General features: G+C 38.6%; 2 protein-coding genes across 2 annotated transcripts; one reads left to right on the top strand and one right to left on the bottom strand.

Annotated features, from left to right (window-relative positions):
• Positions 1-4046: 4046 nt before the first annotated feature.
• On the bottom strand, positions 4047-6257 carry LOC131432569 (probable cyclin-dependent serine/threonine-protein kinase DDB_G0292550; the record flags this gene model as incomplete). The annotated part of the gene is made up of 1 exon (XM_058598911.1): positions 4047-6257. A coding segment is annotated over one exon (2211 nt), but the record flags the coding sequence as incomplete, so codon positions are not given.
• Positions 6258-34581: 28324 nt separating this feature from the next.
• Positions 34582-39948, top strand: LOC131429016 (uncharacterized). The gene has a single exon (XM_058593072.1). The coding sequence runs from the start codon at positions 34582-34584 to the stop codon at positions 39946-39948; it is 5367 nt and encodes a 1788-aa protein (XP_058449055.1).
• Positions 39949-72089: the final 32141 nt, after the last annotated feature.

Genomic DNA, 72089 nt, shown 5'->3' with positions numbered 1-72089 from the left:
TGTTCGACCGTATCGTTTATTTTCCGTAAGAGTTACGTCTTGGCTTGTATCTAAATCAAGGAAACATTTGTCTTCCTCGTCACACTCTCTGTCTATAAGATTTTTTCCTTTTTCATGAGTAATATTAGTCCCAGAACAAGGAAGCATACTATCTGAATGATTGTCGTTATTGTATATATCATAGTTGTTCTGATACGGTGCATTAATGTTATTATTTTTATTCACTTTTTTGTTTCTTTTTTACTTATTATGCTTTGATAAACTGCCCTCTAAGATTTCAGCATTTACGATAATTACTTCATTTTTTGTCTTTCTCCACATCAGTTATAATATGTCTCTTGGTTATCCTCTCTCTACTTGTGGATTTTTTTATTTTACAGTTATTGTTTGCATTGTTTGGAAACATCTTTGGCTTCTCATTATTATCATTTACTTCGTTATTTCTTCCATTATTCATGTGGGTTGATATTTCAATGTTGTGCTCATCCTTATCTGCAGAACGCATCTCATGATGTTCAGTTGCGTGTACCTTTTCTTTTCCTGTTACTGGTATGCAGGGTCCGCCATCTAACTTTTTTTTAACTAGCTAACTTTTTTTAACTAACATTGGTAGCCTTAATGTCACTTCTGATTTGACAGAATCTTAGTTTTATCCTTCCGCTGAACGAAAATGGTTGTGTATACGCTTGAGAAACGCGTGAAAATAGTGCAGTTTTACTTTGAAAATCATGGTAATTTGCCACTTTGAATTTGCCAAAAAATCATCTTCTCGGATGAGGCACATTTTCTTCTCGGCGGGTATGTTAATAAGCAAAATTGTCGCATCTGGGGGACGGAAAACCCGCACGTTATCATGGAGAAGCCGATGCATCTTCAAAGAGTGACGGTTTGCTGCGGATTTTGGTTTGGCGGCATCATTGGGCAATTTTTCTTCGAAAATGAGGCAGGAGCCGCCGTCACGGTCAATGGCGAGTGCTATCGCGCTATGATTAGCGATTGGTTCTTTCCGTTACTTGAAGAGGAAGACTTGGACAGCATTTGGTTCCAACAAGACGGCGCGTCGTGCCACACAGCCAACGCTAGGATCGATCTTCTGCGCACAGTCTTTGAAGATCGAATTATCAGTCGAAATTCGGATGTCGTTTGGTCGCCTCGGAGCTGTGATTTGACGCCGTTAGACTATAATCTTTGGGGGGCTGTCAAAGATAAGTGTTATGTGGGCAAGCCAGAGACAATTCAAGCCTTGAAGGACAACATTCGTGCAGCCATAGCTGAAATAAAGCTGCATACAATCTTTCTGCTCCCATGATTCCAGGAACACACAAATCTATTACTATATAAAAACTAACTCTGTAATGAGGGTTTTAAATCACCTACGTGACTTTCTCTGACCCAATATTCTGTGATTGAGTTCCATCAAAGCCTGCAATGTATAAATTATCTTTATAGTTTATTTTCTCTGATCCTATTTTCGCGACAGGATCCCATCTCATTGCGTTATAAAATGCTCCAGTATCGAGCAAATATTTCATTTTTATCGTGAATACGACTTACTTTACAATGGAGCGCCTTTTCAAAATTTACCCTCTGAGAGAGTGATAAGTTTTTGATCGTGAATATCTCCTGTTGTATCTAATAAATCAACATAATTCTTGCTACATGCCATCGGAAATATGATCACAAATTTCGGTATTTTGAAAGCTCATAGCTCAGTGATCTATGGAAGGATTTATATAATCTAACTACCAATAGAGTAGAAATTTTCAACTTGAACGTGTATTCCAACAACATTGAAGTTTTTCAATAGTACACTATTGAAAAACCTGTTTGATTTAACCCATGACAGCACCAGCCAATCAGAACGCGAGATGTCTGAATTTATACAAAAGCATCCATATAAAGTTGAGTGGTTCATTTTTCCTACCATTTGCGTCATTTAAATTAAAGCAGCTACTCTGAATGTACGAGACACCGTCAGCACGATGGCACCGAAAACCGGTAGAAAGGCAGCCAAAAAGTCCAGCAAGGTCCATTCGAAGCACTTTTCAGTGTTATTCAGACAATTCAAAGCACTTTCCAGTGCTAAAGATCATCATAAAGAACTAGTTGAATTTTGTCGCTTTCCTACCATTTTCTAAGCAACTGTTGCCGAAACAAGACACCAGGAGAACCATCTCAGATATAAATGTAGATCTTGTTGATTGTGACAATTCAAAGCACTTTTTAATGCCACAGATAATCATTAGCAGTTAAATTAACTCTCAATATCTCCTACCAAAAGATTCATCAAGATGGAAGTTAAAATAATTTGCACCGTCACTAATACATTCAATTTCGAACGGCAATGCGAAATTGGAAGTGATGATGTTGAACACATCTTTATACTAGTATACAAATATGCCGTGCGAAACAGAGTTGCCACGTATACAGATCAATATGTATTTTTGTCGTGAATACTATAGTATGCGGCCGAAAACAAAACTGAACAAATCGTTAGAACAAAGTTTTGAACTTGATTTGGGCATTCTACTTTCCAGGCGTATCAGAACTGGCTATACTTAAAGCAATCTTGAATATATCTTTAACGCAGTGATGTGGTCGTCCTGAAAAGGACGGAGTTTTCGTTCAACTCCTCGTCGTTACGAATGACCAGCTGCAGATGGCGAGGGATGATTTTCGTTTTCTTGTTGTCACCGGCAGCGTTACCGGCTAATTCCAACACTTCGACAGCCAAGCACTCCATCACTGCCGCCAGATAGACCGGTGCACCGGCACCGATACGCTCGGCGTAGTTCCCCTTCCGGAGCAGACGATGGATTCTGCCAACTGGGAACTGCAGACCAGCACGGTTTGAGCGGGATTATGCCTTGCCCTTACCTGTTCCTCCTGTGTGCGTGTTTCTGCGTAAAAATTCCATGAGATACTGTTAACAGCTACACAGCCAATTCAGTATTACTGGCTGCCGCTCTACTAACTCTCTCTTTTATGTCGTCTCACTGTTTTTTGTTGTGTGAACAGGAAAAGAAATTTTGCAAATGAGCTGTCCGTACACCGCTTCCAGTAGCAGGTGTAAAACGAAATGTCATGCGAGAGATAGCGTCATTTAAGTTAAAGCAGCTACTCAGAACGCACGAGACACCGTCAGCAGTGCAGGGTCCGAAAACCAGTGGAAAGGTAACCGAAAAATCCAGCAAGGCCCATTTTTCGGTGCTTTTCAGACAATTCAAAGCACTTTTCAGTGCTAAAGATCATCATAAAGTTGAATTTTGTCGCTTTCCTACCATTTGCTGAGCAACTGTTCCCGAAATAAGACACACACGAGAGCAACAGCGAGGACCTCACGAAATCCAGTTCCAACCGGGCCTGTACACAACATCTATATCGCACCAGAAGGGATCAGTCGTCAGATCTTGTTGATTGTAACAATTCAAGGCACTTTTTAGTGCCCCAGATTATCATTAAAATTAATTAAACTTTCAGTATCTCCTACCAAAAGATTCATCAAGATGGAAAGTAAAATAATTTGTACCGTCAATAACACATTCAATTACGAACGGCAATGCGAAAGCGAAAGTGATGATGTTGAACACATCTTTATACTAGTATTTGGTCGTGTGAAAATATGCCATATGAAACAGGGTTGCCAAATATTCACATTAATCTGTATTATTATTATTATTATTATTATTATTATTACTATTATTATTATTATTATTGCTATTATTAATATTATTACTATTATTATTATTATAACTATTATTATTATTATTATTACTCTTATTATTATTATTACTCTTATTATTATTATTACTCTTATTATTATTATTACTATTATTATTATTATTACTATTATTATTATTATTACTCTTATTATTATTATTATTACTCTTATTATTATTATTATTACTCTTATTATTATTATTATTATTATTATCATTATTATTATTATTATTATTATTATCATTATTATTATTATTATTATTATCATTATTATTATTATTATTATTATCATTATTATTATTATTATTATTATCATTATTATTATTATTATTATTATCATTATTATTATTATTATTATTATCATTATTATTATTATTATTATTATTATTATCATTATTATTATTATTATTATTATTATCATTATTATTATTATTATTATTATTATTATTATTATTATTATTATTATTATTATTATTATTATTATTATTATTATTATTATTATTATTATTATTATTATTATTATTATTATTATTATTATTATTATTATTATTATTATTATTATTATTATTATTATTATTATTATTATTATTATTATTATTATTATTATTATTATTATTATTATTATTATTATTATTATTATTATTATTATTATTATTATTATTATTATTATTATTATTATTATTATTATTATTATTATTATTATTATTATTATTATTATTATTATTATTATTATTATTATTATTATTATTATTATTATTATTATTATTATTATTATTATTATTATTATTATTATTATTATTATTATTATTATTATTATTATTATTATTATTATTATTATTATTATTATTATTATTATTATTATTATTATTATTATTATTATTATTATTATTATTATTATTATTATTATTATTATTATTATTATTATTATTATTATTATTATTATTATTATTATTATTATTATTATTATTATTATTATTATTATTATTATTATTATTATTATTATTATTATTATTATTATTATTATTATTATTATTATTATTATTATTATTATTATTATTATTATTATTATTATTATTATTATTATTATTATTATTATTATTATTATTATTATTATTATTATTATTATTATTATTATTATTATTATTATTATTATTATTATTATTATTATTATTATTATTATTATTATTATTATTATTATTATTATTATTATTATTATTATTATTATTATTATTATTATTATTATTATTATTATTATTATTATTATTATTATTATTATTATTATTATTATTATTATTATTATTATTATTATTATTATTATTATTATTATTATTATTATTATTATTATTATTATTATTATTATTATTATTATTATTATTATTATTATTATTATTATTATTATTATTATTATTATTATTATTATTATTATTATTATTATTATTATTATTATTATTATTATTATTATTATTATTATTATTATTATTATTATTATTATTATTATTATTATTATTATTATTATTATTATTATTATTATTATTATTATTATTATTATTATTATTATTATTATTATTATTATTATTATTATTATTATTATTATTATTATTATTATTATTATTATTATTATTATTATTATTATTATTATTATTATTATTATTATTATTATTATTATTATTATTATTATTATTATTATTATTATTATTATTATTATTATTATTATTATTATTATTATTATTATTATTATTATTATTATTATTATTATTATTATTATTATTATTATTATTATTATTATTATTATTATTATTATTATTATTATTATTATTATTATTATTATTATTATTATTATTATTATTATTATTATTATTATTATTATTATTATTATTATTATTATTATTATTATTATTATTATTATTATTATTATTATTATTATTATTATTATTATTATTATTATTATTATTATTATTATTATTATTATTATTATTATTATTATTATTATTATTATTATTATTATTATTATTATTATTATTATTATTATTATTATTATTATTATTATTATTATTATTATTATTATTATTATTATTATTATTATTATTATTATTATTATTATTATTATTATTATTATTATTATTATTATTATTATTATTATTATTATTATTATTATTATTATTATTATTATTATTATTATTATTATTATTATTATTATTATTATTATTATTATTATTATTATTATTATTATTATTATTATTATTATTATTATTATTATTATTATTATTATTATTATTATTATTATTATTATTATTATTATTATTATTATTATTATTATTATTATTATTATTATTATTATTATTATTATTATTATTATTATTATTATTATTATTATTATTATTATTATTATTATTATTATTATTATTATTATTATTATTATTATTATTATTATTATTATTATTATTATTATTATTATTATTATTATTATTATTATTATTATTATTATTATTATTATTATTATTATTATTATTATTATTATTATTATTATTATTATTATTATTATTAGCATTATTATTATTATTAGCATTATTATTATTATTAGCATTATTATTATTATTAGCATTATTATTATTATTAGCATTATTATTATTATTAGCATTATTATTATTATTAGCATTATTATTATTATTAGCATTATTATTATTATTAGTATTAGTATTATTATTAGTATTATTATTATTATTATTATTATTAGTATTATTATTAGTATTATTATTAGTATTATTATTATTATTATTATTATTATTATTATTATTATTATTATTATTATTATTATTATTATTATTATTATTATTATTATTATTATTATTATTATTATTAGCATTATTATTATTATTAGTATTAGTATTATTATTAGTATTATTATTAGTATTATTATTATTATTATTATTATTAGTATTATTATTAGTATTATTATTAGTATTATTATTATTATTATTATTATTATTATTATTATTATTATTTATTAATATTATTATTATTATTATTATTATTATTATTATTATTATTATTATTATTATTATTATTATTATTATTATTATTATTATTATTATTATTATTATTATTATTATTATTATTATTATTATTATTATGCCCGACGAATGCGCAACAAAAAAACTATGAACGAAAGCGAGGAATATTCTAACCGCTGGATATTCGATTTCGTTAAAAAAGTATATCCTGACTCTGTTCCGGAACAAACGATCATGCGCGTCGCCTCATCAAACAGAAACGAAACACCTTTTTCGATGGTAGAGTTCTCACTTGCGCTCTTGTCGTGTAACAATAAAGCTCCGGGGTTAGACAAAATCAAATTCAACTTGTTGAAAAATTTGAAAGACTCTGCAAAAAGACGCTTATTGAATTTATTCATCAGGCTTCTTGAGGATAATATTGTCCCACATGACTGGAGACAAGTAAGAGTTATCGCCATTCAAAAACCAGGAAAACCAGCCTCCGATCACAATTCGTATCGGCCGATTGCTATGCTTTCTTGTATCCGGAAATTGCTCGAAAAAATTATTCTGTTTCGTCTAGACAATTGGGTCGAGACTAATGGCTTACTTTCAGATACACAATTTGGTTTCCGCAGGGGCAAAGGAATGAACGATTGTCTTGCGTTGCTCTCAACCGAAATTCAAATGGCATTTGCTCGTAAAGAACAAATGGCATCAGTTTTCTTAGACATCAAGGGGGCGTTTGACTCAGTTTCAATAAACATCCTATCTGAGAAGTTGCATCAGCATGGTCTTTCACCAATTTTTAATAACTTTTTGTATAATCTATTGTCCGAGAAATACATGTATTTCGCGCATGGTGATTTGTCGACAATACGATTCAGTTACATGGGTCTTCCTCAGGGCTCATGCTTAAGCCCCCTTTTATACAATTTTTAAGTAAACAACATTGATGAATGTATCAATACATCTTGCACGCTAAGACAACTTGCCGACGACAGCGTTGTGTCTATTATAGGACACAAAGCTGCCGATCTCCAAGGACCATTACAAAATACCCTCGATAACTTGTCAATATGGGCTCTTCAAATGGGTATCGAGTTCTCTACGGAGAAAACTGAGCTGGTTGTATTTTCAAGGAAGCGAGAACCAGCACAACTACAGCTTCAACTAGGGGGTGAAAACATAGCTCAGGTCTTCACACTTAAATATCTGGGGGTCTGGTTCGACTCCAAAGGCACCTGGGGATGTCATGTTAGGTATCCGAAACAGAAATGCCAGCAAAGAATCAACTTTCTTCGTACAATAACCGGAACTTGGTGGGGTGCCCACTTAGGAGACCTGATTAGGCTGTACCAAACAACGATATTGTCCGTAATGGAATATGGGTGTTTCTGCTTTCGCTCCGCCGCGAATACGCATTTCATTAAACTGGAAAGAATAAGGTATCGTTGTTTGCGTATTGCCTTAGGTTGCATGCAATCGTCTCATAGGATGAGTCTCGAAGTGCTCGGGGACGTCTTACCGCTGAAAAATCGATTCTGGGATCTCTCATATCGATTGCTTATCCGATGCGACATCTCGAATCCTATAGTGATTAAAAACTTCGATAGGCTTGTCGAGCTTAATTCACAAACCCGTTTTATGTCCTTGTATTTTGAATACATGGCTCAGAATATTAATCCTTTATCGTACGTTCCCAATCGTGTTCATTTTTCGGATATTTCTGATTTTGCTGTGTTTTTCGACACATCCATGAGAGAAGAGGTTCGTGGAATTCCGGACCACATACGCCCTCAAGTGGCCCCTAATATTTTTCATAATAAATTTAGAACAGTCGACTGTGAAAAGATGTTTTACACTGATGGATCAAATCTCAACGGGTCCACAGGCTTCCGTATCTTCAATAATAACATCACCGTTTCGTACAAACTCAATGATCCGACTTCAGTTTACGTCGCAGAATTAGCTATTCAGTATACCCTTGGGATCATTGAAACATTGCCCAAAGACCATTACTTCATTGACACGGACAGCCTAAGTTCAATAGAGGCTCTTCGGACAATGAAGCCAGGGAAGCATCCCCCATATTTTCTGGGGAAAATACGGGAACACTTGAGAACTTTATCTGGTCGGTCTTATTTAATATCCTTAGTCTGGGTCCCATCACATTGTTCCATTCCAGGCAATGAAGAGGTAGACGCGTTGGCTAAAGTGGGCGCATTAGAAGGTGAAATTTATGAAAGACCAATTTGCTTCAACGAATTTTTCAGTGTATCTCGTCAAAGGACGCTCGAAAGTTGGCAAACTTCATGGAGTAATGGGGAGCTGGGACGATGGTTACACTCCATTATCCCAAAAGTATCGACGAAACCTTGGTTCAGAGGGATGAATGTGGGTCGGGATTTCATTCGTGTGATGTCCCGGCTCATGTCTAATCATAACACCTTGGATACGCACCTCCGGCGTATCGGGCTTGTGGAGAGCGGTCTCTGCACATGCGATAAGGGTTATCACGACATTGAACATGTTGTCTGGGTATGTACCGAATATTGTGGCGCCAGATCACAGCTAATTGACTCCCTTCGGGCCCGAGGTATATCACCCATGGTCCCAGTACGAGACGTGTTGGCCCATCGAGACCTTCCCTATATGCTGCTCATATAACAGTTCATAAAGAACATTAACTTACAAGTCTGATCTGCTGAAGGGTTCCACAACATCCTCCTTCAACCTCGACCCTAACATCCGCTCGAACCTCCCCAACTGTCGCCTGTCCACCATCTTCATCGAAAAACTAACAAGATCTTTCTGCTGTCACCAATTTTTGCTCCCCCGTCCTCGTCTCTTCACCATCTCGATGTCAACTAATTAGATCTTATCGCTGACCTAAGTAGTTTCGCTCCCTTATCACCTTTTTCAACAACATAAACTTCTCTCTGTTTCTTTCCTTCTCTTCCACAAAATTCTCCACCACGGAGAGCCGCTCAAGTCGATGATCATGCGGGCCATCAGCCGGCTCCTCGTAGCCGGGGGTGTTTTCCGCGGACCCACACGAACGAAAAGATGCGACCAACGTCGTGCCAGTTTACTCCAGCGTACAAGATCCATCCAGCCACTGTCGACCACCCGTTGAAGACTAGATCTCCCAAAGATGATTTCCTCCATCAAAATCACAAACTCAAATTAAATAAAAAAAAAAGTGTCAAAATTAATTCTCCTGTAGTTCAATGCTCTCGGTTCATTCAAAGGAGCAGCACGACTAATATCTTCATCACGGTTAATTGAAAACGATGATTGCCGTTTCAACCTTCCGAGCGAAAGGACGTGCTTTGTGTTTACTGCGAAAGCGTTGAAAACCAGTGCCGTGTGTGATAACGTGACCGGACGATCAAAACTAGATTATATCGCTATTGTGTAATAGACAATAGTGCTTTTTTCTGTGAGAGGTTTTTGCACATTATACACTAAAGCAGTGCATTATTCTGAGCGGACGATCGAAACAGTACCGTTAGTCGGTGATTGTTTGATCAATCAAGGCCAGATCTCAGTGGCCATTGTGATTATACTGTGCGGATTATAAGTGAGTGTGCTTTTTCCTCTTGGAGGTTTTTTGCACACCCTCGAAGCGCCGATCGACGAGGGCTTGGCTTTGGTGGCCCCCGTTGGATTAAAAGTTAAGTACTATTATTTTGTTTTTTTTTTTCATTCGAGCGTTCTATTTCCCAACCCGAATCATTTATTTCTGCGCGGAGTTAGCTCCGCGACATGTCAAACTTGAATCCCGACCCCTCCGTTCTCGATGATGAGATGGAGACTTCTGTTGGCAGCAATAAGTCTCGCATAAAGAGCTATCCCGATGGGCTTGCACTCTCGGCCGGGCCTTACTCGGTTTATTTCCGGACCAAGGCTCAAGAAAAAAAGTTGAATATTTTAAAAATATCGCGGGATCTGACCTCGCGATACAATACTATAAAAAGTATTGATAAAATACGCCCAGATAAGCTCAGGGTTCTGATCACCAGCTCAAAGCAGGCTAATGAGCTCGTTCAAAGTGATCTTTTTACGCTGGAGTACCGCGTCGCGAAGTAGAAATCGACGGTGTGGTCACCGATTCGAGTTTGACTTGCGAGGACGTTCTTAAGTACGGAGAGGGCTGTTTTAAGGACCCCTCACTTAATAACGTCAAGATACTGGACTGCAAGCGATTGCATTCAGTATCGATCGCCGGGGAAAGAACAAAGTCTTATCCCCAATCTGACTCTTATCGTGTGATCTTCGCCGGCTCTGCTTTGCCCAACTACATCCTCTTGGACCGGGTTCGTCTGCCTGTTCGTCTTTTTGTACCTCGAGTAATGAATTGTACCAACTGCAAACAATTGGGGCATACAGCTTCTCATTGCTGCAATAAGCACCGGTGTGCTAACTGTGGGGAGGCTCATGCGGATGGCTCTTGCGGTAAGGATGCTGAAAAGTGTCTCTACTGCAAGGAGGGTCCGCATGACCTAATGGCATGTCTCGCGTACAATCTGCGAGGAGATCGGATGAAGCGTTCCCTAAAGGAACACTCCAAGCGTTCCTTTGCCGCGATGCTTGAAAGTGCCACCCCTCCTAAACAGACAACGAACCCATATGCCTACTTGTCAAGTGACGAGAGCGATTCTGACGACCCTTTGGAAGGTCCATCTTCGGCGGTCCCTCATAGCTGTAGGAAAAGAAAAAATAAATCCTCTCATAAGCTACCTAGATAAATCCTCTCATAAGCTGCCTAGCTACCTAGGATTCGAAGGTGTCTTCCGAAAGGCTTCGAAAAGTTACAGCTAACGGGAATCGGGAAAAACCACCGAAGCAAAAAGCTCCTGGTCTCGGAAAACTCAGTTCCGAGATGGAATTCCCACCACTTCCCGGGACAACAAAATTCCCAAAAGTCCCTGAAAATCTACCAGAGAACCAACTAGGTGCTGGACTTATCAAGTTCTCTGATGTTGTGGACTGGATTTTCAAAACTTTTAATATTTCTGACCCTCGTAAAAGCATGTCGCATGTCATGTTACAATCAAAGGCAAGGATCTTTGCATTGCTTCCATCTATATTCCCCCAAGAGCCGAGGTTGGGCATCGGCGGCTCAGTGATATCATTGAGCTAATTACCGGAATTACGCGGCGTTAGACGTTAAAATTAAGAGCTAAGAAACGCGGTTACTGGCGTCGGTTCGTAGACGGCCTAACGAAAGAAACATCTATGAGCACTCTTTGGAATACAGCCCGACGAATGCGCGATCATAACACAACGAATGAAAGCGAGGAATATTCTAACCGCTGTATATTCGATTTTGCTTAAAAAGTATGCCCAGACTCTGTTCCGGAACAGAAGATCATCCGCGCCGCGACACCAAATACAAACGAAACAGCGTTTTCGATGGTAGAGCTCTCACTTGCGCTCTTGTCATGTAACAATAGAGCCCCAGGGCTTGACAGAATCAAATTCAACTTGTTGAAAAATCTGCCTCATCTGCCTGCTTGTTGAGTTTATTCAATAAGTTCCTTGAGGGCACTATTGTTCCACATGACAAGTGAAAGTGATAGCCATTCAAAAACCAGGAAAACCAGCCTCCGATCACAATTAGTATCGGCCGATTGCTATGCTTTCTTGTATCCGGAAATTGTTCGAAAAATGATTCTGTTTCGTCTAGACAATTGGGTCGAGACTAATGGCTTACTTTCAGATACACAATTTGGTTTCCGCAGGGGCAAAGGAACGAACGATTGTCTTGCGTTGCTCTCAGCCGAAATTCAAATGGCATTTGCTCGTAAGGAACAAATGGCGTCAGTTTTCCTAGACATCAAGGGGGCTTTTGACTCAGTTTCCATAAATATCCTATCTGAGAAGTTGTATCAGCATGGTCTTTCACCAATTTTGAAATTTTGATGGATTTTGATGGATCAAACATCGACAGGCTCACAGGCTTCGGCATCTTCAACCAGAACATCACCGCTTCATACAAACTCAGTGATCCGGTTTTAGTTTACGTCGCAGAATTAGCTGCTATTCAGTACACCCTCGAGATCATTGACACCTTGCCCAAAGACCATTACTTCATTGCCACGGACAGTCTAAGTTCAATAGAAGCTCTCCGGGCAATGAAGCCAGGAAAGTATCCCCCATATTTCCTGGGGAAAATACGGGAACACTTGCGAACTTTATCTGGTCGGTCTCATTCAATATCGTTAGTCTGGGTCCCTTCACATTGTTCCATTCCGGGCAATGAAAAGGCTGACTCATTGGCTAGGGTGGGCGCATTACAAGGTGATATTTATGAAAGACCAATCTGCTTCAATGAATTTTTCAGTATTTCTCTTCAGAAAACTCTCGAAAGTTGGCAAACTTCATGGACGAATGACGAACTGGGACGATGGCTACACTCCATTATTCCTAAGGTATCGACGAAACCTTGGTTCAAAGGAATGAACGTGAGTCGTGATTTCATTCGCGTTATGTCACGTCTCATGTCAAATCACTATACATTCAACGCACATCTCCGGCGTATCGGGATCGTGGAGAGCGGGCTCTGCACCTGTGGCGACGGTTATCAGGACATCGAGCATGTCGTGTGGTCGTGCGTAGAGTATCGCGACGCCAGATCGGAGCTATGGGAATCCCTCAGGGCCCGAGGTAGACCGCCTGAGGTTCCGATTCGGGATGTGTTGGCGACACAGTTCCTCAAACACATTAATATACAAGTGTAAACTGTTACATCTTGCTTAGAAAGTTCCTCCTATTTATTGACGTTGTTTCAACTGTGGCTAAGAATAGTTTTCACCTGCAGGTTCGACACTAACTTCCGCCGATTATCCCGATTCCTCATCTGTCCACCATCTTCATCGGAACTAACAAGATCTTTTTGCTGTCACTAGCCTTTTCGCTTTCCCCCTCCCCGTCTCTTCTCCATCTCAATGTCTACTAATTAGATCTCTGTCGTTCTTAGTCATTTCGTTCCTATATCCCGATTTTACTTCATTTTCCGAAATATTTACTTCTCTATATTTTTTTCGTTCTCTTATGTAACATCACCATCATCGCCCACGGAAGGCCGCTCTAGTCATGCGGGCCACCCGCCGTAGCCTGTGGGTGTTTCCCGCGGACCCACACGGACCGAAGGATGCGGCCAACGTCATCTGGAAGACTCATGACATATTCCATACACCGGCCGGTGCCGATCGCCAGCTGAAGGCTGGATCTGCCAAAGTCGACCACTGCGACCCCAATACAACATTATCCAATTTTACTATCCTAGTTTTAAGTTAGTCGTTAATAAAAATAGAAAAAGCCCTTGGCACCTTAGAGCTTAAGCAGTGTGCCTAAACAAAGGCGGGTGAGTAATGTCAGAGACATAACTGGATGTCGTGAATACGAAAAAACTGACACGCTCCCATAACTTCTCCGAATATCAGTTAGTTGATTGATTGTATGAATTGTGCAAGCTTTCCTCTTTTTCACTAATAGAATTTGAAGCGATACACCTACATTAAAGTACAGATTAGTTACATTAAACAGCTACTATTCTACAACTATATATTCCAAACTTGAAACAATTCCTTTTTAATTTGCTAATATAGGAGACTAGGTACGACAAATTTGTAGTTTATTTTTATTTAAGCTATGAAGTTCGAAGATATCTTCGGTAAGATTCTAATAATAATAATGATAGTAATAATAATAATAATAATACAGATTAACCTGTATATATGGCAACTCTGTTTCGCATGGCATATTTTCACACGACCCCATACTAGTATAAAGATGTGTTCAACATTCGCTTTCGCATTGCCGTTCGTACTTGAATGTATTAGTGACGGTACAAATCTGCCATCTTTTCGGTGCCATCGTGCTGACGGTGTCTCGTACGTTCAGAGTAGCTGCTTTAATTTAAATGACGCTATTTCTCACATCACATTTCATTTTATACCTGCTAGTGGTAGCGGTGGACGGACGCCCCTTTTGTTAGAATTCCTTTCCTATACGCAGAACGGGAAACAGTGAAACGATATAAAAGAGAGAGTTAGCAGAGCGGCAGCCAGTAATACTGAATTGGCTGTCGAGCTGTTAACAGCATCTTATGGAATTTTTACGCAGAAACGAGGAGGAACAGTTAAGGGCAAGGCAAAGTCCCGCTCAAACCGTGCTGGTCTGAAGTTCCCAGTTGGCGGCAGAATCCATCGTTTGCCTCGGAAGGGGAACTACGGCGAGCGTGTCGGTGCTGGTGCATCGGTCTATCTGGCGGCAGTGATGGAGTACTTGGTTGCCGAAGTGTTGGAATTGACCGGTAACGCTGCCCGTGACAACAAGAAAACGAAAATCATCCCTCGCCATCTGCAGCTGGCCATCCGTAACGACATCCGTTGAAAACCCCGTCCTTTTCAGGACGACCACATCACTGTGATAAAGAAATATTTAGGATTGCTTTAAGTTTAGCCAGTTCTGATACGCCTGGAAAGTAGAATGCGCAAATCAAGTGGAAACATTTGTTCTAACAATTTTTGTTTTCGGTCGCATACTAAAGTAATTACGACAAAAATACATATTGATCTGTATACTCTGTTTCGCACGGCATATTTGTATACTAGTATAAAGATGTGTTCAACATCATCACTTCCACTTTCGCATTAACGTTCGTAATTGAATGTGTTAGTGACGTTGCAAATTATTTTAACTCTCATCTTGGTGAGTCTTTTGGTAGGAAATATTGAGATCTGAGATGGTTCTCGTGTGTGTCTTGTTTCGGCAATGGGCCATACTGGACTTTTTGGCTACCTTTCTACCGATTTTCGGTGTCATTGTGCTGACGTGTCTCGTGCATTCATATCGGGAAACAGTGAGACGACAGGTCCTCGATGTTGCTCTCGTGTGTCTTGTTTCGGGAAGAGTTGCTCAGCAAATGGTAGGAAAAATGAACCATTCAACTTTTATATGGATGCTCTTGTATAGTTGCAGATATTTCGCGTTCTGATTGGCTGGTGCTGTCATGGGTTAAATCAAACAGGTTTTTCAATAGTGTACTATTGAAAAACTTCAATATTGTTGTAATACACGTTCAAGTTGAAAATTTTCGATTCTATTGGTAGTTAGATTATATAAATCCTTCTACAGATCGCTGAGCTATAAGCTTTCAAAATACGAGAAAGGCAAATGCGCCTTATGAATTATCTTCTTTGATACTCGTTTATACCAAACATTCCAGAAAAGTTTAATTTTGAACTATTTGAGAATATGTCACACAACTGAAAGTTTTATCATAAAATTGTGATCATATTTTCGATGGGATGTAGCAAGAATTATGTTGATTCATTAGATATAACAGGAGATATTCACGATCAAAAACTTATCACTCTCTCAGAGGATAAATTTTGAAAAGGCGCCCCATAGTAAAGTAAGTCGTATTCACGACAAAAATTATATTATTGAATAAAAACAATTGAAAACGATATTGTAAAGGGAGGGTGATGAAGGTCAACGGGTAGCAGTGAAGCAGAACAATTATTTATATTCAATTGCTGCTCGGAAGGGCCCAAAACCATTTCGAGAACATTGTGATGATTCTGTTGTTTGTTTGCTTGGGAAAGGTTTGAAGAATCCATACCGTCGATCAAAGCAGTGCTAGCGGCGGTGAGCTGAGAGGAACCCGAATTGATATTTCCATCGATTCCATAAGTCCACACAATGCGTGGCTGATTGAAATCACCACACACAAAAACAATCGGGTGATGATTTACTGATTATCTCCGATACAGAACAAATGTGCGCATCAATAATACCAACGTCTTGACTTTTATCGGGAGGAATGTAAACAGCACAGATCTGCAGTTTTTTGCCTCGCACGAAGGCACTAGCACACACTTGCTCTAGATAACGACCATTCACAGTTTCGATTAATGAGCACGAGTGCCAGGAAAATATCATCAACCTTTGTCCTTAAACCTCGTACGTTTTGGTAATATATCCAGATTTGATTATCGTTATTGTCATGCTGAAATGCGTTGTCATTAAGGTGAAATGTAGCGGAATGCAAAAATCGCGTTTTTGATCAATTATTCAAAAACTAGACCGATTTTTGAAAAACCAAAAACACTTAAGTTTTCGATATCAAATTTATCATAACTAAGTATTCTTAGAATTTTGAAATTTTGCTTTGCCGAGCCATAATTGGTTTTTGAAATGTATAAACGGTTACTTTCCGTTCCACGGGGATGAGTTTCGAACTGAAAAGTAGTGTTTGTAGCAGAATTTCACAAAGAATCTGAAAATTAAACTCAAAATTATAAAATTTTAGCAAAAACAACCGAAATTTGAAAAAGTTTTTTCATGTTTTTTTTTTGCTTGCGCGCTGCTGTTTTTTTGCTTTCGCGCTGCTGTTTCGTATTGAGGTGGTGTGAGAAATGCACGGTGGACACGGTGGCATTGTATCGTACATTATACAGCAAAAATTACATATAAAATAATGACGCGAATTTATGCAGCATTGGGTTTTGTGTTGAAATAAAAACGAGTTGAATACAATAAAATGGGTATTGTAAGAAATCGTTTGTTTTCTAAGTAACTGTCATTTATAATGCTAATAATGTCCAATTCTGTTGAGTTCAATGCATTGATGTTGCTGAAGCAGTAAAGCTTAGTTGTGGAATATTGTATAATAGGTATTATTTTAGATTGTAGCAATTTTTATAGCAAAACTATAACTTGTGACCTGTTATTCTCTGGTCACAATGTAGTTCCTTTGGTCACTGAGTCCAGCTTGCATATATTTTTCAAATATTGTATATTTTTGTTTATTTCATTGTCAGTAATTGTCTGAGTAGAATTTAAACGTCAATCGCGTTCATACTCCGTGTTTACATGTTTGAGTCATGTTTAAGTTCTGCTCAATAGCAAAAGTTAGTGTCAAAAGTAGGGTTTTGTTGATTTATTTATTTATTTCCTTTTATTTTTGTATTAATTATTTATCCTATTTATTATTTATTTATTCTATTTATTATTTATTTATTTACATTTATTTATCGTTGATTTATATATTTACAATCACTTATTTACACTATTTATTTATTTATATTATTCATTTATTTACATTCGTAAATTCCTATATTTCTTTATACAAATTTGTTTAACAAATTATTATTATTTCGGTTAAAGGAAACAAGTGTAGTAGGTACAAATATAATCCAAGACACCAACCTGAAACACAAACGATAAATCATTGTAACCGTCATCTGTCCACACACTGTCATCGACCTCATCATCGTCATCATCGCAGCATAAAATGCGGGGTGGCCTGCTTTGAAGGTGGCGGTGGGATTGGGATGGAAAATTGACAGCAAACCGATAAAACCGCGGGAAAACCCTTGAGCTGGAACCAGTATTTTTCAGACCCGGAAGAGTGAAGATCGCAGCAGCGAGACACAGGCAAGAAGTGACAGTGCGTTTCAAAAGTCATCCTTAAAGTTGATCCAAAGGGATCTTAAACCGTTCAGAAGATCCACACGAATGTTAGTTTCTGTTCGGTGAGTCGAGTTGGGATCAGTGTGATTGCCGTTTTCTTGAGTCGTACGCCGCGAGTGCAATAGACGGTCAGTGTTGGCAAAACCAAAGACGCCAATTACGACGCCACTACCCACGTATTGGCAGGGTTTGGCGGGAAAGACCGATCAAGTTAAAAATCCCACTCGACTTCGCGTTAGACACTCGTGACAATTTAAGTGCACGTGTACTACTCTCCGGGTTGTTTGTGAAACGCAGGCCTCCGTTACAAATAGGCCGAGTTGCTGCATCATCTGGACACCCTGGTCATCACATCACGGTCCCATCGCCCCGAAGCCAGTGCCGTCCCGCACGTCGTCGCCCGCCGAGATCAGCAAGTCGACCAACGATCATCACGGCCGCAACGGAGTGTCGAAGCTAAGACGTCCACCGAATAAACTTGCGCAAGTAAAAATATTAGTATAGATAAAATACAGCGTTTAAAAAGTTAAAAATTGTACGGTCTTTTTTTATATAAGCTGTGTTCTCCATTTTGTGTATTTTGTTACTTGTTTCCGCCGAAACGATTTACTCAGTGGCCACAGGTTGGGAAGACAAGTCCGCCCAATAAAATAGTGAAGTGAAATTTCTCCGGTGACCAAGAAGATAAACGACCCTGAACTGGTGGTTCGGTGCTGAAAAGCAGCCACCAGTAGTGTGATACAAAACAATACGTAACAAACTTCATCATTGACAAGCTACTGAATGAAATGAATACAAGCCAAGTATTACTGTTCATTAGCCTGTGATACAAACAATCAAAGATGGCTTTTATCGCATCAATGAACGTTCACTCTTCACTCTTCACACGATTGAATCAGTGCCATCAAAAAGAGACTAATATCATCGCAACAACAAACACCCGGCATGGCTCATTTAACATAGAATCGACACCAGTGCCAGAGCGAATTTCTCTCGATGACATTTCTGAGAATCAAAGGTTAGCACGCTGCTGTGGGGATCCTCTCTGAAGCAACAAACGGTCGCTTATTCTCGTTTCGCGATCCGATTCTGTATGGGCAGTGGATAATTGCGATAGAATCATTTTACTATTGCCGCTTATTCTAACTATGTGCATATAACCTTTGTATAAGTTGTGTCTATGAAAATGTATGTGAATGCTCCATACTAGGGTTTTGAAATATTGCAACCTAGTATGAGAAACATCAAGATGAACCATCGATTCGATTTTCTGCGATAATTGTCAACTTGCGATCCTCTCTTGGGAAATTCCACACAGCAACGATCATTATCAGACTGTATATTTTTTCATGGGCCGTGAAATACTCAGAGTATGAAGTGGAGCGTAGAAATGTAGAAAAATTCTCTCGCGGTTCATGCATTGAGAGACTCGAGTTCTTGTAGCATCTTCTACCGGATTGAAAATGTTGTATACAATATAGATAGCAATATAGCAGCTTCTGTCAAATTTTCGGCAATCACCAACACTGCAAACAATGTGATGAACATTGAGGGTCAGCTTCGAGCCAGTCAGCATGGAAAAATTGTTGCAATTCCAATAATGTAATCTATGAAATTATTAAACTATTGATGATTTCTGGCACCGGAGGCCAGAGGACATTTGATCTTCGGTTCGTTATCGATGAAATAGACATTTCTAGACTCATCGTGCTATAATTCCGAAAGTCGCTCCCGAAAAAAAGTTAATGGTAGTTTATGGTACTATAAAGTTTGTTCATTTCAATCTAAGTTTTCAAAACCCCAGCTAGTGATCTCCGAGAAAATGTAGTGAACTTATTATTGCACACATGAGTCGACCACTTTGGCTTGGTTTGAAATTTCTTCGGCTGTGTATGTGAATATTTCATCATGCCAGTTGCACAAACTCGCAGTAGCAGAAACCTAAGACAAGACCTGACAACTGGCTTCTTATTCTTCCTTCCGAATCATCATTATCGTCATTTTCGCTCTATGGAATAAATACCAACATATCGGCTAAAGTGATGACATATTTACAGATTCTGTAAGAGCTTTATGCTAAGAAAAAAATATTTATTAAATTTAAATTTTTAGATCGGTTTTTGATTTGAAATAAACATGAAAAATGTTTTTGTGAATGCTTATTTTTATTATATATTAATGCTTAAAAACGATTAATTGAGCTTTGATGACAAAACACGAAATATCTCATGTTGAACGCAAAATCGAATCCATTGTTGACGTATTACCGGATCTTTTGGAAATCGGAAAAATTCAAGTTTGAATAGAAATGCTTAGTACGACCACAGTGTGGAACACAACAGTTCATTCTTCTCGTAAAACTTAACACACTTTCGAGTTTACACTAACTTAACAAATCTTTTTTGGTTACACTTTAATTCACTATAAGAAGAAAAACCGCTCGATGCTGATTTTAATTACACAGTGCTGCCATTATAAACATTTATTACAAATGAGATTGAAAAAAACTGAAACATTCTCTGAAAAATTTCATTTTCATTGGTGAGCTAAAATTCTGATTTTCTTTATATTTAGCATCATTGCTCGCGTACCCTGCAAAAGTAGTAGAAAAAATTTTATATTATTAAAACTCTTTACTTTATAACCAAAAAATGATCAAGAAATTGGATACTTATTTCGATTCGCATGGAAATTGATCAACATGTTCTGAAACACCTCAAATACTAATGCTTCTACCTTGCCTTATTATTTTAGTTATCACCAAATATAATTTTATTCTACCATATTCCAACTCATCTTTTTGTCGTGAATACGACTTACTTTACTATGGGGTGCCTTTTCAAAATTTACCCTCTGAGAGAGTGATAAGTTTTTGATCGTGAATATCTCTTGTTGTATCTAACGAATCAACATAATTTTTGCTACATGCCATCGGAAATATGATCACAATTTTATGATAAATTTTTCAGTTGTGTGACATAATCTCAAATAGGTCAAAATTAAACTTTTCTTAAATGTTTGGTATAAACGAGTATCAAAGAGGATAATTCATAAGGCGCGTTTGTCTTTCTCGTATTTTGAAAGCTCATAGCTCAGTGATCTGTGGAAGGATTTATATAATCTAACTACCAATAGAATCGAAATTTTTCAACTTAAACGTGTATAGCAAAAGCATTGAAGTATTTCAATAGTACACTATTGAAAAACCTGTCTCATTTGACCCATGTCAACACCAGCCAATCAGAACGCGTTCTGAGGAAGAGAAGAAAATATCTGCTGCTGTACAACAAATCGTTCGAGAAAAATGTTCCGAAAAGTGGTGAATATCGTAGTGAGTTCCTCAATTTGGTCCTACTGAATGCTAGAGACGAATCCCTACAGCATATTGATAGTTGCTTTCAATAAATTATGCAAATCCGAAATGAAATAATCGGCATTAAAATTCTTAAAATGTTTTCTAAAGAACTATTAGGATTTCTTGCTCGCAAATTGAAGGAAAATATCCTCAGTTTAGTGCAAATCTAGAACTGTTTGATTTGATTTTTGCACTTTTCGCTGTGTGAAATTCACAGTAATCTAGATCAAGTGAAGCCTTCTTTGTTTTTGCGAAAAATGTGGAGAAGGGGAATGCTTGCATAATTCATACAATTGATCAACTAATTGATACTCGGAAGTGTTAAGGAACATGTCAATTGTTTTCGTATTCACGACATCCAGTTATGTTTCTAACATTACCCACCCGCCTTTTTTAATATATTTTTTATTGTAATAAGAATTATATTTAAATTGAAGAATTGAATTGGATGTTCAATCACAAGTGATGACTTTCAGTCCTATTATAAACATGACTTGGTTATTACCATTAGTACATCATTTGCTTCCGCACTTCTTTGATTTTTTTGTAAGGAAAATTGTAGACCTTCTTGTAATGTGTAATGGAAAAAAGAATTTATATACTAACATACTAACTAATGCAAAGAGTAAATCGATTCAATTGAAGATTGCCTCGATTTTTGTCGGAATTTGCTTATAATATTATGTGACATTACATCTACTGGTTCTATTGTTATGAGTCTGTGTAACGTATTTGTTCTAAACAAGGGTGGGTGCTACTGAATTTTATTCTGAATCCTTCAAAGCTTTTCCTTCCTGGTGAACAACAACTTCACCAGATTGGAGATTTCTGACAACCAACGGCTAGATTAAAAAGATCGGAAGTGAAAATATCATACAAGGTTGGAACCGCACTCAAACATTGAGGATTTCCTGCTCGTACGAGTAGCAATTCATATTTACAATTCTGCTAACTAACCCGGAGAGAACCGAAAAATAACCAGAATGGGGTTGATTATGAAGTATTTTGTTCATTCCGGTTTTTTTACCCACACTTTTACAGAACATGTTATAGATTTTGGTTCCCTATCACAAAAAATAGATCGATATCTTGTGTTTGCAAATCGCCATTAAAAAAATTAATTTTCTCGCCAGTGCATTGGAATGGAAAATATGCTCCAACTATAAATTAGATTCCATGTGTGGTATACTTTACATAGTATTGAAAGAAGGTAATTCGATGTTTCATTTGCGTTTGGACAAAAATGACAACAACAAAAATATCTTTTCACGGGCACCGGTCACTGCCATTGACGTAGTAACATTGGCTTCGGTTTGCGGTTCTCGGCATTTTTGGTAGAACTTCGGGAGAAAGTCGGATGAACTTTCTACTTAAAATTACAAGCTCGGCTTGTACTAAAATCTTCGGGCTTCACCCGAAAGAAAATGTTAGGAGCTTAAAAACCCATAGTTGGGAAGAGTTAGGGTAGTCAGTCTCAGAGTGTCCGTTAGTCTCGGGCGTCGGCCCGTAGACAAGTCGTTAGTCGTTAGTCGGTTCCAAATAGTTGACGGTAAATAGCCGTTAGTAGTGTAATACGCGATAGCCGAAACAGTCAATCAATAAACTTCTGCTGTAGGTAGATTACGGCAACAGCAGAACGAAAAGTGCATCTCCCTAGAAACGAAAAGTGCATCTCACTAGAAACGAAAAGTGCATATCATTAGAAACGAAAAGTGTATCTCACTAGAAACGAAAAGTGCATCTCATTAGAAGCGAAAAGTGCATCTCACCAGAAGAAAAACAGTCAATCAATTAACTTCTGCTACAAATAGATTAAGAGTGTAGCCAAATATTAGTGAAGAAATACAGAAAAAGAAAAAAAAACGGTTTATTGCAAAGAGTGTTACGATTTTCCGTATAGAACAGAAAGAAACATCCCCTTTCGTTGTTTTCCTCCCGCCGCCGCTCGGCCGGAAACAACGAGGCGTTTGCACATGGAAGCACGCATCATCTTTTCTTACACATAAATTCACTTGCACTTGTTGCACTTGCTAGCCGAATAGAAATAACATTCGGAACCAGTAAAATTCAGGCTCATCCTGCATTAAGTCATTACAAATGGAATTTTCCGTCATTTGACAGATTAAGTCTTAATATTTTATTTAAAAGATATTTTTTATTCAGGCCTATTTGCGTACAAGCTTTACGTGGCCGATTGAGCCGATTTTTTAAATATTTTTTTATTTTGAGTTGGATCTCGTTGTCACCCTTTTTCTAGGGGGAGAGATGCTTCCATTTCCCTCCTGCGAGGATTGAGGGGCACTTCGTACGTGGTTCGTCTCGTCATCCATTGCCGCATCGATGGTATTGTTGTCGATTTCCGTCTTCTTTTCGTTGCTAGTTACTGTAGATGCACCTTGTTGTATATTGGTTGCAATTGCTGGTTGGTTGGAGGGTAAGTTGTTATCTGCAGCCAGTGTACTTTGTTGTATAGAGGATATTTTTTTTATAATAAAATTTTTATTGGGCTCATTTGCGTTAGCTTAACGTGGCCGATTATCTTGTTGTTAGGTGGATAAGAGTGGAAGCCGTATTATGGGGCGACCTGCTACCCTAGAGTTAGTAAAGGAGTGTCAGGAGGGTGGGTCCTATACTGTATTGATTTTGAACATATTTTGATATTACAAATCATTAATTAATAGCTTGCATCTTCTAAACACACTTTGCATTTCCGGGTTCTCGACGCTCTCCAGATTGTAACGAGGAAGAGACTATACTAAACTCGGATGCTTTGTTGGTGTACTTTGATGTTGGTGTGTCATTTATGAATGGTTTCCAGCAATTCAGCTCGACCAGTGTTTAGTTCGTTCGGGGTAGGACCACTGTAGAAGAAAGGAAGAGAAAGAGAGGGCACTAGATTTGCACGTTTATAGCTTTGAGGAAGTTATAGAGGTAGGTCATGTAAAGGAGATCTCGGGTTGCCAAAACGTCACGGACTGGAACATAAGGTGGTCTACCTCGGGCCCGAAGGGAATCAATTAGCTGGAGTCTGACGTCGCAATACTCGGAGCACACCCAAACAACATGCTCGATGTCATGATAACCGTCTCCGCAAACACAAAGATTACTCTCACTAAGGCCAACACGATGAAGATGCGCTTTGAGCAAAGAATGGTTGGACATAAGTCTTGACATTGTGCGAATAAAGTCCCGGTTCACATCCAACCCTCGGAACCAAGCTTTCGTCGATACCTGCGGTATAATGGAATGTAACCACCGTCCTAGATATCCATCATTCCAGGAGGTTTGCCAGCTGACGAGTGCCTCTTGACGAGAACGACTGAAAAATTCATTGAAGCAGATTGGTCTTTCATAGGATTCACCTTGTAATGCGCCCACCTTGGCCATTCTCTGAAAAATTTCATTTTCATTGGTGAGCTAAAATTCTGATTTTCTTTATATTTAGCATCATTGCTCGCGTACCCTGCAAAAGTAGTAGAAAAAATTTTATATTATTAAAACTCTTTACTTTATAACCAAAAAATGATCAAGAAATTGGATACTTATTTCGATTCGCATGGAAATTGATCAACATGTTCTGAAACACCTCAAATACTAATGCTTCTACCTTGCCTTATTATTTTAGTTATCACCAAATATAATTTTATTCTACCATATTCCAACTCATCTTTTTGTCGTGAATACGACTTACTTTACTATGGGGTGCCTTTTCAAAATTTACCCTCTGAGAGAGTGATAAGTTTTTGATCGTGAATATCTCTTGTTGTATCTAACGAATCAACATAATTTTTGCTACATGCCATCGGAAATATGATCACAATTTTATGATAAATTTTTCAGTTGTGTGACATAATCTCAAATAGGTCAAAATTAAACTTTTCTTAAATGTTTGGTATAAACGAGTATCAAAGAGGATAATTCATAAGGCGCGTTTGTCTTTCTCGTATTTTGAAAGCTCATAGCTCAGTGATCTGTGGAAGGATTTATATAATCTAACTACCAATAGAATCGAAATTTTTCAACTTAAACGTGTATAGCAAAAGCATTGAAGTATTTCAATAGTACACTATTGAAAAACCTGTCTCATTTGACCCATGTCAACACCAGCCAATCAGAACGCGTTCTGAGGAAGAGAAGAAAATATCTGCTGCTGTACAACAAATCGTTCGAGAAAAATGTTCCGAAAAGTGGTGAATATCGTAGTGAGTTCCTCAATTTGGTCCTACTGAATGCTAGAGACGAATCCCTACAGCATATTGATAGTTGCTTTCAATAAATTATGCAAATCCGAAATGAAATAATCGGCATTAAAATTCTTAAAATGTTTTCTAAAGAACTATTAGGATTTCTTGCTCGCAAATTGAAGGAAAATATCCTCAGTTTAGTGCAAATCTAGAACTGTTTGATTTGATTTTTGCACTTTTCGCTGTGTGAAATTCACAGTAATCTAGATCAAGTGAAGCCTTCTTTGTTTTTGCGAAAAATGTGGAGAAGGGGAATGCTTGCATAATTCATACAATTGATCAACTAATTGATACTCGGAAGTGTTAAGGAACATGTCAATTGTTTTCGTATTCACGACATCCAGTTATGTTTCTAACATTACCCACCCGCCTTTTTTAATATATTTTTTATTGTAATAAGAATTATATTTAAATTGAAGAATTGAATTGGATGTTCAATCACAAGTGATGACTTTCAGTCCTATTATAAACATGACTTGGTTATTACCATTAGTACATCATTTGCTTCCGCACTTCTTTGATTTTTTTGTAAGGAAAATTGTAGACCTTCTTGTAATGTGTAATGGAAAAAAGAATTTATATACTAACATACTAACTAATGCAAAGAGTAAATCGATTCAATTGAAGATTGCCTCGATTTTTGTCGGAATTTGCTTATAATATTATGTGACATTACATCTACTGGTTCTATTGTTATGAGTCTGTGTAACGTATTTGTTCTAAACAAGGGTGGGTGCTACTGAATTTTATTCTGAATCCTTCAAAGCTTTTCCTTCCTGGTGAACAACAACTTCACCAGATTGGAGATTTCTGACAACCAACGGCTAGATTAAAAAGATCGGAAGTGAAAATATCATACAAGGTTGGAACCGCACTCAAACATTGAGGATTTCCTGCTCGTACGAGTAGCAATTCATATTTACAATTCTGCTAACTAACCCGGAGAGAACCGAAAAATAACCAGAATGGGGTTGATTATGAAGTATTTTGTTCATTCCGGTTTTTTTACCCACACTTTTACAGAACATGTTATAGATTTTGGTTCCCTATCACAAAAAATAGATCGATATCTTGTGTTTGCAAATCGCCATTAAAAAAATTAATTTTCTCGCCAGTGCATTGGAATGGAAAATATGCTCCAACTATAAATTAGATTCCATGTGTGGTATACTTTACATAGTATTGAAAGAAGGTAATTCGATGTTTCATTTGCGTTTGGACAAAAATGACAACAACAAAAATATCTTTTCACGGGCACCGGTCACTGCCATTGACGTAGTAACATTGGCTTCGGTTTGCGGTTCTCGGCATTTTTGGTAGAACTTCGGGAGAAAGTCGGATGAACTTTCTACTTAAAATTACAAGCTCGGCTTGTACTAAAATCTTCGGGCTTCACCCGAAAGAAAATGTTAGGAGCTTAAAAACCCATAGTTGGGAAGAGTTAGGGTAGTCAGTCTCAGAGTGTCCGTTAGTCTCGGGCGTCGGCCCGTAGACAAGTCGTTAGTCGTTAGTCGGTTCCAAATAGTTGACGGTAAATAGCCGTTAGTAGTGTAATACGCGATAGCCGAAACAGTCAATCAATAAACTTCTGCTGTAGGTAGATTACGGCAACAGCAGAACGAAAAGTGCATCTCCCTAGAAACGAAAAGTGCATCTCACTAGAAACGAAAAGTGCATATCATTAGAAACGAAAAGTGTATCTCACTAGAAACGAAAAGTGCATCTCATTAGAAGCGAAAAGTGCATCTCACCAGAAGAAAAACAGTCAATCAATTAACTTCTGCTACAAATAGATTAAGAGTGTAGCCAAATATTAGTGAAGAAATACAGAAAAAGAAAAAAAACGGTTTATTGCAAAGAGTGTTACGATTTTCCGTATAGAACAGAAAGAAACATCCCCTTTCGTTGTTTTCCTCCCGCCGCCGCTCGGCCGGAAACAACGAGGCGTTTGCACATGGAAGCACGCATCATCTTTTCTTACACATAAATTCACTTGCACTTGTTGCACTTGCTAGCCGAATAGAAATAACATTCGGAACCAGTAAAATTCAGGCTCATCCTGCATTAAGTCATTACAAATGGAATTTTCCGTCATTTGACAGATTAAGTCTTAATATTTTATTTAAAAGATATTTTTTATTCAGGCCTATTTGCGTACAAGCTTTACGTGGCCGATTGAGCCGATTTTTTAAATATTTTTTTATTTTGAGTTGGATCTCGTTGTCACCCTTTTTCTAGGGGGAGAGATGCTTCCATTTCCCTCCTGCGAGGATTGAGGGGCACTTCGTACGTGGTTCGTCTCGTCATCCATTGCCGCATCGATGGTATTGTTGTCGATTTCCGTCTTCTTTTCGTTGCTAGTTACTGTAGATGCACCTTGTTGTATATTGGTTGCAATTGCTGGTTGGTTGGAGGGTAAGTTGTTATCTGCAGCCAGTGTACTTTGTTGTATAGAGGATATTTTTTTTATAATAAAATTTTTATTGGGCTCATTTGCGTTAGCTTAACGTGGCCGATTATCTTGTTGTTAGGTGGATAAGAGTGGAAGCCGTATTATGGGGCGACCTGCTACCCTAGAGTTAGTAAAGGAGTGTCAGGAGGGTGGGTCCTATACTGTATTGATTTTGAACATATTTTGATATTACAAATCATTAATTAATAGCTTGCATCTTCTAAACACACTTTGCATTTCCGGGTTCTCGACGCTCTCCAGATTGTAACGAGGAAGAGACTATACTAAACTCGGATGCTTTGTTGGTGTACTTTGATGTTGGTGTGTCATTTATGAATGGTTTCCAGCAATTCAGCTCGACCAGTGTTTAGTTCGTTCGGGGTAGGACCACTGTAGAAGAAAGGAAGAGAAAGAGAGGGCACTAGATTTGCACGTTTATAGCTTTGAGGAAGTTATAGAGGTAGGTCATGTAAAGGAGATCTCGGGTTGCCAAAACGTCACGGACTGGAACATAAGGTGGTCTACCTCGGGCCCGAAGGGAATCAATTAGCTGGAGTCTGACGTCGCAATACTCGGAGCACACCCAAACAACATGCTCGATGTCATGATAACCGTCTCCGCAAACACAAAGATTACTCTCACTAAGGCCAACACGATGAAGATGCGCTTTGAGCAAAGAATGGTTGGACATAAGTCTTGACATTGTGCGAATAAAGTCCCGGTTCACATCCAACCCTCGGAACCAAGCTTTCGTCGATACCTGCGGTATAATGGAATGTAACCACCGTCCTAGATATCCATCATTCCAGGAGGTTTGCCAGCTGACGAGTGCCTCTTGACGAGAACGACTGAAAAATTCATTGAAGCAGATTGGTCTTTCATAGGATTCACCTTGTAATGCGCCCACCTTGGCCAGTGAGTCCGCCATCTCATTGCCCCTTACGGAACAATGTGATGGGACCCAAACCAAGGTAATCCGGTATGATTTTTCAGATAAAGCACTCAGTTGTTCCCGTATTTTTCCCAGGAAATACGGTGAGTACTTTCCAGGCTTCACTGAGCGAAGAGCCTCGATAGAGCTGAGACTGTCCGATACAATGAAGTAGTGGTCTGTGCGCAAAGTTTCTATGATCTCAAGGGTATACTGAATTGTAGCTAGTTCTGCGACGTAAACTGAAGCCGGATCACTGAGTTTATAGGAGGCGGTGAAATTTTAATTAAAAATACCGAAGCCAGTGGACCCGTCGAGATGTGATCCGTCAGTGTAAAACATTTTATTACAGTCGACTTCTCTAAATTTGCCATTAAAAATATTTGGGATCACTTGAGGGCATACGTGATCCGGGATTCCATAAATATCTTCTTTCATGGATGTGTCGAAATACACCGTAGAATTAGAAGTATCATAGAAACGAACACTGTGAGGATTGTAGGAAGAAGAATTATTGTTACGTGACATAAAATCAAAGTACAATGTCATAAATCGAGTCTGAGAATTAAGCTCGACTAGCCGTTCAAAGTTATCGATAACCAACGGGTTTAAGACGATACATCGAATGAGTTGTCGATATGAGAGTGATGTGATGTGATGTGAAGTGAAGCCACCATCAGTTCAAGGACTTGCCAGTGGATGCGGGTAGACTTACAGTAGCCCCGATATGACTCATCCATTCACCTTCTTACTATAGCTGTTACCGAAAAGCGAACAAAAAGGGTTGGGCGGATACGTAAGTATAGTCACTCGTATTCCGCGGGAATAAAAGATGCTCTTCCAACCATAATATCCAGTGCATGGATGAAGCATATCGCTATACATGCTTGAACCCGCCTGATGGTTTGTTTGAGAAGGGCGCGTCAGACTCACGTCAAACCTTCAGAAGGAAACAAGTTTCCTTCAAGTGACTTGGGCTGGGTATCCACAATCCCTCGTCCAGTCATCAATTCGTCCGATGCCCTGATGCTCCCTCCCCTTTACGCCCCGTGCAAAATGTTTTATATTGATAAATACAATGAAACATAGTGTAATGAAATTAATATAACAGCATAGCTTACAAAATAATATAATATAACATAATATAATATAATATATTACGATACATGATATAAAACAACAGTTAATGTAGAGTGTCAGTCACGCTCTTCTATCTTCGCAATACTGCAGGAAGTAGAACACTTCTCTTCCAATAACAATAATAATAATATCCACATCTATAAAAATATTATATGCTACTACTATTGATGACAAATTAACAATAATAACAATAAATATAATTATGAAAATAACAATAAAAAACAACATAATATAGTTCAATGAATTAATAAATTATAAATATTAATAAATAATAGAATAAACAAAATGATATGTTGCGATATGCTATGATATCATATTACTTGAACTTATATGTCATTTCTCATCCTCTCATTCTGCCATCAACGCATTCCATAGACCATCCGTCACCACAGACACACGTGTAGGCATGAGACAGGAACCAGTGAGAACCAAGCTCACCTTGTGACGACCCCGATATTTAGTCGAAAGTCACTTTAAAAATGATAACTTATAAGGAAAACATATTTATATTTTGCGCAGAGGTACCTAGTACTACTCATAATAAACCCTATAATATAATATAATATAATATAATATAATAAAATATATTTTAATATAATGTGATATAATGCAATGCAGTATAATATCATACAACATAGTATATAATAACATAAAATAGTGTAAGACGATAATATATGAAATAATAATTGAATTATAATACTAATATTTATAAAAGGTCCTAGCAAAACCAGCACCCAATGCAGATACATGTAGAACAACACAAATATGCACGAGTTGTACAGTACAATTCATGTGTAATTTGACCAGCAATGCCTGTATGTCTGTATAATGCCCTGCTTAGAATGGCGATGATGGACTTTCGCGAGTTTCTGCGGTTGCCTGTATTTGGCGTAAAAATCTATCTGTACCATATCGGTATCAGAATCCCGTAACATAAGAAAATGTCACCAAAGCTCATCTTGGCGAGCAAAAAAATCGGTATTTATCTGTACGATCCGTCAATTATTGGTATTTTGGGAATACATATCTGTATTGCGGTATAGAGGTCAGAGAAATCGGTATACCTGGCAACGTTGCACCACGTATTGTATGAGGGGCTATTAACAAACCACGTAGACTCCATGGAGTATTAGGCTACCCGAAGGTATCTATTTTCGGTACCGTTTTCGATTTTTACGAATTATGTTATAAAACAGTTTTCCCAGATCTTTCATAACAGGCCCCAAGTAAAAGTAGTCAGATTCCTTACACAAGAGGTGTCTATGCGATAAAAATCATTAAGATTCGTTGTACGTGGTTTCTAACCTAGCCCTAATTCTTCGGTACTGTGGCACCAACACAATTAATATCGGTTTCTGGAGCAGAAAAAGAGAATTGTTATAGTGGTGAGAACAAACACCTTTCCAGCATGGAAAGATCTCAATTCATACTATGATGTAATAATTTTGGATAGAATGGATGGATATGGCATCATGATACAAGTTTTCACATTACTGTGAAAACTGATAGATTGTGAAGAATTCTAAAAGCGCTATATCAGAAAGATCTCACCAGTTTGGGTCCTTTTTTATCGCATCTTTCCTTAGTTTTTGTACACTCACACTCTCCTAGCATATGGAAATCACTTGACTTTCAGCCAGTTGTCTGGTCCTGTCCTAGAGAAAAACAGTATCCTTTTCTCCCATTCGCATTCCAGTTAACTACGCGAGATGAAACACGACTACTGTGCGAAAAAAATGCTCTCTTCTCTGCTATAATTCTGCCGCACCATAAATGATCGCGACACTCATCGGCACTCTTCTCTTACAACCGAACAAACATGATCAAACATGTTGGGCATACAAAATGGCTATTCGCCGCTTCGATTCTAGCAAACAATTTTAAATGAACCACTTTCTTCTCGGATATCCCACTTCATCGGAACTAGCCATCTAGACGATCCAAGCACTTATCAGCGGTAGACCCTTTCCATTTGCTGTTGAAGGACAAAACCGAAAACGCGCACTTAATTGATTGAAACCTTCCCAGCACTCATTTTTCAACCGGAACAACACTGCAAACGATTAAATGTTATAGATGTGATACCGATTCTGCGGAACAGCTCACGGGAAATGCCAAAACACATAAACCGAACCGAATTGTGAAGAAAGCCCTACGGAACACGGGAAGCGACACAAAACGAAGAAAAAAAACTTGAACCGAACTGCGACACGTCTGCATCTCACAACGTCCAAATGAACACTGTCGAATGAGTTGTCGATATGAGAGATCCCACAAACGGTTTTGCAACGGGAGATTCCCGCCAGTACCTCGAGACTCCCCGTATGAGTCGACTGCATACAACCCAAGGCTATACGCAAGCAACGATACTGGACTCTCTCCAGCTTGATAAAGTGTATTTTCGCGGCTGAACGGAAACAGAAACATCCATACTCCATCACTGACAATATCGTTGTTTGGTACAGCCTTATAAGATCTGTTGGGTGAGCTCCCCACCAAGTCCCGGTCACTGTACGGAGAAAGTTGATTCTTTTTTGGCATTTTAGTTTCAGATACCTAATGTGACATCCCCAGGTATCTTTGGAATCGAACACGACTCCGAGGTATTTGAATGTGAAGGCCTGAGCTATGGTTTGACCCATTAGTTGAAGCAGTAGTTGTGCAGGTTCATGCTTCCTGGAAAATACTACCAACTCAGTTTTCTCCGTGGAGAATTCGATACCCAACTGTAGAGCCCATGTAGACAAAGTGTCTAAGGTAGTTTGTAATGGTCCTTGCAGGTCGGTAGACTTGGATCCTGTAATAGACACCACGTCATCATCTGCAAGTTGCCTTAACGTGCAAGAATTTTCAAGACATTCATCGATGTCATTGACGTAAAAGTTATAAAGAAGGGGGCTGAAGCATGAGCCCTGGGGAAGGACCATGTAACTAATTCGTGAGGTCGTCAAGTCTTCATGTGTAAAAAACATGTATTGTTGCGTCGCACTAGTTTTACTGACGACACTGTTTACCAACACTGCCTTCTGCAGATAGTTGGTGCTACCGTTCATAGAATTATGTCAGTTTCTCAGGCCCTTCTGGCAACTCAGTTTTTCATTTTATCTTCTCGCTCTGTTCACAATCATCAGACCAGTCAGTCTCAAATAAACCTGCATTAGAATCGGACCGTTTTTGATCTGTCATAAAGTCCGAAGTGTATCGAACAGCAGAAGTGAAATACACTAGCAATAGTCAGTGAATAAAGTGACTCAAACGTTAAAATAGTGTAGTTTTTTATTGGCAAGAGTCCGCCAAGGTTCATCCAGTTGTGAGTTTTATCAGTGCAGCTGTTTGTTTGTGGCTGTTTGTCTTCTGCTCCTTTGGCTGCTTTGGTGACCGCTGTGGCTGTTTGCAGAACCCGTTAGTTGCATTGCTGTTCGCTATCGGTTTACTGCAGTGCGAATGCAAGTAAGATCGACCGACAAATTGCTGCCGTCGCTTCGCGGAAATATCCTGGTGAGGATTTAATTAAACACAACGTAGGGTCCCGGCTAGCGCCAACATATTTTGGTGCCGTGACCAGGATAATTTCGGACCGCGTCATTCTGCTGCAGCCATTTTGCAATTCGGAGCCAGGCGTTGGATGGAATTTCGGATCTTTGCTGCTTTATATGTACAAGGCCTAAATAATAGGGTATAAGGTAACGACCTGTCCAATACATTTCGTGGGTATCGCAGGTGCCTTTTAGATATTTTTCCTTTGTTGCATGTACATCACACGTTTCTGTAATTGTTCGTACGAACAATTGTTGCCATTATTCGTGGAGTTTGCATTGTGTTGGCCACCAAGCGCCATTATTCCATTGTAATTCGGTTACAATCACTCCATTGTTCACTGTGGCGTCCCTAGCCGTAGTGAATACCATTAGCCGCGCGCCATTTTGTACGCTACTGCTGCTGTTGTTCCGGCTGATTACTGGAAATCTGTTTTGCGGTTCATCGTTTCACTGCACTTGTAACATAACCGGATTTTGTTGCTGAAAATTTTACTGGATTTCGGAAGCCGTCCCGGGCTTTGGAATCTCAAGTTTGTACGGACTGTAGTAATTCAAGTTCCTGTTGGCTGAAATATTATACAAGGCACATTTTGCCTTGAAAAAGGTGAGCCTCTTTCCAAGTTTTTACTACCCTCCTGTGGGTCTACTGTGGTCTTTTGTTCTGCAGGTAACTTTGTATAAATTGGACCACGTTTCGCGTTACCGCCATACAAAATGGCAGACGACCAACAAAGGAACCAGTTACTGTCGCGAAGAGATACGCTGCTCACTTCTCTGGGTCGGGCAGAGGTTTTTGCCGAGGAGTACGTTGCTGCGAGGGACGAATCGCAGGTACCGTTGAGGCTGGAGTACATCACCAGCGTTTGGAACAATTTGGAGTCAGTTCAAGCGCAACTAGAAGACAACGAAACAGATCAAGAGGGTAAGGCGGAGCATGCTGCTGTGCGCGCTAATTTTGAGCCACGGCTTTTTCAAATAAAGGCATCTTTACTTTCTATGCTGACTCCTCTTCCTAACGATCGTAGCCCTCAACCCCCGCGTGTTTCCTCCACTCTCTCCGGCATCAAACTGCCAACAATTTCGTTGCCTGAATTCGATGGCGACTACATGCAATGGCTTCCGTTTCACGATACGTTTTTGGCGTTGATTCATTCCAACTCTGATGTTCCAGATATTCAGAAGTTTCACTATTTAAAGGCAGCTGTCAAGGGGGAAGCTGCTCAGTTGATAGAATCGATTGGCATTAGCTCCGCAAATTATTTATTGGCTTGGCAAACGTTGGAAAGCAGGTATTCCAACGATTATTTACTGAAAAAGCGTCACCTACAGGCACTATTCGATGTTCCGAAGATGAAGAACGAGTCCGCTGCGGCACTTCACGGGTTGGTGGACGAATTTGAACGCCACACCAAAACTCTTCGACAACTGGGAGAACCAACCGAGCACTGGAGCACGATTTTGGAGCACCTTCTTTGTACCCGCTTGCACGACGATACAGTGAAGGCATGGGAGGATCATGCGTCGACCGTCAGCAATCCGGATTACAATTGTCTCATCGATTTTCTTCAGCGCAGAACACGAGTTTTGGAATCCATCTCAGTGAATCATCGAATACCCGATACGCAGTCTACTTCCGCTTTACCAGCTCAGCCGTCGAAGAGATCGTTTCATTCCCAGATCCGTCTTTCGTCTTGTGCCTCTACAGCTAATTCAGCAGTGACGGATTCTGTTGAGAAGTGCATCCTATGCAACCAGTATCATTTGTTGATGCGATGTCCGCGCTTCAACCGACTTTCATTGAGCGAACGCCAGCAGTTAGTTAATTCCAATCATTTGTGCCGCAATTGTATGAAGGGTGATCATATTGTCCGTAACTGCCAGTCGAGCTTTAATTGTCGAAAGTGGAATCGTCGTCATCACACATTTCTGCACCCTGAGCATCCCAACGGATCAAGTCAAGGCAGTCATGAAAGTGAACCTACCGTTCCAGCTAGTCCAGTTTTCAATTTTTCGCAGTCTAATGGATCTTCTACAGCTGAATCATTTAAGCAATCCACTATTACCGCCACCGAGAGTCCCAGAGTTGAAGTCAGTAGTGCAGTTCATCAACCACGTGAAAGCGTTTTTCTTCTCACAGTGATCGTGAAGGTTATCGACGTCTTTGGTGTAGAGCATCTTGCACGGGCACTTCTTGATAGTGCATCTCAACCGAACCTTATAACCGATCGTATGGCACGAATTCTACGTCTTCAAAGGCAAAAGGTGAATGTAACTGTTCAGGGTGCCGGCAAACTTTCCAAGCCTGTGTGTGAATCCGTCTTCGCTCAAGTTCAGTCTAGAAAAGGAGATTTCACATGCAATGTAAACTTTCTGGTAATGGATAAAGTTACGGCGAACCTTCCATCACAAAATATTTCGACTGCAGAGTGGTGTATTCCGAAGGATTTGTTTCTCGCAGATCCATCCTTCAATGAAAGTCGACCAATTGACATGGTTTTAGGTGCAAAGCATTTTTATTCGTTCTTCCAAAGTGCTGCTCGTCTGCAGCTAGACAAAAATCTCCCTCTGCTCATTGATAGCGTTTTCGGTTGGATAATAGTCGGATCAGCAAGCCAAGTTTCTCCTACACAGACCCCCGTGTCAACAGCAAACGGCATGGTCGTTTCGATGTTATCGTTAGAAGACAGTTTGGAGCGTTTCTGGAAAACTGAAGAGCTGACTACGAAAGACAACTACTCTAGCGAGGAAAGACACTGTGAATCCTGTTACCAGTCAACTGTTTCTCGAAATTCCGAAGGACGCTATATCGTTCGATATCCCAGAAAGCCAGACTTCAACGTGATGCTGGGTGAGTCGAAGAGCTCTGCGCTACGACGGTTCGAATTACTTGAAAGACGTTTGAAACGAAATTCAAATCTCAAAGATGAATACCACCAGTTTATGCGAGAATATCTCTCCCTCGGCCATATGCGATTGGTTGAAGCGGACGACGAAAACAATTCCCAAACTTACTACCTGCCGCACCACCCCGTTTTCAAGGAAGCAAGTACCACAACCAAAATTCGAGTCGTGTTTGACGGATCAGCGAAAACATCTTCCGGCTTCTCTTTGAACGAAGCTCTCTGTGTCGGTCCCGTGGTGCAGGACGATCTATTGACCATCATTTTGCGCTTCCGAACCTATCCGATTGCGCTCGTCGGTGATATCGCTAAAATGTACCGGCAAGTACTTATTCACCCAGACGATTCTGCTCTTCAACGTATCCTTTGGCGTTTTTCTGATCAAACACCAGTCCAGACATATGAACTACTCACTGTTACGTATGGTCTCGGTCCGTCTTCATACCTAGCAACTCGTACACTTCAGCAACTGACCGAAGACGAAGGGATTTCTTACGCGTTGGCAGGAGCTGCTATTAAAAAATGTTTTTACGTAGACGACTTCATAGGTGGAGCTCAAACCATCGAAGAAACAATCCGTCTACGCACCGAAGTGAGCGACTTGTTGCACAAAGGAGGATTTACACTACGAAAATGGACTTCTAATCAGCTCGAAGTTTTGCAAGGTCTTCCCAATGATGAGATTGGTACTCAATCTGCTTTACATTTCAGCCCTAACGAGACAATTGAAGCCCTTGGTATTAGCTGGGAGCCTGAAGCCGATCACCTTCGTTTCGACTCTCAAATTCGATGTAGTAATGAACCGCCAACCAAGCGCACTATTCTTTCGGATATAGCAAAACTATTTGACCCTTTAGGACTAATTGCCCCCGTTGTAGTTCGAGCAAAGATACTGATGCAAGAGTTGTGGCTGCTATCGTGCGGATGGGACGATCCTGTTCCAGAACCTATTAAAACCAAATGGGAGAAGTATTACCTCGAATTGGCGAATATCTCCGAGCATCGAGTAGACAGATACGCGTTTCTACCTGACTCTGTTGTACAACTGCACACATTCGCAGATGCATCCATATCTGCATACGGTGCCTGCACATACGTCCGCTGTGAAAGTAAAGGGAAAGTAAAAATACGACTACTGGCTTCGAAGACACGCGTCGCTCCGCTGAAACGAATAAGTATTCCTCGTTTGGAGTTGTGTGCGGCAGTACTAGCAGCCCATCTACATGCTCACATAAAGAAAGCTATCGATGTAAACGTTTCAGAATCATATTTTTGGTCTGACTCATCTGTCACTCTGCACTGGCTACGATCACCACCGAATGTTTGGCCTACCTATGTGGCTAACAGAGTATCTGAAATTCAGCAGTTTACACATGGTTGTCAATGGAAGCATGTTCCCGGATGTGAAAATCCTGCTGACCTGGCTTCACGTGGCATGTCGGTTGACGAGTTTTTGAAAAACGATATTTGGATCAGCGGTCCCAGTTGGTTATCACGTCCACTCCAAGATTGGCCAGAATCAATCCCACCAAGTGTTTCACACGAGGAATTGGAAATCAAAACTACCGTCGCAGTTACTCAAATAACGCCAACAGTACATCCCTGGTTTCTCCGTTGGTCGTCATACGGCCGTCTTCTTCATGTCATTGGGTACTGCATGAGATTCGTCAACAATACCCGAGCTAAAATACGCACGCAGCCGCCCACCTCGCCCGAAGTTATTGTAGGCCGTACACTTACCGTAAATGAGCTTGCCAAGTCCAAAACGTTCCTCATTCGGTTGGCGCAGAATGATGAATTTGTCGCAGAAATCAACCAGTTGGATAAAAATAAATCGGTATCGAAATGTTCCCATATTCGCCAAATGACGCCGTTCTTAGATGCAGAGAGAGTGTTGAGAGTAGGAGGTCGTTTAAACTTCGCACAGCTACCCTATCAAGCAAAGCACCCGGCTTTGATTCCAACAAACCATCCGTTCACACGACTGATAGTTGAGGATTTCCATCGCAAATTACTACACGGCGGCGGACGTCTGCTATTAACAGCAATCCGAGAAGAATTCTGGCCACTCAACGGTCGAAGACTAGTCCGCAACGTAGTCAGAAATTGTTTCCGTTGTACTCGCCTCAATCCGGTACCTGCGCAGCAACAAATAGGCCAACTGCCTGTATCGAGAGTCATTCCCAGTCGTCCCTTCAGTGTTACAGGTGTTGATTATGCCGGTCCACTCTATCTTCGTCCTATTCACAAACGTGCCGCTCCCGCCAAGGCCTACCTGTGCGTATTCGTGTGTTTTTCGACCAAAGCAGTTCACTTAGAGCTAGTGAGCGATTTGTCTACTCAGGCCTTTTTATGTTCATTGCGAAGATTCATCGCGCGACGCGGTCGACCCGCACACATTCATTCCGATAATGGGAAAAATTTTGAAGGGGCTAAAAACGATCTTACCGAACTGTTTACGATGCTTAAAGACGGTTTTCAGCAGGACGAAATCGCAGCCTTTTGCACAGAAAAAGGCATAACCTGGCATTTAACACCGCCGAAAGCACCGCACTTTGGTGGCCTTTGGGAAGCAGCCGTTAAAGTTGCCAAAAAACATTTGTTCCGTCAACTAGGTTCGAGTCGTTTATCTTTTGAGGAAATGTGCACCATTCTTACTCAAATCGAAGCAATAATGAATTCTCGACCGTTGCTTCTAATGACAGAAGACCCCAATGACTTAGCTGCCCTAACTCCTGCGCACTTCCTGATTGGATCATCGATGTATGCCCTGCCCGACCCAGACCTTCAGAACGTACCTGTCAATAGACTCGACCACTACCAGAAACTGCAACTGCATGTGCAGAAATTTTGGACCCACTGGCGGAAGGAATATCTCCAAGAACTGCAGAAAGATACACGAGGATGGATACGAAACAACGAAATTGTTCCCGGTAAAATGGTCATCATCGTAGACGAACTACATCCACCAATCCGTTGGCCACTTGCTCGAATCGAAGCGGTATTACCTGGAAAGGATAAGCTAACACGAGTTGTTTCGCTTCGCACTGTACGAGGTATCATCAATCGGCCCATCAGTAAAATATGCTTGCTGCCCAGTGCATCGGTGGCTCCCGAAGTAGAATCTACTAGCAACAATCTCCAGCCAGTTCAAAGGATTTCGGATACCTCATTAGATTAAGCTGAAATTTTTAATGTGTTAGCCTGTAAGAATTGAAAGTGTATTGTATCATCTCTGTAAGTTTAATGTTTGTGAATTATGTGTATATTTAATGTTGAACATAGTCGTTCAAGGCGGCGAGTATGTTGCGTCGCACTAGTTTTACTGACGACACTGTTTACCAACACTGCCTTCTGCAGATAGTTGGTGCTACCGTTCATAGAATTATGTCAGTTTCTCAGGCCCTTCTGGCAACTCAGTTTTTCATTTTATCTTCTCGCTCTGTTCACAATCATCAGACCAGTCAGTCTCAAATAAACCTGCATTAGAATCGGACCGTTTTTGATCTGTCATAAAGTCCGAAGTGTATCGAACAGCAGAAGTGAAATACACTAGCAATAGTCAGTGAATAAAGTGACTCAAACGTTAAAATAGTGTAGTTTTTTATTGGCAAGAGTCCGCCAAGGTTCATCCAGTTGTGAGTTTTATCAGTGCAGCTGTTTGTTTGTGGCTGTTTGTCTTCTGCTCCTTTGGCTGCTTTGGTGACCGCTGTGGCTGTTTGCAGAACCCGTTAGTTGCATTGCTGTTCGCTATCGGTTTACTGCAGTGCGAATGCAAGTAAGATCGACCGACAAATTGCTGCCGTCGCTTCGCAGAAATATCCTGGTGAGGATTTAATTAAACACAACGTAGGGTCCCGGCTAGCGCCAACATGTATTTTTCCGATAATAAGTTGTGCAAAAAATTGTTGAAAAGTGGGGAAAGACCATGCTTGTGCAGCTTCTCCGAGAGAATTTTTATGGAAGCTGAATCAAAAGCCCCCTTTATGTCCAAGAATACTGATGCCATTTGCTTCTTGTGAGCGAATGCCATTTGAATTTCCGTAGAAAGCAGCGCAAGGCAATCGTTCGTTCCTTTGCCTTTACGGAAGCCAAGGGGGTATCGTTTTCAGTGTATCGAGAGGACGCGACGCGATAGGTATTCGATTCCCGAACAAAATCCGGGCAAACTTTCTTGGCGAAGTCAAATATCCAGCGATTTGAATATTCTACGGATTCGTTATTAGTGGTTGCATTTCTCATACGACGGGCTGTATTCCACAGAGTGGTCATCGATGTTTCCCTAGATAGGCCATTGACGAACCGACGCCAGTAACCTTTTTTTTGCTTTAATCAGATTTTTCATGGTCTTTTCTAATTATGCATATTTTTCGTAGTCTTCGCGCTTGCCACTGTTCCCGAATTTTTTATGCGCGGATGATTTTGTTTTATATATTTCTGAGCACTCTTTATCCTACCAGGGGTTGAAGGTCGCGTAGTGATTGTAGTTTTGGGTACTCGTTTGGTCTGGGCTTGAATCGCGGCGTTGAGGATCAAGTCAGCTAGGGATTTGTATTCTTCTTCTAGCGAATCTGGTTGTTTCGTTTCGAGAGCTTGGGATATCGCGGTCGAGTAGGAATTCCAGTCGATGTTCTTCGTGAGATCATATGTCATATCTACTGATGTCGGTGTTTGTGCACCAGTGGATATTGAAACCAAAATCGGCAAGTGATCACTACCGTGGGGATCAGGGATTACCTTCCACTTGCAATCTAGCTGTAGTGATGTCGAGCAAAGGGATAAGTCCAGCGCACTAGAGCGGGCTGGCGCAATTTCATTCAAATGGCTGCCTCGGCTGGCCTTGCAGTACGCCATACGGTTGGTCCAGTTTTTTAGTACATTTTCGATTGTATGCAGCTTTATTTCAGCTATGGCTGCACGAATGTTGTCCTTCAAGGCTTGAACTGGCTCTAGCTTGTCCACATAACACTTATCTTTGACAGCCCCCCAAAGATAATAGTCTAACAGCTCCGAGGCGACCAAACGACATTCGAATTTCGACTGATAATTCGACCTTCGAAGACTGTGCGCAGAAGATCGATCGTAGCGTTGACTGTGTGGCAAGGAGCGCAGTCTTGTTGGAACCAAATGGTGTCCAAGTATTCCTCTTCAAGTAACGGGAAGAACCAATCGCTAATCATGGCGCGGTAGCGCTCGCCATTGACCGTGGCGGCTCCGGCCTCATTTTCGAAGAAAAATGGCCCAATGATGCCGCCAGACCAAATCATCACTCTCTGAGGATGCGTCCCCCAGATGCGACAATTTTGCTTATTAACATACCCGCCGAGATGAAAATGTGCCTCATCCGAAAAGATGATTTTTTGCAAAAATCGGCGTGTTCTTCAAGCTAATCGCAAGCCCAGTTTCAAAGTAAAACTGCACTATTTTCACGCGTTCCTCAAGCGTGTACAAAACGACTTTCGTTCAGCGCAAGTATAAAACTAAGTTTCTGTCAAATCAGAAGTGACATTAAAATTAGCAATGTTGAAATAACCGCTAGTTAAAAAAAAAGTTAGATGGCGGACCCTGTAAATGTAGAGCCCATTCTTTGTAATCGCATTACATAAGTCGATCAATGATCATCCGAATGAAGTCGATCAATGATCATCCGAATGAATTCGACTTCATCACTTTCTGAAGCATTTCAAATCGGATGGCAATTTGCAAAAGATATTATAATGAATTTAAAAGCGGTCTTGGATTGCGTGTCATTTCACCCGTATTTAAAATTGTCATATTGAAGTTGTCGCACAGATCATAAATTAATGAAGAACGGTTATAATCATATAGGCAGCCCCACCCCGTACCATGCGAGTTAAAGTCTCCTAAAACTAACCGCGGGTGGGAAGAAGTTCAATGATGTCTGCCAGTCGTCGATGCCCTATCGAGACTCTGGGAGGTATGTAGATAGAAGCTATACAAAGATCTTTGCCTCTAATTCTGATTTGCCAAGCAACAACTTCAATGCCCGGGATCGAGGGGAGGTTAATTCGATAAAATGAATAGCACTTTTTGATCCCTAAAAGAACCCCTCCATAGGAGTCTCCTCGATCCAGGCGTATAATGTTAAAATTGTGGAAGTTGTGAGCGATCAAGATCGAGCGCGCCCTTTACAAAACTGGAACCCAGCATGACAGCTACCGACGTCAGTATCTGATAAACAAGGCAATCGATCAAGACAGGCGAAGTTGTGAAGTTAACCACGCGTTCACGGGCCGATTTAATTTTTATATATATTATTATTTAAATATCGTGAAATAATACCGAATCACTTTAAGTTAAATACTGAAGACAGTAGTAAGTAATTGAAATGAAATATCTAGATCTATTACTATTCTTTAATTATGAATATTACTTAGCCTAACCTAACCTAACAGAGATAAGCCGAAACTGAATTCAGGCAATATAATTAGACGATTCATTGATTCTTAAAGGTAACATATATATTTGAAATGAGACGTAGAATATGCGTATTGAAATTTGAATCTCAATTAGGAGTCCGTCAAATGAACTGTTGATCGGCTAGGATTGTTCAATCACTTAGGAGACACTAAATGTAAGTTGTCAATTCACTACTCCGCTCAGTTGAACTAATGTTACACCTTCGCAGGATTTTAATAACTCGTCATCTATCGAAATAAACAGTTATAAAAACAGAACATCATTCTCCCGAGCGATCAATCCGCCACATCTTATTAAAATCATTTATCGACGATTCAAGAATGTCCGGTAAGGGTAAACAACTCAGCTCCAACCAAGGCGTCGGCCCCTTCGAAACCGATCATACTAGTGCAGACGGTAATCAATTACCACTCAAGACTGGAGCAGTACCGAAACAGCACACAGCTGGAAACTCAGCCGATACTACACCACCCGGCCAAAGCTGTAAGGTCTGTAGAAAAGCTGATACCGACCAAATGGTACAATGTGACGACTGCGACAAATGGTACCATTACGGATGCGCGAGAGTTGGAAGGGAAGTTGAAAATGAGAATGTTAAATGGAGCTGTGACAAATGCAACGACGCAAACGTACTCCTGCAACCAAACTCAACTACCAATCAATCTAGCTCCAAAAATGGTGCAGAAAAGCAGAGTGAGCCGTTGGTGATACAGAAATCCGTGAAGGTTCCGCTCATCACAGTTACAGGTCCAAGTTCAAAAGAAAGCAACTCACGAAGGTCGTATTCATCCAAACCGTCGTCGCGAAGATCAAGTAAAAAATTGATCGAATTGCAACTACAGCACCTGGAGGAGCAGCGAAAAATAGAAACGGAGTTCCTTGTTAAGAAATACAGTTTAATGGCCAATATCATTGATGAGGAAGAAACCGTATGTGACACTGACGATGTTACCGATAGCGAGTCGGACTGGCTACGCAGAGCCTATTTGGAACGTAATGATAATGCTAACAAAAGGTGCCCTAGTCTCTCAAGAGAAAAGGAGGAAGACTCCATCTGCGACAGCGACCGGATTACCGAAAAGGTATCGGACTGGTTACGCAGAACTAATCTGGAATGTAACAAAAATGCTAACGCAAAGCGGATCTCTAAAAACCCAAAGGGCGGATTTACTAAGACATCACGTGCGGACGCCTCTGAAATACGACGCTGTACACCTCACAACGAGTTGGGCACATCTCACGTGCGCGTTGATGAGATACGACATAATCTCCCCCGCGATGAGCACGACATGGAAGCTTCTGGCATGTGTCTTTTGACTAGGAGCCAGTTGGCGGCTAGACAAGCCGTCTCGAAAGACCTGCCTATATTCGACGGACATCCCGAGGACTGGCCAGTTTTTGTGTCGTCCTTCAATCGATCAACCGAAATGTGTGGTTTTACAAACGAGGAGAACATACTACGGCTACAAAGGTGTCTAAAGGGAAGAGCATACGAAGCTGTTCGAAGCCAGTTATTGCACTCTTCAAATGTTGCCGATGTCATCTCCACTCGCAAGATGATTTGTGGACAACCAGAAGCAATAATCTACTCTATTATAGGGAAGGTTTCAGCGATGCCACCTATAAAGGCCGACAAGCTCGATACACTCGTCGACTTTGCTCTTGCGGTTAAGAATTTAACAACCACGATTGCTGCCTGTCATATGGAAGAATACCTCTGTAATATAACACTACTGCGTCAGCTAGTCGACAAACTACCAACGCTTCTGAGGCTTGAGTGGGGAACCCATCTTCAAACAGTACGATATGCAAATCTAGCAGCGTTCAGTTCATGGCTGTACTCGAAAGCTGAAGGCGCGAGTAGAGTGATGCCGTTCACCATGTCTGATGCTAAATTAATGAAGGATTGTCCTAAAAGGCAGTTGTGAATGCACATCAGATTGATGCTACATCCGAAGACAATGAAGACGAGTGGCTGCCCCGCAAAACCGTCAACTCACATCTAGGAGTAATAGAAGCGAATAGATGTCCGGTATGCAAAGGCGACTGTCCCGATCTAGGGAAGTGTACACGGTTTCGAGAGCTCACATACGATTCAAGGTGGGCCTCTGTAAAGGAATTCGGATTCTGTCGACGGTGTTTGCGGCGGCATAGAGGAACTTGTAGATCGACAAAGTTGTGCGGCATCGAGGGTTGCACATTCAAACACCATGAACTTCTTCACAACATCAAAAAGGTACTCCCAATCAATCACTCTCGCGACATCGCACCGTGCCCGAGCTCCTATACAACTAACAACGTACACAGTGCTAACGAAGGTAAACCTTTATTTCGAATAATGCCCGTTGTTTTACATGGGCCCTCAGTAAGTGTTGCTACATTTGCACTGATAGACGACGGCTCATCTTTGACACTCATGGATCAAGATTTAGCCAAGGAACTAGACGTTAAAGGGTCAGCTAATCCGTTGTGCCTGCGCTGGACAGGCGGCAAGACGCGCTACGAAAGAGATTCCGAAACGGTTAACGTACACGTGACCGGTACATATGACAAAAATATTCTTCTCGAAGGGGTCCGCACCGTGAAAGAGCTACTCCTACCAATGCAATCCCTTAACTACTACGAACTTTCCGCTCGCTATCCTCATCTGCAAGGACTGCCAATTGAATCGTATGTAAACGCTAAACCCAGGATCCTGATTGGAGTTCAGCACGCACGCGTCGGAGCTGTACAGAAAAGCAAGGAAGGTAGAACAGAAGGACCGATAGCTATTAAGACCCGGCTAGGCTGGACAATATATGGAGGTGATTTCAGCAAATCTGATCATACTCCCCCCAGTGTCAACCTTCATATCTGCGACTGTAGTACAAACGATGAACAACTACATAGATTAATGAAAAAATATTTTTCTCTAGACAGCATGGGAATATCTCAGCCTCGCAAAATACTGTTATCAAACGACACGGAACGCTCCAAGATGCTGCTGAAAACAGGAACTCACTTACGCGGAAATCGGTATGAGACCGTACTTCTATGGAAGTCGAACGATGTGCGACTACCAGAGAGCAAATCTATGGCCTATCGAAGGTACCGGTGTTTAGAGAAACGTATGAGCCATGACACAAATCTCGCAGACACCCTCAACGCAAAAATTAGTGACTACTTAAAGCAGGGCTACATTCGTAAATTATCGTCAGAAGAACTAGTCACCGAACACCGAAGAATATGGTATCTCCCTGTTTTTCCGGTTACAAACCCAAATAAACCCGGAAAAATCCGAATCGTTTGGGATGCAGCTGCTGTCTCTCATGGTGTGTCATTAAATTCCGCCTTACTCAAAGGACCCGATCAACTGACATCCCTTGTCTCAGTTCTTCTTCAGTTTCGGGAAAACCGCGTGGCCATCTCAGGTGACATACGTGAAATGTTTCACCAAATAGATATGAATGAAGAAGATCAGCACTGCCAGAGATTTTTCTGGAACGACCGAACCAGTACAGAACCTTGCATATTTGTAATGTGTGTCATGACATTCGGGGCCCGCTGCTCACCTAGCAGCGCCCAATTTGTGAAAAATACAAACGCTCAGCGATTTGCTGATACGCTACCCGAGGCGGTAAACACGATCATCCATAAACATTATGTGGACGATATGCTTGCGAGCGTTGAAACTGTAGATGAAGCAATACGACTGTCAAAATCAGTACGACATATTCATCAAAGCGGAGGCTTCGAAATCCGTCATTGGAAAAGTAACAAGGAAACCGTCGTAGCTGCTCTGAATGAACGAGGTGTGAGCGAATCTGCGCTCGGGAAAGACCTGAATCTAGGAGAGAGCGACATAGAAAAAGTGCTTGGTCTATGGTGGTGCACGCGCACGGACACTTTCCAATTCAAGTTCTCGTGGGCGCGACATGACAGAGCTTTACTTACGGGAACACGTAGTCCGACCAAACGGGAAGTTTTACGGACGTTAATGGTCATATTCGACCCGCTAGGGTTTCTAGCACACTATCTCGTTTATCTCAAAACACTATTGCAGGAAATCTGGCGCACCGGTACTGGATGGGATGAGAGCATCACGAAGGACTCTTTCGTCAAGTGGAGTACGTGGTTGAACCTTTTGCCTCAGGTGGAAACGGTCAGAATACCAAGATGCTACCGATCCGCTACGTCCATCAACAGTACTACTCAAGTCCAACTGCACACGTTTGTAGACGCCAGCGAAACGAGTTTCGGAGCCGTCGCATACCTGCGGTTCTACGACCAGACCAGAAATAATATTGAATGCGCCCTGTTGGGAGCAAAAACAAGGGTCGCCCCGCTAAAATACGTATCGATACCGAGACTAGAGCTACAAGCAGCTGTTTTAGGTAGCCGCATGGCAAAATCATTCATCGAAACGCTATCTATCACAATCGAGAGACGTGTCTTCTGGACAGACTCGCGTGACGTAATGTGCTGGATTCAGTCTGACCACCGCCGCTACAGCCAGTTTGTTGCTTGCAGAGTTAGCGAAATACTGGAAACAACTGAAATAAACGAGTGGCGGTGGATCTCAACGCGTGAAAACGTCGCGGACGAAGCAACGAAATGGCAGCATCTACCAGACTTCAGTACTGAAAGTCGATGGTTTCGCGGCCCTCAGTTCCTTTGGTCCTCCGAAAAAGAGTGGCCAGTCCGGCATTCTAAATCCAATACAACAAACACGGAAATTCGCCCCCATCTGCTTCTTCATGAAACCGCTTTACCATTGGTAAACTTTACAGAATTTTCCACCTGGAAACGCTTAATGAGAGTCGTTGCCTATATAACGCGATTTCCAACGAACACTCGGCTGAAAATTGCTGGCAAACCAGTACATAATGGTCCTCTCTCCCGAGATGAGCTCGCTCACGCTGAAACAGTAATTTATCGTCAAGTTCAAATGGATGCCTTCCCGGATGAGATCGCCATTCTACGCTCCTCTGGTTGTCGTAGTAAGAATATTCAAAAGACCAGCGAACTAAACAATCTAAATCCTACCCTTGATGCACACGGTATTCTAAGGATGCGTGGGCGCATTGACGCCTGCGAAGTAGCCTGCTTTGATTTCAAAAACCCAATAATCTTACCGAGACGGCATCCCGTGACTGAGTTGATAGTAGCGCACTACCATCAAAGGTTCCATCATCGAAATCATGAGACTGTAGTGAATGAGATACTTCAAAAGTATCGTATCGCACGTCTACGGGTAGTATGTAACACCGTTCGGAAGAATTGCCAACACTGTAAGATTGAAAGAGCCGTTCCTGTAGCCCCGGCGATGGGTAACTTGCCCGCCGCGCGGCTCGCTGCGTTTTCAAGACCGTTTTCATTTGTCGGAGTCGACTTCTTTGGGCCCATTTCAGTAACGGTAGGCCGAAGAAATGAAAAACGATGGGGCCTACTGGTGACTTGCTTAACAATACGTGCAATCCATCTCGAAGTCGCCTATTCAATGAGTACGAACTCATGCATTTTAGCTCTACGAAACTTTATGGCTAGAAGAGGGACTCCCAAAGAAATTTTCAGTGACCATGGAACGAATTTTCTAGGAGCAAGTCGCGAACTGCGCGAAGCGCTAGAAGCGGTTGACATGAATAAGATGATGGAAGAGTTCATAAGTACAGAAACAGCTTGGAAGTTCATCCCGCCGGCGAGCCCTCATATGGGTGGAAGCTGGGAGAGATTGATACAGACGGTAAAAAGGAATCTCAACGCAATAAATCCCTCAAATAAACTGAACGACGAGGAACTATTAAATGTTTTCATCGAAATCGAAAATATAGTGAATTCGAGACCACTGACACACGTGGCCATAGACGATCACAACAGTGAGGCACTTACACCGAACCATTTTTTGCTGGGCACATCTTCTGGCTTGAAACCAGGAACTGCTCATGACGACAGTAGCATGGTCTTAAGACATGGATGGAAAACCTGTCAGGTTATCACCAACCACTTCTGGAAGAAATGGGTGACCGACTACCTACCCACCATTACTCGTCGCACTAAATGGTTTCTAAATACTAAACCCATAGAAAAGGGCGACATTGTCATCATAGTCGACCCAAAACATCCACGGAATAGCTGGCCGAAGGGACGCGTAATATCAACGGCGCGAAGCAAAGACGGTCAAGTGAGGTGGGCTACTGTACAAACAACATCTGGTATCTACGAGAGGCCAGCAGTCAAGCTGGCAGTCTTGGACATCGGGCGCGAAGAAAGTACGCCATGACCAGAAGTACGACGTACTCGGGGGGGAGTGTGAGCGATCAAGATCGAGCGCGCCCTTTACAAAACTGGAACCCAGCATGACAGCTACCGACGTCAGTATCTCATAAACAAGGCAATCGATCAAGACAGGCGAAGTTGTGAAGTTAACCACGCGTTCACGGGCCGATTTAATTTTTATATATATTATTATTTAAATATCGTGAAATAATACCGAATCACTTTAAGTTAAATACTGAAGACAGTAGTAAGTAATTGAAATGAAATATCTAGATCTATTACTATTCTTTAATTATGAATATTACTTAGCCTAACCTAACCTAACAGAGATAAGCCGAAACTGAATTCAGGCAATATAATTAGACGATTCATTGATTCTTAAAGGTAACATATATATTTGAAATGAGACGTAGAATATGCGTATTAAAATTTGAATCTCAATTAGGAGTCCGTCAAATGAACTGTTGATCGGCTAGGATTGTTCAATCACTTAGGAGACACTAAATGTAAGTTGTCAATTCACTACTCCGCTCAGTTGAACTAATGTTACACCTTCGCAGGATTTTAATAACTCGTCATCTATCGAAATAAACAGTTATAAAAACAGAACATCATTCTCCCGAGCGATCAATCCGCCACAGAAGTCAAAGTTTATATTTGAAGTGAGCCATGTTTCACACAATGAAAATACGTCGCAGTTACGCGAATTTATCAAAAATTTGAAAGAATCTAATTTTGGGATGATACTTCTGCAATTCCACTGCAGTATAGTGATCATATTCTCGATTTCTGTAGGTATTTCAGCCATCGATAGATACGATCGCTGCAAGGAGGGGCCATTGTTCTGTCAACTGTTTTAAAAATGTTCTTAATGTTGGTAATAAAGCCATTAGAATACTTTTAAGAGGATCAGTTATATTGAAGGCTGTTAATATCCAGTTAACGATATCAAAAAATTTCAGCAACCCAGAATTTGTTTGACTTTCTGATTGTGATTTGGGGTTACTTGGGTTTTTCAGTGTCCCTGAAGTGCTGGAAATTCCTGGTTGTAATTCGATTTTCGAAATCCAGGAGGTATTGGCTTCGGCTCTGTGACATTGTTGTTTTGGTTCCGTTTTGATATTTTAGTTTCCAGTATTTTAAGACCTTTGCGAGGAAGCTTAGGAGAGGACATAATTGGTCGTTTCCTGTTTGTTCCTAGCTGAACAGAAAAAGGTCCTTCGTCGGGGTCATTTGAAGCATCAGCGTCAGTCGACAAAAAAGCGAATGGGTTGTCAGAGATATGTAGAGTAGCTCGTTTGAGGATTTCCGTGTAAGATCGTGTGGAATGCTCCCTCACGGTTCGCTTGAGCTTTTCCTCGCGTTGCTTATATTTAGAGCACTCAAAAAGAGCATGCGGATTCTCACCACAGTAAATACACTTTTCGATTGACTTCCTGCAAGAGTAATCTCCGTGTCCCTCACCACATTTACCACATCGTGGTTTGTTACAACAGACTTGAGCCGTATGTCCCATCTGTTTGCAGTTTGAGCAGTGCATTACCTTCGGCACATACAATCGAACAGGTAGACGAACCCCTCCCACTTCAACGTAATTCGGAAGTGCAGAACCGGCGAAGGTCACACGAAAAGAGTTTGATGGATGATACTTTCCATCTTGTGTCGATTTAGAGTGCAATTGCTTGCACTCCAATATCTTGAAGGTCGGGATTTTTGAAGCGGCCAATCCCATCCTTCAACAGATCTTCGACAGTTAAACTTTCTTCGCGGAAGGTACGTAGACGCGATATTCCCTCGTGAAAATCTCATTGGTAGCAATGTCGTTTGCTTGTTTTAGATCAGTCACGACAACGCGCAGTTTGTTCGGAGATACCTTGTCCATGTGTTTTACTGCCGAGTAGTGTTTAGTCAGATCTCGAGCAATATTGAGGACTCTGAGGGATTTAGCTATGGGCCGGAAGTATACTACCCACGGGCCATCCGATCCGTCATCCTGATAGACCTTCCGACGGATTGGTGGTTTTCCCAGAGCGGTAGCGGGGATATTCATTTCAGATGTATCACTATCAGGATATTCATCCAAACGTTGCTCATCTCTAGATTTATCATCATCTTCCCCGAGGTTCCCCTCATCGGAAGACATATTTTCTGTGTAGGAGAAACAAAGTCTCCCACACTATCAAGGAAAATAGGAAAAATAGATAGGATAGTGAGAAGTAGGAAAAAAATGAAATATAGAATGAAAAAAACTACTTCACCGGTATGGTTTGCTGAGCTGATGGGTGAGTTGGTCCTTTGCTTGGATTATTTCTCTCGCTTGATGATCCAGTCACTCACTGCTGGTGTCGATGCTATTGAAGCGACAGGTAGAAATGGTCACAAGCAAAGTGTGTACACCACTGTCTGCTGCCGGGGTCTATCACTCGATCAAACACTAGATCTAAGAGAAAAAAAATGTTTCCTCCAGCCCTTGCTAGGGAAACACCTTCGCACTCGAGGTTTTGTAATTGATACCGTCCCGATACGGAGCGAAAAAACAACAAGTGTATCGCGAACGACTGCTCGGATACGAATGATGAAGAAAGCACCGTTGTCCTTTGGTGTAGTTGTCTCCTTGTCCAGTTTATCACATGGCTTACCGTAGTGAACAGCTTTTTGGCAATATTGACATATGGCCATCTGATTGCCGTAGGTAACAAGTGATTTGCACGGAATTCTTGTATCTTGACCGAAAATCACATAAGAAGGTATAGGCTTCTTCAAGTGTATGCGTTATAAACGTACGCCATTTAGAATACCGGGGAAAAAATTCTTCCACTTTTCTTTTTCGATAGAGAGAATCTCTCCGTATTGGGACATAGTTTTGCGAATATAAGAATCGGTGATGCTTGAGTGAAGATCATGAACACGCACTTCTATAGCACTATCATTCATATACACTGGAACGTTGTACTTAATGTTCTAGTGCTCCATATAGTGCACATTGTTATTGTCTTTTGTGAACTGAATTGCACCCAACTCTTTATAAAATTGGATGTAAACAACATTATTCGTCTTACTGCATTGAAAAAAATGCACACGTTTAATGTCAAGTTGCATTTGCTCCTTAGGCAAACCTTCAAGTTCTCGTATCGAAGGTGGAGTTTTGCACTGCCTGAAGTCAACAACAATTGTATTTTTTCCTTTTGTTCGTTTGGTTCACTCATTTCGAGGTCTATTGTTCACTACACAATACTGTACTTAGTTTCTTCTGTCTCGAACGTAAGCGGTTTTGTTTTATCGACTGACATGGATCAGATGTAAAACCGAACTGGAATTAAGTCTTAATGAATTGCATCATATATGGGATTAGATCACCTGTATTTGTGTGTGTTAGTATATTTAAATGAATTCATTGTTAATTATCAGGTAAAGAACAGTATATTGATGCCACTGTCATTTGAATATTTTAACGTCCAGCAATTTATCATTCTATTGCTAAATTTCTAATAGACCATTGATCTGGCACGCTGCGTAACATCGATTCACTGCGACTTCGTTATGGTATTAGACTAGCGGTGAGAGAGAAGAGAAGTAAAAAAGAATTTTCCTCCTGGTGATCTAAAACGATATATATATATATATATATATATATATATATATATATATATATATATATATATATATATATATATATATATATATATATATATATATATATATATATATATATATATATATATATATATATATATATATATATATATATGTATATGTATATATATATATATATATATATATATATATATATATATATATATATATATATATATATATATATATATATATATATATATATATATATATATATATATATATATATATATATATATATATATATATATATATATATATATATATATATATATATATATATATATATATAGCAATAAAATACAAACGGTTCATCCGATTTCAAAATTTATTTTTTCATATTAAAGTAAAATCCTTTCGGTTAATTGTGGAATATAATTTCATTCAAATGGCTGCCTCATTGCCGTTTCAACCTTCCGAGTGAACGGACGTTCTTTGTGTTTACTGCGAAAGCGTTGAAATCCAGTGCCGTGTGTGATAAAGTGACCGGACGATCAAAACTAGATCTCTATTGTGTAATAGACAATAGTGCTTTTTCCCGTGATAGATTTTATGCACATTATATACTGAAGCAGTGCATTGTTGTGAGCGGACGATCGAAACAGTACCGTTAGCCGGTGATTGTTTGATCGATCAGAACAGTTCCAGCGGTGTAAGTGATATCACTGAGCGGATTACAAAAGAGTGTGCTTTTTCCTCTCGGAGGTTTTTTTGCACACCACCGAAGCGGCGATACGCCGATCGACGAGGGCTGGGCCTTTGTTGCCCCGTTGGATTTAAGTTAAGTATTATTATTTAGTTTTTTTTCTCCTCCCTGCATTCGACTGTTCTGTTTCTCCCCGATAAATTTATTTCTGCGCGGAGGTAGCTCCGCAACATGTTAAATGTAAATCCCGACCCCCCCTTTCTCGATAATCAGATGGAGACCTCTGTTGGCAGCAATAAGTCTCGCATAAAGAGTTATCCCGATGGGCTTGCACTCCCGGCCGGGCCTTACGCGGTTTATTTCCGGACCAAGTCTAAGGAAAAAAAATTAAATGTCCTAAAAATATCGCGGGACCTGAATTCGCGATATAATACTATAAAAAGTATTGATAAAATACGGCCAGACAAGCTCAGGGTCTTGTTTACTAGCTCAAAACAGGCTAATGAGCTTGTACAAAAGGATCCCTTTACGCAGGAGTACCGCGTCTACGTGCCAGCTCGCAAAGTCGAAATCGACGGTGTGGTCACCGATTCGAGTTTGACTTGCGAGGACATTCTTAAGTACGGGGCGGGTTGTTTTAAGGACCCCTCACTTAAGAACGTCAAGATACTGGACTGCAAGCGATTGCATTCAGTATCGATCGCAGGGGATGGAACAAAGTCTTATCCCCAATCAGACTCTTATCGTGTGACCTTCGCCGGATCGGCTTTGCCTAACTTCATCCTCTTGGACCGGGTTCGTCTGCCTATTCGTCTGTTTGTACCTCGAGTAATGAATTGTACTAATTGCAAACAATTGGGGCATACAGCTACCCATTGCAGCAATAAGCCACGTTGTGGTAACTGTGGGGAGGCTCATGCGGACGGCTCTTGCGGTAAGGATGCTGAAAAGTGTCTCTACCGCAAGGAGGGTCCGCATGACCTCTCTGACTGTCCCGCTTACAAACTGCGAGGAGATCGGATGAAGCGTTCCCTGAAGGAACACTCCAAGCGTTCCTTTGCCGAGATGGTTAAGAGTGCCACCCCTCCTAAACAGGCAACGAATCCATATGCCTGCTTGTCAACTGACGAGAGCGATTCTGACGACCCTTTGGAAGGTCCATCTTCAGCGGTCCCTCATAGCTGTAGGAAAAGAATGAATAAATCTTCTCATAAGCTACCTAGTAAGGGTTCGAAGGTGTCTTCCGAAGGGCTTCGAAAAGTTACAGCTAACGGGAATCGGGAAAAATCACCGAAGCAAAAAGCTCCTGGTCTCGGAAAACTCAATTCCGAGATGGAATTCCCACCGCTTCCAGGGACTAAAAAATCCCCAAGCGTCCCTGAAAATCCACCAGAGAACCAACTAGGTGCTGGACTTATAAAGTTCTCTGATGTTGTGGACTGGATTTTTACAACTTTCAATATTTCAGACCCTCTTAGAAGCATTTTAATTGCTTTCATGCCAACAGTAAAAACATATTTGAAGCAGTTGACTGCAAATTGGCCCCAGCGATTGTATCTTTCGATGGCTGAATCATCCACCGAGGTCACGGATCTAATCACTGTTTTACAGTGGAATTGCAGAAGTATTATCCCAAAAATAGATTCATTTGAATTTCTAGTAAACAATCTGAAATGTGACGCATTTGCATTGTGCGAAACTTGGCTAACTTCGGAAATACTCTTAAACTTTCACGATTTTAACATTATTCGTCTGGATCGAGATAATCCCTATGGAGGAGTACTTTTAGGGATCAAAAAGTGCTATTCTTTCTATCGCATTAACCTCCCCTCGATACCAGGTATTGAAGTTGTCGCATGTCATGTTACAATCAAAGGTAAGGACCTTTGCATTGCTTCCATCTACATTCCCCCAAGAGCCTCGGTTGGGCATCGGTGGCTCAGTGATATTGTAGAGCTCCTTCCTGCACCGACGTTGGTTTTAGGAGACTTTAACTCACACGGTACGGGATGGGGCTGTCTTCACGATGATAACAGATCAACTATGATCCATGATATCTGCGACAACTTCAATATGACAATCTTGAATACGGGAGAAATGACACGGATTCCTGCACCACCAGCAAGACCAAGTGCGCTGGATTTATCCCTTTGCTCGACATCGCTACGGTTGGATTGCACGTGGAAGGTAATTCCTGATCCCCACGGTAGCGATCATCTACCGATCGTAATATCAATCACCAGCGGCTCAAAACCATCGAAGACAATCAATGTTTCGTATGACCTCACACGAAATATTGATTGGAATAGCTATGCGACCTCGATATCTGAGAAACTTGGAAGAACTCAACAACTTCCTCCGGAGGAAGAGTACACGTTTTTGGCTGGCTTGATTCTCGACACCGCGACTCAAGCTCAGACGAAACGTGTACCCGGCGCGAAAACTAACATCCGTCCTCCCAACCCGTGGTGGGACAAAGAGTGCACAAATTTAAACGCGGAGAGAGCCTCCGCGTATAAAATATTCAGAAAAAATGGAACACCTGATAATTACCGGAATTACGCGGCGTTAGACGTTAAAACTAAGAACTTGATTAGAGCCAAGAAACGCGGTTACTGGCGTCGGTTTATAGACGGCTTAACGAAAGAAACATCTATGAGTACTCTTTGGAACACAGCCCGACGAATGCGCAATCATAACACCACGAATGAAAGCGAGGAATATTCCAACCGCTGGATATTCGATTTCGCTAAAAAAGTATGCCCAGACTCTGTTCCGGAACAGAAGATCACCCGCGCCGCGACACCAAATACAAACGAAACACCGTTTTCGATGGTAGAGCTCTCACTTGCACTCTTGTCATGTAACAATAAAGCCCCGGGATTAGACAGAATAAAATTCAACTTGTTGAAAAATCTGCCTGACCCCGCCAAAAGGCGCTTGTTGAGTTTATTCAATAAGTTCCTTGAGGACAACATTGTTCCACATGACTGGAGACAAGTGAAAGTGATCGCCATTCAAAAACCAGGAAAATCAGCCTCCGATCACAATTCGTATCGGCCGATTGCTATGCTTTCCTGTATCCGGAAATTGTTCGAAAAAATGATTCTCTTCCGTCTAGACAATTGGGTCGAAACTAATGGCTTACTTTCAGATACACAATTTGGTTTCCGCAGGGGTAAAGGAACGAACGATTGTCTTGCGTTGCTCTCAACAGAAATTCAAATGGCATTTGCTCGTAAAGAACAAATGGCGTCAGTTTTCCTAGACATTAAGGGGGCTTTTGACTCAGTTTCTATAAATATCCTATCTGAGAAGCTGAATCAGCATGGTCTTTCGCCAGTTTTGAACAACTTTTTACATAATCTATTGTCTGAGAAACACATGTATTTCGCGCATGGTGATTTGTCGACAATACGATTCAGTTACATGGGTCTTCCTCAGGGCTCATGCTTAAGCCCCCTTCTATACAATTTTTACGTAAACGACATCGATAAATATATCAACACATCTTGCACACTAAGACAACTTGCCGACGACAGCGTTGTGTCTATTATAGGACCCAAAGCTGGCGATCTGCAAGGGCCGTTACAAGATACTCTTGTCAACTTATCCACATGGGCTCTTCAAATGGGTATCGAATTCTCTACGGAGAAAACTGAGCTGGTCGTATTTTCGAGAAAGCGAGAACCAGCACAATTACAGCTTCAACTAGGGGGTGAAACCATAGCTCAGGTCTTCACATTTAAATATCTCGGGGTCTGGTTCGACTCCAAAGGCACCTGGGGATGTCACATTAGGTATCTGAAAAGAAAATGCCAACAAAGAATCAACTTTCTTCGTACAATAACCGGGTCGTGGTGGGGTGCCCATCCAGGAGACCTGATCAGGCTGTACCAAACAACGATATTGTCCGTGATGGAATACGGATGCTTTTGCTTCCGATCCGCGGCGAACAATCATTTCATCATGCTGGAAAGAATTCAGTATCGTTGTTTGCGTATTGCCTTGGGTTGCATGCAATCGACTCATACGATGAGCCTCGAAGTGCTGGCGGGTGTTCTCCCATTGAAAACCCGATTCTGGGATCTATCATATCGTTTGCTCATTCGATGCGACATTTTGAATCCTCTGGTGATTGAAAATTTCGAAAGGTTAGTTGAGCTTAATTCTCAAACCCGTTTTATGACCTTGTATTTTGATTACATGGCTCAGAATATTAATCCTTCTTCGTTTGTTTCCAACCGTGCTCATTTCTTGGATACTTCTGATTCTACTGTGTTTTTCGACACATCCATGAGAGAAGAAATTCGTGGAATTCCGGCTCACGTGCGCCCTCAAGTAGCCCCAAATATTTTTTATAATAAATTTAGAACAGTCAACTGTGAAAAGGTGTTTTTCACTGACGGATCAAACATTAACAAGTCCACAGGCTTCGGCATCTTCAATCAAAACATCACCGCTTCTTACAAACTCAGTGATCCGGCTTCAGTTTACGTCGCAGAATTAGCTGCTATTCAGTACACCCTCGAGATCATTGAAACCTTGCCCAAAGACCATTACTTCATTGTCACGGACAGTCTAAGCTCAATAGAAGCTCTCCGGGCAATGAAGCCAGGAAAGTATCCCCCATATTTCCTGGGGAAAATACGGGAACATTTGAGTACTTTATCTGAACGGTCTTATTTAATATCGTTAGTCTGGGTCCCTTCGCATTGTTCCATTCCGGGCAATGAAAAGGCAGACTCATTGGCTAAAGTGGGCGCATTAGAAGGTGATATTTATGAAAGACCAATCTGCTTTAATGAATTTTTCAGTATCTCTCGTCAGAAAACTCTCGAAAGTTGGCAAACTTCATGGAGCAATGACGAACTGGGACGATGGCTACACTCCATTATCCCTAAGGTATCGACGAAACCTTGGTTCAAGGGGATGAACGTGAGTCGTGATTTCATTCGCGTTATGTCACGGCTCATGTCAAATCACTTCCTTCTATTTATCGACGTTGTTTCAACTGTGGCTAAGAATTATTTCTCAACTGCAGGTTCGACACTAACTTCCGCCGATTATCCCGATTCCTCATCTGTCCACCATCTTCATCGGAACTAACAAGATCTTTTTGCTGTCACTAACCTTCGCTTCCCCCCTCCCCGTCTCTTCACCATCTCGATGTCAACTAATTAGATCTCTGTCGTTTTAGTCATTTCATTCCCATATCCCCTTTTTACTCCGTTTTCCGCAATATTTACTTCGCTATATTTTTTTTCATTTTCTTCTGCAACAACACCATCATCGCCCACGGAAACTTATCAACAGCATGCGGGCCACCCGCCGGGTATTCGTAACCTGGGGGTGTTTCCCGCGGACCCACACGGACCGAAGAATGCGGCCAACATGAATATTCAACAACGCCATATGGAAGACTCTCATGAAATATTCAATTCACCGGCCGATCACCACATGAAGGCTGGATCTGCCAAAGTCAACCACTGCGACCCAAATATGACATTACTTAATGATACAACCCTAGTTTTAAGTTAGTCGTAAATTTTAAATTAGTAATAGCCCTTGGCATCTTAGAGCTTAAGCAGTGTGCCTTAAACATTATATTCTTGAATAAAAAAAAAAATGGCTGCCTCGGCTGGCCTTGCAGTACGCCATACGGTCGGTCCAGTTTTTTAGTACATTTTCGATTGTATGCAACTTTATTTCAGCTATGGCTGCACGAATGTTGTCCTTCAAGGCTTGAACTGGCTCTAGCTTGTCCACATAACACTTATCTTTGACAGCCCCCCAAAGATAATAGTCTAACAGCTCCGAGGCGACCAAACGACATTCGAATTTCGACTGATAATTCGACCTTCGAAGACTGTGCGCAGAAGATCGATCGTAGTGTTGGCTGTGTGGCAAGGAGCGCAGTCTTGTTGGAACCAAATGGTGTCCAAGTATTCCTCTTCAAGTAACGGGAAGAACCAATCGCTAATCATGGCGCGGTAGCGCTCGCCATTGACCGTGGCGGCTCCGGCCTCATTTTCGAAGAAAAATGGCCCAATTATGCCGCCAGACCAAACCGTCACTCTCTGAGGATGCGTCCCCCAGATGCGACAATTTTGCTTATTAACATACCCGCCGAGATGATAAAGTGCCTCATCCGAAAAGATGATTTTTTGCAAAAATCGGCGTGTTCTTCAAGCTAATCGCAAGCCCAGTTTCAAAGTAAAACTGCACTATTTTCATGCGTTCCTCAAGCGTGTACAAAACCACTTTCGTACAGCGCAAGTATAAAACTAAGTTTCTGTCAAATCAGAAGTGACATTGAAATTAGCAATGTTGAAATAACCGCTAGTTAAAAAAAAAGTTAGATGGCGGACCCTGTAAATGTAGAGCCCATTCTTTGTAATCGCATTACATAAGTCGATCAATGATCATCCGAATGAAGTCGATTAATGATCATCCGAATGAATTCGACTTCATCACTTTCTGAAGCATTTCAAATCGGATGGCAATTTGCAAAAGATATTATAATGAATTTAAAAGTTAACAGTGATGTTAAATAATTATTTGAAAATTTTAAATTGGAATGCTCGATCTTTAAAATCGAGTGAAGATGAATTTTATAATTTTCTCAAAGTTCACAAAATTCATATTGCCATTGTGACAGAAACTTTTCTTAAACCAAATGTCAAATTGAAAAGTAATCCACATTATGTGGTTCATCGATTTGACAGGTTTACTGGAATGGGTGGTGGAGTTGCCATTTTTGTCCAACGGCAAATTAAATTTCGAATTTTACCTTCTTTCAATACTAAAGTTATTGAAAGCTTGGGAATCGAAGTTGAAACCATTCATGGAGATTATCTCATCGCTGGAGCATATTTGCCATTCCAATGCACCGGCGAACAATTAAATTTCTTTAAAGGCGATTTGCAAAAACTCACAAGATATCGACCGATTTTTTTCTAAATAGGGGACTTAAATGCAAAGTATGTCCAGTGGAATTGTAGGCAAAATAACAGTAATGGTAAAATACTTCATATTCAACTCTCAGCTGGTTACTTCACAGTTCTTCATTCCAGTAATCCGACTTGTTTCTCTTCCGTGAAAAATCCCTCCACAATTGATCTGGTTCTAAAAGATCGAAGTCACATTTGTAGTAACCGATTACACATGCTGACTTTGACTCAGACCATCTTCCTGTAATATTAAGATTTTCCAACGAAGCTATAATTAATCCAATTAGTTCTATATTCAACTATCATAGAGCTAATTGGTGGGATTACAGATCTCACATTGAAAATCATGTGGATCATGGAACTATTTTAAAAAATTCTGCGGACATCGACACAGCAATTGATAATTTGAATCATTACATCACCAAAGCTAGAAATCTTTCAGTTCCCAAAGCTCAAACTAAATTAAATTCTCCTATCATCGATGACAATCTTCAACTGCTCATTCGGTTGAAGAATGTTCGTCGACGACAATATCAACGTTCTCGTGATCCTGCTATGAAAAACATTGTTAAGGATTTACAAAAAGAAATTAAACATAGATTTACTCTTTTGCGAAATGAAAATTTCGCTAAAAAAGTTGAACAAATTAAACCATATTCTAAACCCTTCTGGAACTTTTCTAAGGTTCTTAAGAAACCTCAGAAACCAATTCCTGCTCTCAAGGAAGGAAATCAAATACTTCTTACAAATGGCGAAAACGCTTAAAAACTTGCTCAGCAGTTCGAGAGTGTCCACAATTTTAATTTGAACGTTGTGAGTCCTATTGAAAATAAAGTCTCACTGAAATATGATCATATTTCAACTCAAGTGTTATTACCAAATGACATTGTTGAGACGAATTTTGATGAAATTAAGTCAATGATTAGGAAACTTAAAAACATGAAGGCTCCTGGTAATGATGGAATCTTTAATATTCTTCCCGATGTTGCCCTGAGACTCTTGGTTAAAATTTTCAACAAGTGTTTTTCATTAGCTTACTTTCCAAAAAGATGGAAAAACGCTAAAGTAATTCCAATTCTCAAACCTGATAAAAATCCAGCAGAAACATCAAGTTATCGACCAATTAGCTTACTTTCTTCAATCAGTAAACTTTTTGAAAAAAGTACAGGTGTGTAATGTCAGAGACATAACTGGATGTCGTGAATACGAATAAAATTGACACTCTTACTTTATACTTTAGAATATAAATTAGTTGATCGATAGTGTGAATTGTGCAAGTTTTACCCTTTTACACTACTAGAATTTGAAACGATACACCTAAACTACAGTACAGATTAGTTACATTAAACATTCTGACACACACATATTACGAAATAATCAGTATAGTTCCTTATGATAATATAATGGTGGTTCTGAAAAGAACCTTTTATGAAGGCGTTCGTGATGGAGAGTGATGAGTTTAGTTCAAATTCCGATGGATACCATTGACTTCCGATGGATACCGCTGACTTCCGTCTTTTATTTCCAGGATGACCTGTTGTCCGTGAATGCGAAACTTATATGTGTTCTGTTGGAGTCTCCTGCTTCTTCCGCTTGCGGTAACAAGCTTTGTATTTCGCTTGGAGTTTCCTCGATCGCACCATAGCACGATGTCGATTATTTCATTTCGGATTTCAATATTTTAATAGAAGATACTATCAAAATGCTTCACTGGATTAATTTCTGGCATCCCAGAATAGCCAAATTGTATAATTTTCTAAGATAATAAACACTGATTTGATATAAACACTGTTGCGAATTTAAAACTGTGAAAATTGCAAAAAACAGATTATAAATTATCTTAGATTTGAACTACACTGATTATATTTTTTTTTTCGACTTACAAAGAAGCAGTAGTAGTTTTTTAGGTAACATTTAGATCTATTACAAGGGTTGATTCTGCAGAATGTTCTACGTTGTTGTCCATTTTCCGTTGTTTTTTGCTCCAATGCAAACGACCACCAACAGGATGATGCAATCGATCTTCCCCACCCCTTTAATACGCAGTCAGTTGAAGATATGTGCCTGACCACCTCAAAATCGTCGTCCTTGCGCGAAAACCCCAAGCGAAAGTAAAGATTTTTCCGCGTTGTTTTCAAATTTTGAGAAAACCTCATTTTTGAGTTGTTTGTGGTTATCTCACACTGTTCAAAATATTATCCTAAATTTCTGATCATATTTTTGATGAAATAGTGAAAGAATTATGTTGATGTCATGAATACAAGTCGAGATATTCACGATTAAGTTCTGCCCATTCTTCCATTAAGCTAATTTTGGAAAGGCACCCTATATTAAAGTAAGTCGTATTCACGACAAAATAACCTATTTGAAAAATTCTGGAATTAGGAACTGGACTTGAGTTCAAGAACAAAATTCAGAACTTTGAACAGACTCAGAATTCAGTTGGATTTTAGTTCTAGAACTACAATTTCGAAACTGAAATCAGTTCCGGAATCTTCTGCCAGAATCCAGTTCAGCACACAGGCTCTGAATTCTAAACCCATATTCCGGAACTAAGCTCTGAAACTTGAAGACGATTTTTCGCCACGACCATCAAAATGGGTTGTATAGAGTACAGTAAAGCAAAATTTCGAATAATTATTTGAGAGTATTATTATGGTTCTAAAAAGAACCGAATAGAATAAGGAACTGGACCTGAGTTCAAGAACTACATTTAGAACCAACAACAGACTCAGAGAGTTGCAATTCTAAAACTATAATTTCGAAACTGAAATCAGTTCCGGAATATAGTTCCAGAATCCAGTTTCAGCACGCAGGCTCTGAATTCTAAACCTATATTCCGGAACTAAAACCTGAAACTTGGAGATGACTTCTCGCTAAGACTACCGAAAATCAAATGAGAACGGCTCTCATTATTGACGACCGCTGCGCTCCCGACGATTGAAGTCCAAATGAAAGAGCACGACCTAAGCGTTTGAGGCTTTATACCACGCAAAAGGTCTGCTTTCATCGACGACTGCTCCACCTGACGATTGATGTCCAAATGAGAGCACGACCTGAGGGTTTGAGGTTTGGCACCACACAAAAGGTCATATTGACGACCGCTGCTCCCGACGATTGAAGTCCAAATGAAAGCACGACCTAAGCGTTTAAGTATACAACGCAAAAGGTCTGCTTTCATTGCCGACTGCTCCACCTGACGACTGAAGTCCAAATGAGAGTTGCGACCTGAGCGTTTGAGGTTTTTGGCCACGCAGAAGGTGCACTCTTTCAAGCTGCTGGTCCCACGACGTCTGCTTGCATCCAACGCACAAGAAGAAATGATCGAGTTTCGACCACGGTTCTCCTTTTATACGCAGTCTGTTGAATATATGTGCCTGACTACCTCAAAATCGTCGTCCTTGCGCGAAAAAGCCAAGCGAAAGTAAAGAGTTTTCCGCGTTGTTTTCAAAGTTTGAGAAAACTTAATATTTGAATTGTTTGTGGTTATCTCACACTGTTCAAAACATTATCCTAAATTCCTGATCATATTTTTGATGAAATGGTGAAAGAATTACATTGATGCCTTTAATACAAGTCGAGATATTCACGATTAAGTTCTGCCCATTCTTCCATATGGCTAATTTTGAAAAGGCACCCCATAGTAAAGTAAGTCATATTCACGACAAAAAACATTGCCGTGGAAGTAGGTAAAGTTTTACTTAGCTTCCCTGAGAAAAACTGTGAAATTCGGTTATCATAATCATACGACAAATTCTGTAATGTTCATTAGATATTGTGAAAGTGATAGTACATAAATTACCCACAACATAAATGATTTCACTACGTTTCATCATTCTCTCAAAGGATGGTGATGTAATATGACTAGCTAAGATAACGTTCTCACACATCAAAGACCACCTTTATAACATAAGTACTCTACGTCGGAATATAGGTTTAGAATTCAGAGCCTGCGTGCTGAAACTGGATTCTGGAACTATATCCCGGAACTGATTTCAGTTTCGAAATTATAGTTGTAGAATTGCAACTCTCTGAGTCTGTTGTTGGTTCTAAATGTAGTTCTTGAACTCAGGTCCAGTTCCTTATTCTATTCGGTTCTTTTAAGAACCATAATAATACTCTCAAATAATAATTCGAAATTTTGCTTTACTGTACTCTATACAACCCATTTTGATGGTCGTGGCGAAAAATCGTCTTCAAGTTTCAGAGCTTAATTCCGGAATATGGGTTTAGAATTCAGAGCCTGTGTGCTGAACTGGATTCTGGCAGAAGATTCCGGAACTGATTTCAGTTTCGAAATTGTAGTTCTAGAACTAAAATCCAACTGAATTCTGAGTCTGTTCAAAGTTCTGAATTTTTTTCTTGAACTCAAGTCCAGTTCCTAATTCCAGAATTCTTCAAATAGGTTCTTTTGTCGTGAATACGACTTACTTTAATATAGGGTGCCTTTCCAAAATTAGCTTAATGGAAGAATGGGCAGAACTTAATCGTGAATATCTCGACTTGTATTCATGACATCAACATAATTCTTTCACTATTTCATCAAAAATATGATCAGAAATTTAGGATAATATTTTGAACAGTGTGAGATAACCACAAACAACTCAAAAATGAGGTTTTCTCAAAATTTGAAAACAACGCGGAAAAATCTTTACTTTCGCTTGGGGTTTTCGCGCAAGGACGACGATTTTGAGGTGGTCAGGCACATATCTTCAACTGACTGCGTATTAAAGGGGTGGGGAAGATCGATTGCATCATCCTGTTGGTGGTCGTTTGCATTGGAGCAAAAAACAACGGAAAATGGACAACAAAAAAATATTGAAATCCGAAATGAAATATAATCGACATCGTGCTATGGTGCGATCGAGGAAACTCCAAGCGAAATACAAAGCTTGTTACCGCAAGCGGAAGAAGCAGGAGACTCCAACAGAACACATATCAGTTTCGCATTCACGGACAACAGGTCATCCTGGAAATAAAAGACGGAAGTCAGCGGTATCCATCGGAAGTCAATGGTATCCATCGGAATTTGAACTAAACTCGTCACTCTCCAAATATATATATATATATATATATATATATATATATATATATATATATATATATATATATATATATATATATATATATATATATATATATATATATATATATATATATATATATATATATATATATATATATATATATATATATATATATATATATATATATCTATATATATATATATATATATATATATATATATATATATATATATATATATATATATATATAAATATATATAAATATATATATATATATATATATATATATATATATATATATATATATATATATATATATATATATATATATATATATATATATATATATATATATATATATATATATATATATAAATGGAAATCAGCCATTTTTGCTATGAAACTTTTGTGCCAAACACTGTCGACTGTCGAATGCTAGAAGAGCAACTCCAGCGGATAACCAAGAAGATTCATTTGCTTTTATCATGTTCATTACTCATACAATTTGATTAGTGGTTTAATGTTGACAAAATCCAAACTGCTCTGGTAAAAAAAATTGAATTCTCATTTATATGAGACATCATTCTCAACAAGATATTTTTTTCAAAAAGTTTACTGATTGAAGAAAGTAAGCTAACACTTGTTGAAAATTTTAACCAAGAGTCTCAGGGCAACATCGGGAAGAATATTAAAGATTCCATCATTACCAGGAGCCTTCATGTTTTTAAGTTTTCTAATCATTGACTTAATTTCATCAACATTCGTCTCAACAATGTCATTTGGTAATAACACTTGAGTTGAAATATGATCATATTTCAGTGAGACTTCATTTTCAATAGGACTCACAACGTTCAAATTAAAATTGTGGACACTCTCGAACTGCTGAGCAAGTTTTTAAGCGTTTTCGCCATTTGTAAGAAGTATTTGATTTCCTTCCTTGAGAGCAGGAATTGGTTTCTGAGGTTTCTTAAGAACTTTAGAAAGTTTCCAGAAGGGTTTAGAATATGGTTTAATTTGTTCAACTTCTTTAGCGAAATTTTCATTTCGCAAAAGAGTAAATCTATGTTTAATTTCTTTATGTAACTCCTTAACTATGTTTTTCATAGCAGGATCACGAGAAAAAATTTCTTTATGTAACTCCTTAACTATGTTTTTCATAGCAGGATCACGAGAACGTTGATATTGTCGTCGACGAACATTCTTCAACCGAATAAGCAGTTGAAGATTGTCATCGATGATAGGAGAATTTAATTTAGTTTGAGCTTTGGGAACTGAAAGATATCTAGCTTTGGTAATGTAATGATTCAAATTATCAATTGCTGTGTCGATGTCCGCAGAATATTTTAAAATAGTTCCATGATCCACATGATTTTCAATGTGAGATCTGTAATCCCACCAATTAGCTCTATGATAGTTGAATATAGAACTAATTGGATTAATTATAGCTTCGTTGGAAAATCTTAATATTACAGGAAGATGATCTGAGTCAAAGTCAGCATGTGTAATCGGTTACTACAAATGTGACTTCGATCTTTTAGAACCAGATCAATTGTGGAGGGATTTTTCACGGAAGAGAATCAAGTCGGATTACTGGAATGAAGAACTGTGAAGTAACCAGCTGAGATTTGAATATGAAGTATTTTACCATTACTGTTATTTTGCCTACAATTCCCCTGGACATACTTTGCATTTAAGTCCCCTATTAAGAAAAAATTCGGTCGATATCTTGTGAGTTTTTTCAAATCGCCTTTAAAGAAATTTAATTGTTCGCCGGTGCATTGGAATGGCAAATATGCTCCAGCGATGAGATAAACTCTATGAATGGTTTTAACTTCGATTCCCAAGCTTTCAATAACTTTAGTATTGAAAGAAGGTAAAATTCGATGTTTAATTTGCCGTTGGAAAAAATGGCAACTCCACCACCCATTCCAGTAAACCTGCCAAATCGATGAACCACATAATGTGGATTACTTTTCAATTTGACATTTAGTTTAAGAAAAGTTTCTGTCACAATGGCAATATGAATTTTGTGAACTTTGAGAAAATTATAAAATTCATCCTTACTCGATTTTAAAGATCGAGCATTCCAATTTAAAATTTTCAAATAATTATTTATCATCACTGTTGAATTTTAAAAGGTTTCATAGCAAAAATGTCTGATTTCCATTTATATATATATATATATATATATATATATATATATATATATATATATATATATATATATATATATATATATATAATATATATATATATATATATATATATATATATATATATATATATATATATATATATATATATAAATATATATATATATATATATATATATATATATATATATATATATATATATATATATATATATATATATATATATATATATATATATATATATAAATGGATATCAGACATTTTTGCTATGAAACCTTTGTGCCAAACACTGTCGACTGTCGAATGCTAGAAGAGCAACTCCAGCGGATAACCAAGAAGATTTATTTGCTTTTACCATGTTCATTACTCATACAATTTGATTAGTGGTTTAATGTTCATGACAAAATCCAAACTGCTCTGGTAAAAAAATTGAATTCTCATTTATATGAGACATCATTCTCAACAAGATATTTTTTTCAAAAAGTTTACTGATTGAAGAAAGTAAGCTAACACTTGTTGAAAATTTTAACCAAGAGTCTCAGGGCAACATCGGGAAGAATATTAAAGATTCCATCATTACCAGGAGCCTTCATGTTTTTAAGTTTTCTAATCATTGACTTAATTTCATCAACATTCGTCTCAACAATGTCATTTGGTAATAACACTTGAGTTGAAATATGATCATATTTCAGTGAGACTTCATTTTCAATAGGACTCACAACGTTCAAATTAAAATTGTGGACACTCTCGAACTGCTGAGCAAGTTTTTAAGCGTTTTCGCCATTTGTAAGAAGTATTTGATTTCCTTCCTTGAGAGCAGGAATTGGTTTCTGAGGTTTCTTAAGAACCTTAGAAAGTTTCCAGAAGGGTTTAGAATATGGTTTAATTTGTTCAACTTCTTTAGCGAAATTTTCATTTCGCAAAAGAGTAAATCTATGTTTAATTTCTTTATGTAACTCCTTAACTATGTTTTTCATAGCAGGATCACGAGAACGTTGATATTGTCGTCGACGAACATTCTTCAACCGAATAAGCAGTTGAAGATTGTCATCGATGATAGGAGAATTTAATTTAGTTTGAGCTTTGGGAACTGAAAGATATCTAGCTTTGGTAATGTAATGATTCAAATTATCAATTGCTGTGTCGATGTCCGCAGAATTTTTTAAAATAGTTCCATGATCCACATGATTTTCAATGTGAGATCTGTAATCCCACCAATTAGCTCTATGATAGTTGAATATAGAACTAATTGGATTAATTATAGCTTCGTTGGAAAATCTTAATATTACAGGAAGATGATCTGAGTCAAAGTCAGCATGTGTAATCGGTTACTACAAATGTGACTTCGATCTTTTAGAACCAGATCAATTGTGGAGGGATTTTTCACGGAAGAGAATCAAGTCGGATTACTGGAATGAAGAACTGTGAAGTAACCAGCTGAGATTTGAATATGAAGTATTTTACCATTACTGTTATTTTGCCTACAATTCCCCTGGACATACTTTGCATTTAAGTCCCCTATTAAGAAAAAATTCGGTCGATATCTTGTGAGTTTTTTCAAATCGCCTTTAAAGAAATTTAATTGTTCGCCGGTGCATTGGAATGGCAAATATGCTCCAGCGATGAGATAAACTCTATGAATGGTTTTAACTTCGATTCCCAAGCTTTCAATAACTTTAGTATTGAAAGAAGGTAAAATTCGATGTTTAATTTGCCGTTGGACAAAAATGGCAACTCCACCACCCATTCCAGTAAACCTGCCAAATCGATGAACCACATAATGTGGATTACTTTTCAATTTGACATTTGGTTTAAGAAAAGTTTCTGTCACAATGGCAATATGAATTTTGTGAACTTTGAGAAAATTATAAAATTCATCCTTACTCGATTTTAAAGATCGAGCATTCCAATTTAAAATTTTCAAATAATTATTTAACATCACTGTTGAATTTTAAATTCATTATAATATCTTTTGCAAATTGCCATCCGATTTGAAATGCTTCAAAAAAGTGATGAAGTCGAATTCATTCGGAGCGAATAGCATTGAAGGAATATTTGTATTTGCTTTTTTTTTAACTAGCGGTTATTTCAACATTGCTAATTTTAATGTCACTTCTGATTTGACAGAAACTTAGTTTTATACTTGCGCTGAACGAAAATGGTTGTGTATACGCTTGAGGAACGCGTGAAAATAGTGCAGTTTTACTTTGAAACTGGGCCTGCGATCAGCTTGAAGAAGACGCCGATTTTTGCAAAAAATCATCTTTTCGGATTAGGCACATTTTCATCTCGGCGGGTATGTTAATAAGCAAAATTGTCGCATCTGGGGGACGCATCCTCAGAGAGTGATGATTTGGTCTGGCGGCATTATTGGGTCATTTTTCTTCAAAAATGAGGCCGGAGCCGCCGCCACGGTCAATGGCGAGCGCTACCGCGCCATGATTAGCGATTGGTTCTTCCCGTTACTTGAAGAGGAATACTTGGACACCATTTGGTTCCAACAAGACTGCGCTCCTTGCCACACAGCCAACGCTACGATCGATCTTCTGCGCACAGTCTTCGAAGGTCGAATTATCAGTCGAAATTCGAATGTCGTTTGGTCACCTCGGAGCTGTGATTTGACGCCGTTAGACTATTATCTTTGGGGGGCTATCAAAGATAAGTGTTATGTGGACAAGCCAGAGCCAGTTCAAGCCTTGAAGGACAACATTCGTGCAGCCATAGCTGAAATAAAGCTGCATACAATCGAAAATGTACTAAAAAACTGGACCGACCGTATGGCGTACTGCAAGGCCAGCCGAGGCAGCCATTTGAATGAAATTATATTCCACAATTAACCGAAAAGATTGTACTTTAATATAAAAAAAAAATTTTGAAATCGGATGAACCGTTTGTGTTTTATTGCATGTTAAAAATGTTTAATGGCGGACACTGGTTATATGTAAAATTAGCAATGTCGAAATAACCGCTAGTTAACAAACCCTTCTTAATCCACCAAGTGGTGTGATAATGCCTTTCTCTACTTTCATAACAGTCTCATGAAAATATGTTTCATACTTTTATTAAATAAATTTGGATACTAATTTTGACACCAATAGATTCAGATTGATTCGAGTAGTTCACAAAAGCATGCTTAAGTGTTTATGTCACACAGTCAGCATCATTTTTCCAAACTAGTGCTTGACATTTGCGTTGCCTATTTGTATGAGAACAGTGATGCAAATCTAAAAAACCCTTCTTAATCCACCTAGTGGTGTGATAATGCCTTTCTCTTCTTTCATAACAGTCTCATGAAAATATGTTTCATACATTTATTAAATAATTTTAGACGCCAATTGATTCAGATTGATTCGAGTAGTTCACAAAAGCATGCTTCAGTGTTTATGTCACACAGTCAGCATCATTTTTCCAAACTAGTGCTTGACATTTGCGTTGCCTATTTGTAATCAGTGATGCTAATCTAAAAAAAGCCTTCTTAGTCCACTTAGTGGAATTTTCATATATCTTGAAAAAAGCATCAACAAAAATTTTCGATTTTGGAAATTTCATGTACTCTCCCCTATGGTGCTTTTTCAAGATCGAAAATTGTCAAACCTTTACCACCGAGCAGCACCCCTTAAGCATAACCGATTTAGGTCAAATTTTGCATGAAGACTTTTGTCGAGGTGCTTAAACTTTTGAGCACTAGAACTTAACGAAAATAGAGTTGATCCCAAAATTTTGGCACATATATATAAGAGCGGTAAAAATCAACGTGTTTTGTCGGTTACGTCACTTATACCATCATATATCTGGATCCCAAAGTCACAACCATTTGATCTTCGAACTTGATCAACGGATCGACAGTGGCTTTCAAACGAGTCCAAGTTTGTTAAAATCGGATCAGCCATCTCTGAGAAAATTTAGCGCGTTCAAATACAACGCTTTTTGTCAGTTACGTCACTTATACAATCATATCTCCGGAACCAAAAGTCACAGCCATTTGATCTTCGAACTTGATCAATGGCCCGACGATAGCTTTCAAACGAGCCCAAGTTTGTTAAAATCGGTTCAGCCATATCTGAGAAAATTGAGCGCGTTCAACTATCTTCTAAAAGTGCACACACACACACACACACACACACACACACACACACACACACACATACACACAGACATTTTCCGATCTCGTCGAACTGAGTCGAATGGTATGTAACACTATGGGTCTCCGAGG

This window comes from Malaya genurostris, chromosome 2 (genome assembly GCF_030247185.1).
Source record: "Malaya genurostris strain Urasoe2022 chromosome 2, Malgen_1.1, whole genome shotgun sequence".
NCBI lineage: Eukaryota > Metazoa > Arthropoda > Insecta > Diptera > Culicidae > Malaya > Malaya genurostris.
The sequence above is the reverse complement of the archived record's forward strand: the minus strand, read 5'-3'. Positions and strand labels throughout refer to the sequence as shown.

Excerpts from the sequence above, each read along its gene's own strand:
- LOC131429016 (XM_058593072.1), top strand. The coding sequence starts at position 34,582 with ATGGCAGACGACCAACAAAGGAACCAGTTACTGTCGCGAAGAGATACG.